The sequence below is a fragment of the Zingiber officinale genome, chromosome 7B (genome assembly GCF_018446385.1).
Source record: "Zingiber officinale cultivar Zhangliang chromosome 7B, Zo_v1.1, whole genome shotgun sequence".
Classification (NCBI taxonomy): Eukaryota; Viridiplantae; Streptophyta; class Magnoliopsida; order Zingiberales; family Zingiberaceae; genus Zingiber; species Zingiber officinale.
The window spans coordinates 82,705,898-82,758,202 of NC_055999.1; the positions used below are offsets into that span (position 1 = coordinate 82,705,898).

At 37.9% G+C, this 52,305-nt stretch overlaps 5 protein-coding genes across 10 annotated transcripts; 3 read left to right on the top strand and 2 right to left on the bottom strand.

Moving 5' to 3' along the window:
- The first annotated feature begins 8,827 nt into the window (after nucleotides 1–8,827).
- On the top strand, nucleotides 8,828–13,398 carry LOC122006145 (UPF0496 protein 1-like). 3 transcript variants are annotated; one of them, XM_042561521.1, is made up of 3 exons: nucleotides 8,828–9,116; nucleotides 9,341–10,590; nucleotides 13,122–13,398. In XM_042561521.1, exon 2 carries the CDS (start codon nucleotides 9,357–9,359, stop codon nucleotides 10,575–10,577), a length of 1,221 nt encoding a protein of 406 aa, XP_042417455.1. In that variant the 5' UTR covers nucleotides 8,828–9,116; nucleotides 9,341–9,356; the 3' UTR covers nucleotides 10,578–10,590; nucleotides 13,122–13,398. The 3 variants fall into 3 exon arrangements, with proteins under 3 accessions (XP_042417455.1, XP_042417454.1, XP_042417456.1); XM_042561520.1 differs by having other exon boundaries at nucleotides 8,828–9,017; XM_042561522.1 differs by having other exon boundaries at nucleotides 9,091–9,232.
- Nucleotides 13,399–13,590: 192 nt separating this feature from the next.
- Nucleotides 13,591–14,172, top strand: LOC122006146. The gene has a single exon (XM_042561523.1). The coding sequence runs from the start codon at nucleotides 13,639–13,641 to the stop codon at nucleotides 14,017–14,019; it is 381 nt and encodes a 126-aa protein (XP_042417457.1). The 5' UTR covers nucleotides 13,591–13,638; the 3' UTR covers nucleotides 14,020–14,172.
- Nucleotides 14,173–14,737: 565 nt separating this feature from the next.
- Nucleotides 14,738–16,530, bottom strand: LOC122003876. 4 transcript variants are annotated; one of them, XM_042558858.1, is made up of 5 exons: nucleotides 15,949–16,530; nucleotides 15,805–15,870; nucleotides 15,703–15,726; nucleotides 15,572–15,607; nucleotides 14,738–15,443 (listed from the first exon to the last, which is right to left on the bottom strand). In XM_042558858.1, the coding sequence occupies exons 1-5, from the start codon at nucleotides 16,285–16,287 to the stop codon at nucleotides 15,189–15,191; spliced, it is 720 nt and encodes a 239-aa protein (XP_042414792.1). In that variant the 5' UTR covers nucleotides 16,288–16,530; the 3' UTR covers nucleotides 14,738–15,188. The 4 variants fall into 4 exon arrangements, 3 of the variants coding, with proteins under 3 accessions (XP_042414792.1, XP_042414791.1, XP_042414793.1); XM_042558857.1 differs by having other exon boundaries at nucleotides 14,738–15,446; XM_042558859.1 differs by having other exon boundaries at nucleotides 14,738–15,453.
- Nucleotides 16,531–43,222: 26,692 nt separating this feature from the next.
- LOC122006147 (cysteine-rich and transmembrane domain-containing protein WIH2-like) lies at nucleotides 43,223–44,194 on the top strand. The gene is made up of 3 exons (XM_042561524.1): nucleotides 43,223–43,380; nucleotides 43,467–43,653; nucleotides 43,933–44,194. Exons 1-3 carry the CDS (start codon nucleotides 43,332–43,334, stop codon nucleotides 43,976–43,978), a joined length of 282 nt encoding a protein of 93 aa, XP_042417458.1. The 5' UTR covers nucleotides 43,223–43,331; the 3' UTR covers nucleotides 43,979–44,194.
- Nucleotides 44,195–44,365: 171 nt separating this feature from the next.
- LOC122006149 (40S ribosomal protein S29-like) lies at nucleotides 44,366–46,321 on the bottom strand. Its single transcript, XM_042561525.1, has 3 exons — nucleotides 46,126–46,321; nucleotides 45,762–45,861; nucleotides 44,366–44,539 (listed from the first exon to the last, which is right to left on the bottom strand). Exons 1-3 carry the CDS (start codon nucleotides 46,185–46,187, stop codon nucleotides 44,531–44,533), a joined length of 171 nt encoding a protein of 56 aa, XP_042417459.1. The 5' UTR covers nucleotides 46,188–46,321; the 3' UTR covers nucleotides 44,366–44,530.
- Nucleotides 46,322–52,305: the final 5,984 nt, after the last annotated feature.

The following is a 52,305-nucleotide window of genomic DNA, read 5'->3' on the forward strand; positions in this document are numbered from 1 at the left end:
TCGATTACCACGTCAGATCCGCGCCATCCCAGCCGTCCATCGCTCGCTACCTACACAACGGTTGTTTCCCAATCGATTGACCAATCGATTGGGAAAGGTTGAATCGATCGGCTGATCGATTCAGCCTTCTTCTGTGATCTCATGTCCGTGCGAGGGAACTGGCTCCAATCGATTGGGGAAAGGCCCAATCGATCGACTGATCAATTGGGGAGCATTCTGTGCTTGCGATTTTACTTCCCAATCGATCGCCCGATTGATTAGGCCAGCCTTCACTCGCGTCACACTCCCAATCTATCGGTTGATCGATTGGGCTTTGGTTCAATCGATCAGTCGATCGATTGACCATCCTTGGACTTGGCTAAACTCAAGTCCAAGGTCCCCAAACCCAACATCCGATCAACCGTGACCAGTTAGGATCTCATGCCTAGTATCCAGTCAACCTTGATTTTCTATAACTTCTTCTCCAAGTGTCTGGTCAATCCTTTGATCCACTTGGACTTTTCTCCTCGTGCCAAATATCCAATCAACCTTGTCCACTTGGACTTAATGTCTCCTGCTAAGTGTTTGGTCCTCCATGACCCACTTGGACTTCCACCAGATGTCCGATCAATCTTGACCCATCTGGATTTTCTCGTACCAATTATCCGGTCAATCCTTTGACCTACTTGGGCTTCCCAAACACCATATGTTCGGTCAACCTTGACCCACCTGGATTTTCATGTGTCTGCCTTCACTCACCAGGTCTTTCCATCTACCTAGCTTTACTCACTAGGACTTTCCTTCTGCCTAGCTTCACTCACTGGGACTTTTCATCTGCCTGACTTCACTCACTAGGACTTTCACCTAGCTTCACTCACTAGGATTTTCATCTGGCTTCACTCACCAAGATTTTTCCACTGCCCGACTTCACTCACCGGGACTTTCACCTGTCTAGCTTCACTATTAGGTCTTTCACCTGCTTAGCTTGACTCACTAAGTCTTTTACCTGACTTCACTCACCAGGACTTTCCAACTGCCTAGCTTCACTCACTAGGTCTTTCATCTAGCTTCACTCATCAGGATTTTCTCTTTCCTAACATCCAGTTAGGACTTTCTCAGTCAAATATTCAGTCAACCTTGACCTATTTGACTCTTCTTCACTTCAAACTGATCGGTCCTTAACCAAAGGGGAATTATATCAACAATCTCTCCAATCGAACAATTACATATGCAATGCCTATATATTGTCAAACATCGAAACTCAAATATCAAGACTAAAACTTGAGCCAACTCAAGCTTAGTCAACCTGGTCAAACTAACCTAGGGGATATTGCACCAACAATCTCCTCCTTTTTGATGTTTGACAATACCTTTAAGTTAGGCTAATCTCATAGCCTCAACTTAGTCTTCATGTCAATGCCCTTTGGATAATGAAAACATAATTTAGACCCTACATTCTCCCCCAAACTTTCTTTGAGGGACAGAGGTCTAACTTAAATCCTACATTCTCCCCCTATTGGTACATATCAAAAACTCTCCCCCTAAAGAGTTACTCAACGTTGTTCATAACCTTACATGTTGTTCACAACACCACAATGAAGTCTCATACCCTTCATTGTCTTCAATGCTCACCCTTGAACATTAACCAACTTCACACTCATAATGAAGGTCTCATACCCTTCATTATATTCAATGCTCATCCTTGAGCATACTCCTTTTTCTACAATAAAGATATCTAATCTTCCATTATTCTCCAATGCTCAACCTTAAGCATTTTTCAAATGAAGGATTTACCACCTTCAATGGTTTCGAAAAAATGTTTCCATGTTTTTAAAGAGTAGCTCCCCTTGAAAGCATGCTTCAAACTTCTGTCATTGTACCAACAATGACTTGGAATCCCTAAATCTTTAGGAAACCCAAAATTTGAAGTTTTGAGATTCAAAAATTCAATATTGAAACTAAACCTCATCCTAAACTTCAACTTAGTCTTCCTTAACCAATCCACTCTTGTTTTCATCATAAAAACGCCCCATAAGTGTGTAAAAATATATTTCAAGATATTAGAAATGATTTCCTAGACTAAGAATGACTTAAAGTGCTGAAATTAGGCTTTCCCAACCAAAATCAGCATTTTCACTCGATTGGGGTTGAGTCTCAATCGATTGAAACCATTCAATCGATCACTTGATCGATTCCGCGAGTTTTTGTTCATGGAGAAAATGCTTGAGTCAATCCATTGATCAATCCAGGCTTGAGTGAATCGATCGACTGATCGATTCACTGAGCTTCTGCTTATGAGAAAATGCTTCTCAATCGATCGGTTGATCGATTGAGACACTTCAATCGATCGACTAGTCGATTGAAGTTCTGATTTTCTGAAAGTGAATTTCAGCCAAAATTCAAAAACTCCTTAAAAATTCTACCAAATTCTAAAAATCATGAAACTCGTTGTAGACATTATTTAAGTCATATACTATAAAAAAAATAGTTTTCTAAGAAAATACATCTCATTTTCAAAGATTGACACAAAGTTGGAAACTTGTAAAAACTTCAATGTTTCTTTCAAGTTTGTGTCTAACTATACAATATAATGGTGATTACTATCAAAAGATAGATTTCACCAAGATTTTTCAAAGTATATTTAAATTGATTTTCAAAATCAATTTCCAACCATGTTCTTTGGGCTCAATATATATGACCTATACATTAGCTTTCCCAATGATTGGAGTGCACATAACTATGTGTTTTGATGAAATCAAAACTCAAGTAGATGCATTAAATCAACATCTTGAGTCTTGGTCATCATCCTAACATCTCACTTATATCTAATGTGTACTAAAACACATACAAGTCACCTTATGATCTTTGTGAGATGTAGATTTTAGTTTTACCTTAAACTAGGGATCATGCATATATCTATCTAGGCATTTTAATTCATGAACATCCACCTAGGATACTACTTGTTAGTAAATATCATTATCCTTAATTGCAAAGAATTTAAAAAAATGCATGATGATTTATGGCATACATAAAAAATAAATGATTTTCAAAAAGAAAATACACTATTGCTATATGATATATGTATGACATGACATGATATTTTTGTTGTGTTTTTCATAATAAGCATGAATGTAAAATATGATGTAATGACATATGATGGGCAAACAATCATGGCAAATTAGCATAACTAAAATATACCTAGATAACCTATCTAAGTATCCTTAATCCTTAGCTAATTTAAAACCTAATCTTAGATTGCCCATAGTTTCTAAAAAAAAAAAGTCAAACCCAACTTGACATTTCTTTTGCCTTTCTTTAGTTGTGCCTATTTAAATTGTGTATAATTTCTCAAGGTTTGACACATTTTACTCTTTCAAAGAGTAATCACTTAAATTAAGACTTAAATTTATCCTTATCTCCTTAAGAGAATATCAAAATCTCAACTTGACATTTCTTATGTTTTTCTCAAGTGTGTCAATTTAAATTAAATTTGATTCCTCAAATTTTGGTACATTTTACTCTACCAAAGAGTAAAAAATTAATCCTTTCATTTTCAAAGGTTAATAAAAACCTTAAAAATACCTCCAAGTGTCAACTTTATTAAAGTTGGATTAACCACCCTTCCCATTTGAAGTTGATACTCTCTAAATCCATCTAGGGTGTAGAGAATATGCTCATCGGAACCCAAAATCTATTGGTGTTCCTTGGATGATCTAGGTATCACTAGGGATAACTTCCCTAAATACCTCCTAATGACCTTTCTAGGCTTCTTAGAAACCTTGGTCACTTCCTTTAGATCAACTCTAGGGATAGCTTCCCTTGTGACCTTCTTAGTGACTTTCTTAGAAGTCTTAGTCACATTTGTTGTTGCAAAGATACTCCTAGGGATAACTTCCCTTGTATTCTTGACTTGATTCCTCGACCTAGGATTGGTTCTATAGGTATATGAAACCCTATGATAAGAAGGAATATCCTTCTTGGCTTTGGGTTTGTATCCCAAACCTCTATGACCATAGGATGACTCTTGTATTCCTAAACCTAGGTTTTGTTCATTTTTCCCTTTTAAAATATTTTCCATTCCCTTTAGGATCTTTTCTAATTTATCAAGCCTTGACCTTAAGGCTTGGTTCTCCAACCTTAAATCCTTAGTTTTGGATTTTTCTTGATTCCTATGAGCATTTCTATTTTTAGGTCTATAACTAAAATTCTTATAGTTATTGCTTAAATTGTCTGTCTTCCTAGCCTTAGGTGTGGTAGTCTTGGCATGAAGAGTCATATGATTTTCATTAATTCTATCATGCCTCATATTTTTATGATAAATAGCATTAAAATGATATAAATTAGCACTAGCATGCTTTTTATCATGAATAAAAGGAGTTGGTTCAATAAATGATACCTTACATTTTTCCTTTGAAGCTCCCCCTTGACTTGAGCTTCTTTCTTTGACTTTGGTCACTTTCTTCCCCTTAAGACATTGACTCCTGTAATGTCCCTTTTGATTGCAAGAGAAGCATACGATGTGCTCCTTGCTCTTCTTTGTTGTGAGAGTGGTCTTCTTGGGCTTTTCCTTACCCTTAGGTGTCACTTGGCCTTTCTTCTTGGCCAATTTAGGGCACTTACTCTTGTAGTACTCATGCTCCCTACACTTAAAGCACATAATATGATTTTTATTTTTAATTGAACTAATTGTACCTTCACGTGTAGGGATGATACTCGATCCTCCATTTGACGTCTCTTGATTTTTGGGGGATGCCCCCATCTTCTTCTTCTTCGCTTGACCCGGAAGTAGAAGCTTCTTCTTCTTCTTGGTCCGGAGTCACCGAATGTCGCTCCCTCTCAATCCTAGAGGTGGAGACTTCTTCATCTTCATCTTGTACATGGAACAAAGAGTATGCTCCCTCTTTGCCTTTTTCATTGCATTCCCTTGAAGATGAAGCTTCTTGGACTTCTTCTTTGGATGTTGAGCATCTCTCAATTTCCGAGTCCTCTTCTTCTTCCTCTTTTCCCAATGAATCACCCTCTTTGGATTCCTCTTGTACTAGTGCAGTGGAGGGTTCTTCATGGATTTTAGCCAATTTGCTCCATAGCTCCTTGCCATCTTCAAACTCTCCTATTTTGCATAGAATTGTGCTTGGTAATAAACTAACCAATAATTTAGTTACCTTATCATTCGCCTCGCACCTTTGGATTTGATCTTGACTCCATTTGCTTTTCTTGAGGATCTTGCCTTTTGAATTCTTTGGAGTTTCGAAGCCTTCCATTAGAGCAAACTATTGCTCTATCTCCACCATAAGGAAATTTTTAATTCTTGATTTCCAAAAATTGAAGCATGTGGATACGAATGGTGGAGACACCTTTGTGTCGAATCCGAGTCCATCTCGGAATTCCATCTTGAAGTTGAGCCTTTGATAAATTCTTTGAATTGTTGAAATTTGCTTCAACTTCTTCTCCCTCTAGCTTGTTGCTCTTTCTGGCGATAATTTCGGTGAAGAGCGACCTCGCTCTGATACCACTTGTCAAGGTCGATTTATAGCTAGAGGGGAGTGAATATCTCATCATGTTTCGATGATGTGCTTCTTCGATGATGTGCAGCGGAATAAGGAACAAGAAAACACACTCACACGGTAACAAGTAGATTTACTTGGTATCCACCTCAAGAAGAGACGACTAATCTAAGGATCCACACGCGACACACACTCCACTAATAAAAATGCTCCTTCTCGGTAACTACCAGAGGTGGAGAAACCTCGTACAAGACTCACACAATAAAATATACAAGAAGAAAGAAATACAAGCTGATACAATAGCAAATCTTACAAGATTTATAATGAAGAAACCTTAGCTTGCTCTTCTTCTAGCTTGAATACACCTCTTGACTTGTTTGGAAGTACAACAACACTCCTCTCAATTTGATAGTGAATTGCCCAAAGAAAACACTCAACGAGTGTAACTCTTAGAGTAGGAATGGTCACAGGCTCCGAACTAAGTAAAATTTGATTATTTTTTATCTTTAGTTCTTTACTTCTTTTCCATTGCATAAAATCTTACACGAACATTTTTTGAAAAGTGTGAAAAAGCCACGAGCACTATTCACCTCTCCTCTAGTGACTTTTATCTTACAATTAGTATTAAAGCGGGGTCACTTTAAATCGGTGAAACCATCGTTCAAATATTTTTTTATGGTATTTTTTGAAATTTTATCAAGTTTTTTGTTTCTCAAAGTCGGTGTAATACCACTTGAGTTCTTAGTTTTTTCTTTATCACGCACTACTAATCCAAGAACCAGTCTTGGAATATTCATTATTTTTTTTGTGTGAGAGGTTTTTCTATCAATGGCCTACCAAGAAAGCTACAATACCGCTCGTCCACCTCTTTTCTCTGGTGAGGACTTCAGTTGGAAAGGCCTGATGGAGTACCACTTGAAGGCGCAAGTTGAAATGTGAGTCATCATCTAAACCGACTTCTCACTACCATTCAACAACACTGGAAAATCAGTATCATGCGAAAACTGAGACCAAAGCATAATGAAGAAAATTGAGGCCGACACAAAAACTACTCAAACTCTATAATACGGACTCACCAAGGAAAAGTTGAACTGAGTCGGCTCATTCTCAAACGCAAAGAATTTATGGGAGAAATTGATTGAACTACACGAAGGAATGCCCGATACTAAGGTAAGTAAAAGAGATTTAATTTTTAATAAATTATAAAATATAAAAATACAGGAAGGTGAGACGGCAAGCCAGTTACACGCACGCATCCAACACCTTCTCAATGACCTCCACGCAATTAGACAGAAAGTGAAAAACCGCAACATTATCAGATACACACTAAATGTCTTTCCGAGAAATATTTTGTGGGCATCCATGGTAGATGCCTATAAAATCTCTAAGGATCTTTTGGTAATTAAATTAGACAAGTTATTTTCAGAATTCAAACTTCACGAACAGACTAATGCATTGCCAGACGAGAAAAAAATATTGCTTTGATTGCATGTACAAGCAAAACTCGAGAACAAAAAACTAGGCGTCGGACCGAACCCGAGTCCAAAGAAGAATCAAACTCAGAAGACGACGATGAAATCACCACCGAGATCGTGAACCTTGTACGAAAACTGTACAAGAAGAAGAAGGGTTTTATAAAATGCGAGATCAAGAAGGTGATTCAATTAAAGACGAAACCATCAAGTTTGAACCTCAACACAAAGGTCAAATCCTAAGTCACATGTTATGACTACAACAAGAAAGGGCATATCAAGGCAAACTGTCCAAACCAGAAGGAAATGAAGAAGCAACAGAAGAAGACACTACAAACAACATGGGATAAATCTTCATTAGAAGACTCTGAAGAAGATCTCGAACAGACAAGTTTCTTCGCACTTTCGACCTAAGAACAAGTCATCGAATCTGAAATAGAGGGCGAATCAGAAAAAGAGTTTGAGAGAAGCCACAGATTCATATCATTTTCGAATGGCCTAACAACATTATAAGTTCCTCTCAAGTAAATAAATTACATAATTTGATAAACTATCTTATACATAAGCTAGCCAAATCCGATATTTGGGTTAAGTCACTCCAAAAAGAAGTAACAACCCTTAAATAAGTGATTAACCTAAGTCACTATAAGGTTAAGGAGGCGGGAGACTCGAGAGACTAGGAGGTTAAGGAGTCAGGAGGCCCGAGAAGCCAAAAGGCCCAAGAGTCTGGACGCTAAGGAGCTGGGAGGGTCGAGAGTTGGGAGTCAAGAGGCGAGAGACCCAAGAGACTAGGAGGCTAAGGAGTCAAAATGCCTGATACTCCAAGAGTCTCGAGAGTCGGGAGGCCCGAGAGTCGAGAGTTAAGAGGCCAAGGAGGCAGGATGCCCTAAACTTTCCTCTGTTGGAACCACCTTAGCAGTTTTCATTAATCTTCTTTTATTCACGTGGCGCCTACTGATCATTCCTCTGCTCAATTATATTAGTAAATTCCCTTGTAAGAAATTAACTCAAATACTCTTGTTGATGTCACTATTGTCTTGTCACTTACATTATGATCAAGGCTAGATAGTAATTATGTTCATCGTTGTTATAATAATTAGATCCAATTATAATTATAGTGAATTTAATCAAGTTGAAATTAATTAAATTAAATTAATAAAAAATATTTTAATATAATTATATTTTTTATATAATAATTTCCATTAAATTGAGTCAGTTTATTTTAATATATATTATAAAAGAAAAATATTTTTAAGATAAAGAAATATATTGAGATATTAATTTAAACATATTTTGAAAATGGGCGGTCTTTCCAAAAAAATATATATATATATATATTATTATTGTGATTTTTACCATGCACATTGGGAAGGGTTAGTTACAATTAATGAGATCTCCCATAATTAGGATTTTAAAAAAAATTTATGATCTCAATATGTCACATCATAACACATCAAATTCTAAAAACTTATTAAAATATCTCTAATAATTAAAATTTTAAATAATTTTTATATGATCCACTTTATAATATATAATACATGATTACATACATATTATATAATTTCAATAATTTTTATTTTTAATTTTATTAGTGTTCTTTGAGAACAAACTTCAAATCTTATATCCGTAATCATTAGAATTTTTTTATGAGAAATGATATTCATCTAGAATTTTCATCTAGAAAATTCATCTAGATAGATGATGGGCCCACAAAAGTGAAATGGTGAGTCTCATTATTTATGTATCTATCTAGATGAATTTTCTAGATGAAAATTTTAGATGAGTATCACAATTCTTTTTTTATTTAATTTTTTCATTTCACAAATATCTTTAAAAACTGCATTGGGATGCTGTAAATCATTAAGCTTTTGGTTTAGCTGAGGTCAGAGCGCCATTCATGAACTACGACATTCTTGCTCCTTTCTCCTCCTCGTCGTCATCTCCCTTTTGACTTTCTTTGTTCCTTCCTGGAAGCTGCAGCGATGGAGCTTGGACAAGAGGGCATAGGAATTGTCGAAGTTTTCTTCGCCGATTGGTTTCTAATCCGTTCCTAATTTTATCGGTGCGAAAATCTTTTCCCTCTTCTATTTCTGCCCTGGATTCCTCTTTGTTCATCTTAAATCTGCATCTAGTCTCTGACGTTTAGAAATTTCAAGCTTTGGTATTGCATTTTGTTAAAAAGCACTCGTTTTACTTGAGAATCGTGTATGTTCTACACATTTTTTTGATCTCCTTCTGTCTGTTGTCTAAAATCTGTGCAAAAGAGGGGTTTGCTAGGTTGGTGTGATAGGTGGAATTTCGTTATCGAATCCATCTTTTTTTCGAGTTTAATTCCCTCTTCTTTTTTTTGCCTAAAGTTTGGATTTTTCTTTGCAATATTTGTAGCGAAAGTTCAGTCCGGATGGGTGGTCAGCTTGGCAAGAGGCCCAGCATGAGAACAGATCGACGTGATAGTCACCGCGGAAGCAGTAGTATCAGTGGCGGTGACCAAGTCAACGTTGACGCCGTCGGCCGTGTTGATCCCGGTCCGATTGGCATCAATTACTCCGACGAACTGAGCTACTACGAGGCCGCATGCCACGATGACCCTGAGCTCCGATCGTTCGACTCCATGCTCCAGCAGCGCACTAGGCACGCCATATCCACCCTGGCTTATGGTGTTGAGCTTCGGTCCCTTTCCTTCAACACTCTCAAGGAGGTCACTGGCTGCATCTTTGAGACAAACAACGAAGTGGTTCTTGCTATTCTGAAATGCAAGGATGACATCTGCAAAAACACCGAGCTCTTTGACCTTGTCAATGACTACTTCGAGTGCAGCATCAAGACCCTTGACTACTGTACTGAGCTAGAGAAGTGCCTCAAGAAAGCTCGCGATAGACATCTGATTATCCAATTTGCTCTGCAGCACTTTGAGGAGGAGGACAAGGAGAAGAATGGAGTTGAAGCTGAAGGAAATGTCAAGAAATACACAATGACCATAGAGAAATTGAGCAAATTTAAGGCTGCTGGTAATCCGTTCACTGATGAATTCTCTCAACTCTTCAGATCTGTTTATAGCCAGCAGCAGCAAATGCTCAAGAAACTGCTAATCAGAAAGAAGAAGCTTGATAAGAAGATGAAATCCATACGGTCATGGAGGAAAATGTCAAACATACTTTTCGTGGCTGCTCTTGCAACTGTCATTATATGCACTGTTGTTGCAGCTGCTATTGCTGCACCTCCTGTTGCAGCTGCATTGGCTGCTGCATCTTCAATTCCGATTGGTTCTTTGGGAAGTTGGATTAACTCATTGTTAAAGAACTATCAGAACACTGTGGGAGCAGAGAAAGAGCTTCTTACTTCAATGCAAGTTGGAACATGGATTTCTTTAAAAGACCTAGATACTATAAGAGTGCTGGTTGATAAGTTGGGGGTTCATTTCAATTCACTGCTGGAAAATGCAGATTTTGCCCTTAAGAATGAGGAAGTAGTAAAGTTCGCAATTGAAGAAATCAAGCAGAACTTGGAAGTTTTCATGAAGAACATTGAGGAATTGGGAAAGCAAGTGGATGAGTGCAGCAGGAATACAAGGAAAGCAAGAACATTGGTGTTAAAGAAGATCGTCAACCACCCAAACAAGTAGAATAATTTGTTGGGTATGACATGACAATCGATTACTTATTCTTTCCAACTAGATTTAATATTTAAGTGCTCTATTTCGTTCCCCAACCATGTCAAACCGCAACCATAAGCATGCCAAAACAGTCTGTCTCTTTCAATAAAGCATCCATATGCATGTACTTAAAATTGGTAAAAGAATTAGAAGGGAGGATTCAGTTTGTTTTGTGTTAATTGAAGTATAGTTTCATTCAATGCCTGATTGAAAACATCAGTGATTATGCCTTTTCATTTCATTTATGTCAGCATGTGATTGAATTCAATATGTAACTGCACGGCACTCTACTTTTCAAATATATAAGCATGACTTTTTGGCAAAGCTTGTGTGAAATGTGCTATTATGAATTTGCAATTTCGTAAGCATTTTTTTTTATAACATCTTGCGCCAGTTCAAGAGTTATGACTTATTTGCATTAATTTTCTGAGATTTGGTGAAGAAGTTTCAGTCCAATTTCGTAGAATTATCATGGCTAAATTATGTTCTCTACTTAACAGTTGATTCAAGAGTTCTGACTTATTATGTTAACTAGGTTTGTCCAAATGCCTTGAATGATATCTGGTTAACTTGAAATCATGGTGATTGCAGAAATCAATGCATCTACTTTAATATGCTCTATTGAGTGCCCTTCATTCTTACGTCATTATCTTATAGAATACAAACTGCTCAATCTATTTGAATGATTATAGCAAACTTAGAAGTGCTGCTCTGTTAAACTTTGCTCAATAAACAATTAAATTCTGTAATTCACTATATAATACTCTTTTAATGTGTCTTCAATTGGATCATGCTATAGACTGCATCCAATTCATGGTCTGGCTTGTAGCTTGTTCTTTGTCCTTGAGGTTAAACTCTCTCTCGATAATATATTTCTTTTTGTCTTTGACCTTGAGGCTTCCGCACACCACATTGAATGTGAGGGAATCTCCGGTCGGGGAAGAAGCCCTCTAGATCTAGCTCGCTTACCACCTGACCAAGTAACTATTATCTCTCTATAATCTATATTCACATAAATATTTACATCTGCCTATAAATCAGCATAGGACCCAATGCCATCACCATGATTGTACTTGCTAATTTCTACTTTGATGGTCAAACAACCTGCTATTATGTTCATTCCATAGTTGATATAAAAGGCCATACAACATTTTTTTTCAAAATAACAATCCATTGCATCACCACTGACTCATATTTATCAGCAATTGTTATCCTTCTAATCCAAAGTCCTAAACAACATTCAACAGGTCTATAATATAATAGCCCATCATGTAGCTGAAAGGGCACAGAAAAAACAGATGCTTCACCAACTCTTGATCCAACAATCACAAACTACATGCATTTGAAGGGTGGATTTCCCCTCCTTCCCTTGAACCATAAGAATGGATATCATTTGTTCTGTCATTTTTCTTCATGACAACCTCGTATGTTAAACCCAAAAACTACTACCAGAATTAGCCATCTAGATGACATCTTTAACTTTTCTGCACCCGATGGGAGTAATTTTCAAGGGTTTTCCTTTGTATCCTCAGTTGGTGATGTTCTTGTTGCCAACCTTTGATGAAAGTCACAAAAATTGTGAAAAAAGAAAAAGAAAGAGCACAATGGGGATGAACATGATGTAGAAGTAGATATAGAGGAGAGGATTGTGGCAGTAGGTGTCCATGGAGGATGCGAGGGATCTGGGAGGGACACTGTTGACTGAGGATTTGGATTAAGAAAGTAACCTACGGGTGGAACAACAAAGATGGATGAAGTAGAAGGAACCAAAGTAGAACTGGAGTCTATTCAAGTCGCATAATTGAGGTGAGGGATGATGGTGGGTGAAGAGAAAATAGGATTTGCGGGTAGTTCAATGGGGGAGGGAGGCCCCTTGTCATCCTCATCCTCTTCTAATGGGGAAATAACTAACCTATGAAAGAGTCCCCCTACTACCAAGTTGGCAGGGATTATTTCTTATCCATCAAAATAGAAAGTTTATACTTACAGCCCTTGAAATATTCTAATGTAACATCTAGGGTCGATAACTCGGGTGAGACAAAACCATATATTATAATTAACTTCAACAAAACATAATCTAGTCAAACCAAATGAATAGCTGACAATACTCTGATATGTTGCGTCGAACAGTTAGATCCTCTTGGTCCCATGTGCTCACCTGATAGTGAAATGTGTTTAAACATAAATTTATATGCATGTAGCATACACAGTTCAGTTTGAGTAATATGTCTCCCAAGAGTCAGTTGGCATGACCTTGTGATCATTCAACTATAGCAATTTGACAATTTCACATTTCAGATCTGATTGCATGCTGATAAAACTATAGAAAAGATAAACTGAAGAGTGATAATAAACTTACTAGAAGAATTCAACAGAAGCTTCATAATCCAAGTACAATTCAACATACTTTCCATGATCATGCATTATCGATTGAAGTCTTCATTCTTGTTTATGAATTATAGTAGCCTCTTAGGCCACCTTTTCATTTGCTAAGTTTTTCTATTTCATCTGCAGTTTTTCATAGACCTTACGAGATGCCGCTGCCACTTATTGTGAAAAAGAGAGATTCATGCTGATTTTGGATATCAATAACATATGTATGACTTAGTGACAAAGCTCACAAAGTGCATCCCCAGTTGAAGAAGCTTGACATAGTAGATGTTGGAAGATAATTCAATCATTGTATCCAATGGCTCATGGTACTTAACATGTTCCTGTAGTCTTTCTTGCCAATTAAAACTGCCTAAGACTGGTGAAATGTTGAATCTCATGCATGACTTCATTGGTAATCCTTCTTTGGCATGCTCTGTTAAGTGGATGATTCAGTTCATATGCTTCCTTTGTAAGCTTTCATGATTAGCTGTTTTTTATAATCAATTCACCATCAGTTTGAAGGAGACAAATGTACGATGTTTTAGACTTCCCCGCTTCGCACGTAATGACATGTACTTTTGATTCTTGATTCAACAAAGGAAAAGACACTATCTGCTCTGTCACAGGCATTCTGTGTAAGCAACTGATAGGCTTGCTAATGAATCTTTGTGAAATATCTCTTATAAACAATCAATATTGCTGTGCTATAAAAGGGCTTCCTCGAGGAAGCTTGGAGTGTTCAGGGAGGGGCAAACAGACGGGAACAATTAGTATCGGCTCAATGGACAGAGGTTTGTCCACTGCTGCAAATGGGAAAGAAAGGGTGCCACAAGCCAAGGATATCAGATCGAGCAACCGCTGCAGCTTCCACATGCCGCTGCACTACCCACGGTACACCGGGGCTGACTATGAGTCGATGCCGGAGTGGATGCTTGACCGCCTCCTCAGCGACTATGGCATCCTTATCGATGCTGCGGTAGACGTCGACAGCAAGAGGAGGTTTGCCATGGGCACCTTCCTCTGGCCAGCTGCCCACTGAATGAAGCAAGCATACTGCATACATGCCCACATATATATAGCAGCAGTTAAGGTAACTACGACATCGAAAATAAACAGGTTTTTGTAAGTTGAAGGGATCCTGATCTTGTTTGCAGTTTGTAAAGCTCCAAATAAAAATTATAGTTTTAACTCAGTTAATATTTAATCTTTAATTTTTGTTAATAAAAGTACGTAGACACTTGGAGAGAGGGATACAATATAATCTCACCCTAATATGTGCTGTTAAGGTTTTTGGTCATTCCAAATGAAATCAATGTCACAATCAAGTGTATAGGTATGGACCAGAGTTCAACGGTGGTTCAACATCCGGCCAGACATCACCACCGCACCTAGGCTGTTGCGTGTCATGAATAGGCAGTTTAGAGGCAAGAGCTGACTCACAAAGGTGAGATTCCTTGCAATCACTTGCATGGTGTACCTCCTATGGCAAGCAGCTCAAAATAGATGTGGTTGTGAGCGCGTTGTGGCCGAGTAGACCAAATGTTTGTTAAAATTCAGATTCATGTCTACCGTTTTATAGAGGCGATGAATAGCTAAAAATTTAAAAGATAAGAATTTTAACTACTTTGTAAAAATAAGGATGAGATAAAAGTTAGCACACGAGAAGTAAAAAAAAAAAATCAATGCTAATAATGATTTAACATGATTCAAATCAATAACTGAACAAGTGATTAAACTTAAAGTTTTTTATCTCTTTTATATATATTTTTTTTTTCAAACGAGAGAAGATTTCTTAGGGATCCTAGATGAAGGAACCCTAGGGGAGTTGAGTTGTCTACTCCAAATACCATTCATATATAGTCTACACTAGATATATATAACAAACTACTCATCCTTGCTCTCTCCCCTAGCTAATTATATTCATTTTAGATGGAAGATGAAAGTTGTACGCCATTCACATTTCATCCCTCCCAAAGCTGCAGTAGAAAATAAAAGGTCTGATCACATTACTGTCAGCGTCATGTGCTCTGCAGCCAAAACCAATGCGAGCAATATTATGGCCCTAATTGCCCTCGCACATTGTTTGAAGGAAGGAGACGATGCCATCATTCTGATTTTGTGATGCTTTAAGTTTGCTCCTTTTGTTTCAGTGTCGCTGGCATAGCCCGAAGCAGAAATTCCTCCAGCCTGGCCTTCAAAGCTTCACAACTATAGGTTCACAGATACACTGATCACAATTGAAGTGTGTGTTTTCCCTATATATCTGCAATGCAGAAGAAGACAAAGGAACTTTAATGGTGTATGTTCTTGTAATCCTTCTCCTGACACGTCTGGTGGATTCTCTCTCCAATTGACTCCTTGTCTCCATAACAGTAGACTAAATGTCTGTGGGTCGGGGGTAGGGAGGGAGGAATCAGAGCAGGGTGCGGACAAAACACTGAACAGATCCCTTCGAGCTTCACTCTGCTACCTCCTTTCATGACAAGAGAATAATTAATTAAAGATATAAAAGATTTATTATTATGATTTTCCTCCTCTTCCAAAAGACAAAGGAACTGAAAGTGAAGAGAAAAAATTTATAATATTATTACATATTCCTTCCTCCTTTGTTTCCTCGATCCCTGTCTCTGTGGAACACAACACAAACAAATTAATGTGATCACATTAAGCATAATGTCGAGACAGTGGTGGAGGTGGAGATATGTATTAATGGCCACTTAACTGGTGTTGTTGAGGTTGGCTTTGCCTGCAAAACTCGTCCTATGTTATGAATTGAAACAGAGAAGAGAAAGGGCTCGTAGTAGAAGGAGAGATTGAGGTGTACTTTTGATTGGGTGGTGGATAAGTCACAAGAAGAAGAGTCCAGCAATTCCTCCATGGGTCTCTTGCTCTGGTAGCAGCTAGCAAATAAGATGATTAAAAAGAGGTTAAGAGAGCGAGCAAATGTCGAAAGAGAGAGAATGCCTGCCTTGTTAGTGTTGCTGCAGAGTTGGGAACTGGCAGTGTCCTCCAGAACAGCGTGCTGAATCTGTGGTTGTTGCTCTCCTGCTGCTCCGCCCTTCTCCCCGCCGTCGTCGGTTGGAACTGGCGCAGAAAAAACGCAGCAATAGCCAGCTCCGTCAAAATGCGGCGGCCAAGAAGATGCATCGGAGACCATGGACAGGTCTTCCTCTTCCTCTTCCTCTTCCACTTCCGGTCGAAAGCAACCACCACCATGCTTGTGGGAAAGAGCACTCTGGTCATCGGAGGAGTGGACCAAGTAGATGGTCCAACCAGACTGGCAGCCGCTGCTGCATTCTGAGCTCATTTCCCTCCTCCTCCTCCTCCTCCTCCTTCTTCTCCTCTTTTTATCTATCTATCTCTCTTCCTAGCAGAAGTGTAAAAAAGAAATAAAGAGAGGTCAGTCCTCATGCACCTGCAGCCATGCTTCACGTAGACGCAGAAGCAGGGTTGTGTTCTGAGCATTGGGCGTGTTGCTGATGATCTTGAGGAGACAAAGAGAGAGGGAGAGAGAGAGTGTGTGGGTGTTCCGCCATGGTTTGTTGGCTAATTTGACGTAGCGGAACTATTGAATCCGTTTATTTGAACAGGAAGGAATTTTAAAAACAATCTTCAACGGAATATCAGAAAACAGAGAATTGAGAGGGACACAGACAAAAGTTTCTTAACGCACATGATCCGGACACATGTTGGTGTCCGTTTGCTACTAATCCTGTTGAGAAAATGTTCAAAATAATGGGCCAGGCCAATTACAAAAAATGAGGGACTGGCTACCTACCTGCCTGCGACCATCATGTGCCTGGTCCCTTTGTTCAGGGATGACGGTGGGGAGAGCGCCCATTCAAAGCACGACGCGTCCGTTGAAAAAGTACGCAGTGCATGAGACCCCGACTGTGCAAACGGCTCCCGCATTTAGTCGCATTGTTTGTTCACGGGCCGGGTTGCCAACGCAGTTTTGTATAAGGTTATTAGTGGGGTGAGCAAACCAATCAGATAAATCGAAATCGATTAAATTTTATTATCAAGAACGAATAAATCAATTGATGTAAAAACAATTAATTCAATCATATTGTCAAATTAATCAAGAGAAACTATGAATCAGTCATATCATTATTGATATTGCACGGTCAGATCAGACTAACTGATTAATTCGGTTTAATATATTAATTGATGGGTGATGTTTCAGTTTAATAGATTTACGAAATTTAAATTTGTCATATTAATCGACCCATCCAAATTTTGAAATTTGATTGGTTCAATCTATTAATTCGGTTTAACTAATTTTTTTCTCATTCCTATTTACTGGATGATGAAACTCCATACCCATCTATGTCACATATGTCACACTATAGAAATAAGGTTATAAATGAGTCAAGTAAAATTTTATATTATTTAAATTTATTTGATAAAATAATTAAGTCAAGATAAGTCAAATTTAAATAATTCATTTTTTTATAAGTTTAGGTTTAATTTAAATTTAATTTAAGCTTTAGATGTTACGGGCCTCTCAATTCAATCTTATTTAATTTTTTATATTTTCAATTTATTTGATTATTTAATTATTTAATTATTTAATTATTTTGATATTAAAAAGTTATTTATTCATTTTAAGAGATTATTTATATATTTAGGTTCGGGAAGATTATATATATATTCATTTAATTAATTAATATAAATAAATTCTTAATAAGTTAAGCATCAAATTTACTCATAAACCTTTCAAAATTTGATCCATATACAACCCTAACAAAGGGATGCCAAACTTTTTTCTTATTTTTATAACACTAATCAAGCTAGAGATCAATGGATTCGTGATCTTCCATGGAAACAGATATGAGGTTAAGTATTATTTTTAAAATATAGACAATTTATTGAAGGGTGTATTGAACTTTATCAAATACCAAAAGGTTTTATTTTAATATTTTTCAAAGGAGGTGATATGGTGATAAAGATGGACCCCTAAAAGGTAGGTCAAGGTCGGTGATCTTATTTGGAAACTGCAGAGATGGCGTGCTGGACATGATGGCTTGATGGTTGACCAGTAGAAGACTTTTTATTCCATAGAAAAGCTCCCTCTCAATCCTGTCCACACATAGCTGAGCTACCAAAATGTCAACGCCTCAAAACTAGGGGAGAGTCTCTGGCGAAGGCTCTCCGATATTCAAGTCAATCCAAGTCCGAATGGATGAATGAAGAACAATAGATAATGTGCGTGCAAGAGTAAAAGTGACAGATGATCAGAGAGCGTACCTTTGCCACGGAGAGGTCTCCCCTTTTATATAATATACCACCTCACATGACCTCCACAATCATAAGGTGGCAAAATGTGTCAGAGTTTGTTAGGTAAAGAGAAGTGTACAACCTAGACAATATGCAATAATTATCTAAGGAATTCTTCCTTTACCTACAAGTATACCTCTTTTGTCGCTTATAGCTTCTGTTATTGCTGGGGGCGCTAAAAGGATATGCTATTATAAATGGTCTATTAATAGGAGACACGATAGTCGCTATAGAAGTTTTTAGAAATTCTCTGATACATAGTTGTTATTCTGACAGATTGTAAGGATTCTCTAATTATGCTGTCAGCTAAATATGTCCAGCCAGCCTATAAAGTCGGTCTTCTTTATGCATGTCCTCGCATTGAGATGGTTTTGTCATGTATTGAAGGTCATGTAGAAATCTATTCGGGAAATAATATGGAGCCCCAGACACACTAGAAATTCGTCAGGGAAATAATATGAGAACCCATGTGCCATGGAAATCCGTTTGAGAACCTGTATGGGCTATAGATTTGCCCGAGCTACAATATGAAGATAAGCGTCTTAGGCTCGGTTGGTATTTTGTCCATCCAGGTGTATATTGGGACTCTGGAGAAATGAAACTATGTTTTGAGATGTTTAGTCGGTATTTTGTCCTTTTGGACATATATTGGGACTCTAGAGAAATGAACCTATATTCTGAGAGGTTCGATCGGTATTTTGTCCGTCCGGGCATATATTGGGACTCTAGAGAAATGAACCTATATTCTGAGAGGTTCGGTCGACATTTTGAGCCAAGGTGCCTTAGGCCCGGGCGGCGCTTTATCTGATCGGTATATAATAATTTATAGGTGAGATGCACTTGGCCTTCTGGCCGTATTTATAAATTTATCTTACTTTTATGCATGTTATAGATGGCCATGTAGTCATATAAGCCCATTTGGTTCTATTATTGGACGAATATGCAAGATCGTAAATACGCTGGAAGGGGGGGGGTGAATTGTGTTTTTTGAAAATCGAGAGTTAAAAACAAAAGTTATGCAGTGGAATAAAAAAATAAAAAATAACGCTAACACAGATGATTTTACTTAGTTCAAAGCTTGTGATGGCTCCTACTCCAAGGTCGGCGATCGTCAATCGCTTTTATTGAACAATCACTATCAGTTCAAACAATTAGTTACAAATGTTGAGTATAAGAACTGAAATTAGTTATTATCGACAAACAGAAAGGAAATTGGAATATCTCATTCTTCGAACTTCGGAGTAGTCTTTCGGTGTCGTCGGAGCCTTTTCGGAGTAGCATGCAAGAATGAAACTTATAGTAGTTTATGCTCATTCCGGGAGCCTGAAACCCCCTCCGGGCTCTTGAAACCCTCTAGGCACTTGGACCATGTTAACGTGGCTCGACCAATCGACGCACTCCAACTCAGCTCCTGGATAAATTTTCTGGTTCAGGCGCCTGGACCAAATCCGAGCACTCGGACCGCCCAAGTGCCTGCGACACCCGCTCGAGAGAGTTGGTGTAAGTGCCCGGGCTAGCTCCGGGCACCCAGACTCTCTTTTTTCAGCAGCTTCTTCCTTGTAAAAAGGGTTAATCCGGGCAACAAAAAAAATGTGTATCCTGTAAAATAGAGTTAGCATAATATTAATAAAATAGGAGTAGTAATTAGTTCTTGTCTCCCTAAGACCAAAATCTAGTCAAGGTCTCAATTTAAGTTTCCGAATGGACCTACGTTGGACCGACGCCTACAATTTCCTCAACCGAGAACACATTCTCACTAGATCTTTCCTCTAGTTGCTTACCTCCACTTACCAACTGTAGTTGCTTGAGTTGTCTTTGACCCACTATGTCTTCCTGCTAGCTATCAGGTCCCACGAACCCAACTGAAATTTAGCCGGTTGTCAGGTCCCGCAGACCCAACTAGACTCCCACCAGATATTGGGTCCCGCAAACCTATCTAAACTTCATACCAGCTATTGGGTCACGTGAACCTGTTGGTGCAGGTTGCACTAATAATCTAGTTTTGATATATGACAAATAGGTTAAAATTAGATGTGTTGTTTGTCTAACATTTCTACCAAATGTGCAAGAGTTAACTGATTTAAAGGGAAGGACCTGATACTAGGCTAAAATTTAGCTAGGTTCATGGGACCTAATAGCTCGTACGAAGTCCAGATAGGTCTGCGGGACTCGATATCTAGTGGGAAGTCCAGTTGAGTTCGCGGGACCTGACAACTGACCGAAGTCCAATTAGGTCTACGGGACCTGACAACTGGCGGGAAGACCTAGTAGGTCAAAAGCAAGTTAAGCAACTGCAGTTGGTAAGTGGAGGTAAGCAACTGCAGTTGGTAAGTGGAGGTAAGCAACTGAAAGAGAGGTCCAGTGAGGACGTGCTCCCAGTTGAGGGAACTATAGACATTGGTTCAACTTAGGTCCATTTGAAAAACTTAAGTTGAGACCTTAACTAGATCCTAATCTCGGGAAGATGGGATCTAATTACTACTTTTATTTTATTAATGTTGTGTAACTTTGTTTTGCAGGATAAATATATTTTTATTTGTCTAGACTAACTCCTTTTTGTAGGAATTCAAAGGCTGAAAAAGGGAGTCCAGGCGCTATGAAGGGATCTGGGCGCCTAAAGTCTGAGCGACCGGAGCTGGTCTGAGCGCCTGGACCAGTGTCGCTCTGGTGGGTGTCGCAAGTGTTAGAGAATCGGTGGCCGGGGGGTTGGATAGACGGCACCCCCAAAACTCGCTTCCTACGTATTCGTTAGTGCGCAAGCGGAAATACAAATACTAAAACAATGAATACGAAAGCTAAAGACAAAGAAAAGAACTAGCAAACCAATACACGTCAATGTAACGTGGTTCGGAGATGATGCTCCTACTCCACGGCTGTCCGTAAGGTGGACGATCCCGATCCTTCGGTGGATTAGCCCCCGGAAACTCCGGCTATCTCAAGTCGCTCCTTGTGGGTGGAGAAACCTCACCACAATACACCAAGACCTCTTGGATTCCACAAACACTTGAGAACTCTTGTGACTACTAATTAGGCTTTAACCAACTCTAATTTCGTCGCCTTGGCCGGCCATACCAAGCTCCTTCTTATAGAGCTTGGAACAAATCAGAACCTGATTTGCCCGTTACCAGTCGACTGGTCCTTGCACCAGTCAACTGATGCTAGCCCAACGGCTATCTGCTACAGTGCATCAGTCGACTGGTCCATACACCAGTCGACTGCTACAGTACGCTACAGTAACTGCTATAGTACGCTACAGTAAAACCCTAAAACTAGGATTTTACTCCGAGTACAATCTCTCATGCACTCGTACCCTCACGACTCACTTGACTCTTCTTTGCAGCCTTGACCTCTTGCCTTCAAGCCTACTTCCTTTGGCTCTCGTCCCTCGGATGCATCCAAGCCCGCGGCTCGTCCCAATGTCATCCTTCGCGTATGCCTCGAAGTCGCTTCCCTCGGCCCTTGTCCTTGCTGCCTTGTCCACGGTCCCTCGGATGCTCCATCCTTCACCGGACCCGAAGCCGTCAACCTGAGTCACATGTGTCACCTGCAGTCCTGCACAACTCAAGTACACATATTAAATAACAAGGGTAAACCTAACTTAAACCCTTTGCCCAAACACTAAAACACATGGTCCCACGAACCATTGGGATTGCTCCAACAGCAAGCACCCGAGCGGTCTGGGCACCCGGAGTTGGTTCAAGCGCCTGGACCAGAAAAGTTATCCCAAAGTTGAGTTGGAGCGCGATGACTAGACGAACCCAAGTCAATGGTCTAGGTGCCCGGAAGGGGTCCAGGCACTCGGAAGTGGATAAACTTCGCGGATGAAGTTTCGACGAGAGATCGTCATGTCAACAATTGTCCAAGCGCCTGGAGGGGTTCTAGGTGCCTGGAATGGGCTTATATAAGAGTCTTCGATCAGCAGCTTAAAAACATCATCTGCTATAACTTTCATATTCAAGTGGTACTCCGAAAAGGCTCCGACAACACCGAAAGACTACTTTAAAGTTCAAGGAACGAGAGACTTCATTTTCCTTTCTGTTTGTCGGTAACAAGTTTTATTTTCAGTTCTTGTACTCAATCTTTGTAATCCATTTATGAACTGATAGTGATTGCCCAATGAAAGGAATCGACGATTATGAACCTTGGAGTAAGAGTCGTCACAAGCTTCGTACCAAGTAAAACTTGGCATTGCTAACGTTGTCTATTTGTTTCCCTTTTCCACTACATAACTCATTTTAACTCGCGATTTTCGACGAATGTTATTCACCTCTCTCTAGCTTATTTATAGTCCTACACTTGCCACCCATGCCGCATTCACCAATCCCTTATCACAGGGTGCTATTCTGAATGCCCTTGGAAGAACATGGCTGAGCGGAGAAGACACAGGGGTCGTCTTCCGAAAATGTGCCCGTTCAGGATGCTCGTAAAGGCAAAGCGCCCCAGGCTGACGATTCTCCTGAGTGAGTAATATACAGTTTTCCTAAAAAATTCTTGATGACCAGCTGCTAGCTTATTTGGACCTCTATCAATTAGAGAATATGAAGGATCAATTGATTCTGAGGATCATTTACACATGTTTGACAATATAGCCACACTCCACTAGTACACCAATGGAGTCAAATGTTGAGTGTTTCTCACTACTATGTCTGGTTGAACGTAGAGATGGTTCAAGCGACTGCCGGCCGGATCCATCTATAGCTTCAAGGATTTTCGAGAGGCTTTTCTCCAACACTTTTCTAGCAACCATCGCTATCAGAAAATGACTATGAATTTGTTCTCACTCAAGCAAGGGCCCAAAGAGACACTACGGACCTACATCAAGAGATTCAACCAAGTAACCATGAATATCCTGTCGCCACTTAGGAAATTTTGGTAAGTGCATTTTCACTAGGACTCACAGATAATGATTTCTTCCGATCTCTCATCAAGAAGCCTCCAAGAGATTTTGATCATCTACTCGAACGGGCTACAAAATACATCAACGTTGAAGAAGCCCAGTCAACTCTGAAGAAAGAAGTGACCCTTGAGCGTACTATTGTTCCTGAGCGCCGATCGACAAACAGTAATTTGCCCCCAAAAGGACCCTGAGCGGGCCCTCAACAACAACATCATAAGTCTCGACCGCATGCGGTCCAACATGTGGAAGCTGAGCAGATGAGATTCCTCGAGCCCCGACATGCACTCCAACATGTGGAGAGAGTGGAAATCCTCCATGATGATGCCATAATTATTAAGGTAGTTATTGTTGGAGCAATCCCAATGGTCCGCGGGACCATGTGTTTTGGTGTTTGGGCAAAGGGTTTAAGTTAGGTTCACCCTTGTTATTTGATATGTGTATGTGAGTGTGCAGGTATGCAGGATACACATGTGACTCAGGTTGATGGCTTTGGGTCTGGTGAAGGATGGAGCATCCGAGGGACCGTGGACAAGGCAGCGAGGACAAGGGTCGAGGGAAGCGACTTCGAGGTATACGCGAAGGATGGCATTGGGGACGAGCTGAGGGCTTGAATGCATCCGAGGGACGAGAGCCAAAGGAAGTAAGCTTGAAGGCAAGATGTCAAGGCTACAAAGAAGCATCAAGTGAGTCATAAGGGTGAGGGTACGAGTGCATGAGAGATTGTACTCGGAGTAAAATCCTAGTTTTAGGGTTTTACTGTAGCAGTACTGTAGCGCTACTGTAGCAGTTGACTGCATGTTTTAGCAGTCGACTGGTGCAGTCGACTGGTGCAGTCGACTGGGACAGTCGACTGACAGTGTGGAATCAAGCCGTTGGGATGTAACGGTCGAATTTCCATAGAGGACAGTCGACTGGTAGGCGGGGTTTTCCAACCCGCGGCCTATATAACCATGGCTTGGAAGCTTGGTTATCCCTGACGAAATTAGTGGTGGGTAACCTCTAATTAGTAGTCAACTAGTGCCCTAGCAATCCAAGTGCTCTTGATCGAGTTGTGGCGAGGTTTCTCCACCGACAAGGAGGATTGTGCTAGCCGGAGTTTCCGGGGATTAATCCACCGACGGATTGAGGGATCATCCACCTTACGGATAGCCGTGGAGTAGGAGCAAGTTATCTCCGAACCACGTAAACGAACTTGTTAGCGGTTTGCATCCTTTCTTATTCTTGTCTTTAGTTTAGCTTGTTTGTTTTGTATTTCCGCTGCGCAAGCTAACAAGTGTAGGAAGCAAGGATTTGGGGGCGCCGTCTATCCAACCCCCCTTCAAGCCAGCCGACCGATCCCCAACAGTTATTGCTAATTACAATGTCCATGTACCTTTGTTGACATAGGTAACTCGGTCAACACAATATTCAAAAAAGCATTTGACTAGTTTTATATGGACAAAGATGAGCTCCAACCAATGACAACACCCTTATATAGTTCATAGGCAATGAAGTATAGCCAATCGGCCAAGTCTATCTTATTATTCCTCTCTGGGAGGAGCCACTCATGAGGACGCGCTGGATGAATTTCATCATGGTGGATGCCCCCTCAGCATATATGTGATACTTGGCCAACTGGCATTGAATAAATTTTGATTCGTCGTATCTACATTCTACCAAAAGATCAAATTTTCAGTAGATGACTTGGTTGGTGAGGTGAGGGGCGACCAGCTGGTAGCTCGTAGATGCTATGTGGAGATTATGAAAGCTAAGTCATGGGCTGCCCAAAAAACTCAATAGTTAGAGGTCAATGCAATCCAAGAGGCTCTACCTACTTTGGTCTATGAAAAAAAAGAAGAAGTAGAAATTCATTCCAACCGATAGAAAGCCACTACCTTCATTGCGGCCGATTTGAGCCCTGAGAAGAAGGCCGAGCTGATCCCCTACTTGAAACACAATCATGATGTGTTTGTTTGGGCAACACACAAGCTTCCAGATATTTCTCTAACTATGATGCAGCATGAGTTGCATGTCCGACCGGATGCTCGGCTAGTCAAATAGAAAAAAAGAGATTTTAAGACAGAGAAAAACTAAATTATTCGAGCAAAAGTCAAAAAGTTACTCAAAGCTGGACACATCTAGGAAGTGCAATTCCCAAGCTGGCTTGCGAACTGGAGCTAATATCCAAGCCAAGGAACAAGTGGCGAGTCTGCATGGATTTCAAAGACCCGAACTGTTGGTGCGGTTAGCACTAACGGTCTAACTCAGGTTTTGATGAATGACAAATTAGGTTAAGTTTGTCGTTGTCTAACACTCTGATCGAGTGTGCAGGCGAAGTCCAGACAGGTCGACGAGTTGACCGGATGTCTGGCACGAAGCCCAGCTAGGTCAACGGGCCGACCGAATAGCTGGCGAGAAGTCCAAGCGGGCCGATGAGCTAACCAGACGCTTTGCACGAAGTCCAGCTAGGACGACGGACTGACCAGATAGCTGGCGAGAAGTCCAGACGGGTCGAAGGGCTGACCGGACGTCTGACAGGTGAGTAAAGGTAAGTCACTGGAAGGGAGTTACTATGAGGACGCATTCCCGGGAAGGGAACTTAGGCGCCGATCCGACTTAGAACCATTTCAGAACTCTAAGTCGAGATCTTGACTAGATTTTGGTCTCAGAAAGATGGAATCTAAGTCATACTCTTTATGTTGAATTTATAAACTATGCTAATACGTTGTGTTGCAGGATATTCATTATATATTTGCCTCGGACTAACCTTGTCTTGCAGGAGAAGGACTTTTCTGGAGAAAGGTGGTCCAGGCGCTCGGAAGGGATCCAGGCGCCCAGAGGCAAACTTTATCCTGATCGCGGCGTCGACACGTGGAGCTCGCTGGTTGAGACTGCTACGTCACACCAGGGCACCCGGAAGGGATCCAGGCGCCCCGAGCATCCTATATAAGGAGGGTCAAAGATGGAGCTCCAACAATAACTCAGAATTGACGATCTGCTCTCCTGTGCTCCTACGACGTTGCGAAAATACTCCGACCACGCGCTACTTTTGTTGTTCTTCTTTTGCTGTCGGTATTATTTTTAATTTACTTAGCATTCTTGTACTCATTTTGTATTCAGACTTTCGAATTGCTAGTAATTGCCCATCGAAAGCACCCTCATGTACGGGCCTTGGAGTAAGAGTCGCCAAAGGCTTTGAACCAAGTAAATCCTTGTGTTCCCTTTGGCATGTCTTTTATCTTTCCGCTGCGCTTACTCTTTACGAATGTTTTTCGATATTCACCCCCCTATCGATTCTTCACGATCCAACAAGTTGTATCAGAGCAGGTACCACTCTGATTTGGTGCAACCACCAATCAGACAAAGGGGGGATCTATTTTAAAGTTTTTTTCTTCATTTCTTTTCGTCTTTGGTTTTAAGTTTTTCGTATAATTCCAAACTGGTATTATTACCTTTTTGAAAAAAAATTCCGTTGCAATTAAATCTAAATTGGTGCAACACTAATTTATTTCCTTTTTCATTATATCTTAATTATTCCCGCACTACTAATCCAAGACCAAGTCTTGGGATATTTTGTCTAGTTGTTTACTTGTGTGCAGGATGTCTCAGATCGAAGGTTTTAGTACGGTGCACCCTCCCCTATTCAACGGGGATGATTTTTCATACTGGAAGAAAAGGATGGAAGTCTATCTAAAGACAGACTTCGATCAATGGTTGAGCGTTACAAATGCATACCGACCACCAGGGGCGGATCCAGAAGGGGGGCGGCATCGGGGTCGCCCCCCTTGCCGGTAATGGTTCCCTAGTATTATGGGGTTCCACCGGTGGAGATAGAGGATACCGCCCCTTATTCCACGTAAAAATCGCCCCTCCATACTTAAGTTCCTAGATCCGCCACTGCCGACCACCAGTTGATAGCTCCGGAAATCTGCTTGATCCAGAATAATGGACAACAGACATCAAGAAGAAGGCGTCAACGGAGAACAAGGCAATCAATACATTACAATGCGGATTAACAAGAGAAGAGTTGAACCGGGTCAGACCGCATCAGAATGCTAAAGAGCTGCACGAAGGAACTAGCGATGCTAAGCTAACAAAAAGGGATTTATTATTAAATAAAATATTTAATATAAAAATACAGGAAGGAGAAACATCGAGTTAGCTGCACATGAGGATCAAGGATATCCTCAACGGGCTCCATGCGATAGGCCACCAGATGGACAACAGAGACCTAACAGGTACGCGTTAAACGCATTTCCACGCAATAGTTTGTGGGCATCCATCGTGGATGCCTACAAAATTTCTAAGAATTTAACTAAACTTAAATTAGATGAATTGTTTTGTGAATTGGAGTTACATGAGCAGACTAACGCCGAAGCCGAGAAAGGTGTTGCTTTATATGCAGGTTCCTCTAAGAAGAAGCCTGAACCCGAAGAAGACTCTGACTAGAGCTCTGAAGATGAAGAACACCTGGCGAAAGATTAGTTCTCCAGCCGATTCGAGGAACGTAACATGCTTCGGATGCAACAAAAAGGGGCACTACAAGAACGAGTGTCCAAGACTGAAGATCGACAAAACGAAGCCGACCAAAAAGAAGACCCTCAAAGCGACGTGGGACAACTCCTCCTCGGACGAATCGGAGGCCGAAGATCAAAAACATCAGAGCCACCTCACGCTGATGGCCCGCGAAGCAGAGTCGGAAGACGAATCGGAAGACGGGTCCGAACCCGAATTGAGCCACGAGTCCATACTCGTTTCCGAAGGTTCCGAAGACGTATACCTAAACTTAAACCGAAAGTTCTTTAAAATTATTTTTTGCTTAAATAATAAGTTAGTTAAATTAGAAAATGAAAACAAATTGCTCCTTGAGGAAAATCAAATCCTCAAGGAACAAATTGTAAATAATAAACCAACTCAAGATCTAACACTTGAGGAGGAGAATTCATCATTAAAATTAGAAATTAATAATTTTAAAAATATGTTAGAAAAATTTACTACCAGATCAAAAAACTTAGACTTAATCCTAAATAATCAAAAAGCATGTTATAATAAAACCGGACTCGGATATAAGTCAAACTCAAATAAAACTTTTAAATCATTAATAACCCAATACAAACCTACGAGTAAAGCCTGGGTTCCGAAAGTGTGTTTGATCACGCAAGTAGGACTTAACCAATACTATAAACCTAAAGAAAAAATATATTATATAAATCCGAATAAACCAAATCAAAACCCAAAATACAAACCTAAACTAAAAAAGTCAAAATCTAAATATTTTAAAACTCACCAAAACCTGGACTATCACCAAGTAAATTATAACTATAAAAGAAATAGACATAAACCTAGAACTATAAATTAAATTAACGGCCAATAATTCAGGGGGAGGCTCCAGAATAACTGACACCTCCAAAACTAACCTACCCGACAGGGTAACTAGGACTAGGTAAAAAGGGGTTAAATTTAACTTGAAAAATGGTACTGGTGAAGTTTTGGATGATAGTACGTTAGGGAAGCTTAGTCTATGCATGTCTAGGAAGATATGGCTTCGACCTGGTGCATTTGGCTAAGTGAAACTGACCGAAGCTACCCTTTATGAATCATAACCAGTTAGACCAAGGTTTTGTACTAAGTCCAGTGGATAGGACTATTTGGAAAACCTCGAAGGCATGGTTACTTTAATGATGTCCAAGTGACTCACCATAGCCCAGAAGTTTATCCAGAGAACGTCTATTTGTTGAACCCAAAGCTAAACCTGAATCTAACACAAGTTAAAAACAAATCCTAAAATTGAATCTAATTCATCTCACAAAATTATAGGAATCCCTGATTGAAAACATAGATCGGGTGAGACGACTAAGGACTTAAATTAAATTAAATTAAATTAAATTAATTAAAATTAAATTAAATAAAATTAAATTAAATTAAATTAAATTAAAAATAAATTTAATTAATTAAAATTAAATTAAATTAAATTAAATTAATTTAATTTAATTTTTTTTTAACTTAAAATTTTATTTCAAAAATAAACTTAAATTTTGTTTACTTAAAAATTATTTTAAAAATTAAACTTAATTTTTTTTAAATTTATTTTAAAAATTAAACTTAAATTTTTTTTTCTTAAAAATTATTTTGAAAATTAAACTTAAATTTTTTAAAATTTTATTTTAAAAATTAAACTTAAATTTTGTTTACTTAAAAATTATTTTAAAAATTAAACTTAAATTTTTTAAAATTTTATTTTAAAAATTAAACTTAAATTTTTTAAAATTTTATTTTAAAAATTAAACTTAAATTTTTTAAATTTTTATTTTAAAAATTAAACTTAAATTTTGTTTACTTAAAAATATTTTAAAAATTAAACTTAATTTTTTTTTAAATTAAACTTAATTTTTTTTTACTTAAAAATTATTTTAAAAATTAAACTTAAATATTTTATAAAAAAATATATTTAAAAAATTAAGCTTAAATTTTTTTTTCATAAAAATTATTTTAAAAATTAAACTAAAATATTTCTTAAAAATTATTTTTAAAAAAAAACTATTTTTTTAAACTTAAATTTTTTTACTTAAAAAAAGTTAAACTTTAATTTTTTTTTAACTTAAAAATTATTTTTTTTAACTTAAATTTTTTTAACTTAAAAATTATTTTAAATATTAAACTTAAGTTTTTTTTCTTAAGAATTTATTTTAAAAATAAACTAAATTTTTTAAAAAATTTTATTTTAAACTTAAATTGTTTTAACTTAAAAATTTATTTTAAACTAATTTTTTTAAAAAAAAAATTATTTTAAAAATAAACTAAAATTTTTTTACTTAAATTTTTTTTAAAAAAATAAACTTAAAATTTTTTTAACTTAAAAATTATTTTAAAAAAATTAAACTCTTTTACTTAAAAATTTATTTTGAAATTAAACTTAAAATTTTTTTTAACTTAAAAGTTTATTTTAAAATTAAACTTAAAATTTTTTTTAACTTAAAAATTATTTTAAAAATTAAACTTAAATTTTTTTTAACTTAAAAAATATTTTAAAAATTAAATTTAAATTTTTTTTAACTTAAAAAATTATTTTAAAAATTAAATTACTTAAAAATTTATTTTAAAAATAAACTTAAAATTTTTGTTAACTTAAAAAATTTATTTTAAAAAATTAAACTTAATTTTTTTTTAATTAAAGATTTATTTTAAAAATAAATTTAAATTTTTCTTAACTTAAAAATTTATTTAACATAATTTTTTTTTAACTGAAAATTTTATTTTAAAAATTAACTTGAATTTTTAAAACTTAAAACTTCACTTTAAAACTAAAATTAAAAGTTTACCAAAAAAAAAAAAAAGGGAAACCAGAGTCAAAACCCAGTGGTGGGCGCCCCTGGTATACAGACCCGGGGAGTCCGGAAGGGACTCCGGGTGCTCCTCATGACCCCGGGCGCCCGGAATAGGTCCGGGCGCTCGGAGCCCCCTATATATAGGGCGGCATGGGTGCCCCCCTACACTTGCACCTTAAACCTTTCGTTAAGGCTCCCTCCGAGCTTTACTGCGAGAGTGATTAAAATTAAATTTTACCTTACTCCGTGGTTAATACGTTGTTGTGAATCAACCGAGGTCGTCATTTCTAACTGATATTTTGCGATGGCTCCTCGGTAAAATTCTTTTCCCTTGTCTAAACATTTAATTTATTGCATACTAGTTTGTTTGTTACTTAAGAACATCTTTTTAATTTAGGAAACGTTCTAAATCTGGTGCTGGGCCCTCCACTTCTAGTGTTGACTGTGACGACCTGGCCCTTTTGGCCTCTTGGGCGGCCCTTGTGGCGGCCCAACTGGTGGCCCTTATGTCGTCGGCCCATTTGGCGACCTCTCATGTCATCGACCGACGACCCTTTGGCCGTGTCGTTACTCACTAGGACTTTCCACCCCTGGCAGTGGATTTTTGCCTTCTGTAACGACCCGGCCCTTTGGCCTCTTGGGCGGCCCAACTAGCGGCCCTTATGTCGTCGGCCCATTTGGCGACCTCTCATGTCGTCGACCGACGACCCTTGGCTGTGCCGTTACTCACTAGGACTTTCCACCCCTGGTAGTGGATTTTTGCCTCCCCCAGGATTTGAACTCTAGACCTCCAGGTTTAAGTACTAGAATTTATGAATCCTGGTAACCAAGTGAGATCAATAAAAAGGCATCTTTTTTATTGTAACGACCCGGCCCTTTGGCCTCTTGGGCGGCCCTTGAGGCTGCCCACTGGCGGCCCTTATGTCGTCGGCCCATTTGGCGACCTCTAATGTCTTTGACCGACGACCCTTTGGCCGTGCCGTTACTCACTAGGACTTTCCACCCCTGGCAGTGGATTTTTACCTCTCCTAGGATTCGAACTATAAACCTCCAGGCTTAAGTATTAGAATTTATGAATCCTGGTAGCCAAGTGAGCGCCATCTCACTTGGTTACCAGGATTCATAAATTCTAATACTTAAGCCTGGAGGTTTATAGTTCGAATCCTGGGGGAGGCAAAAATCCACTGCCAGGGGTAGAAATTCCTAGTGAGTAACGACACGGCCAAAGGGTCGTCGGTCGTCGACATGAGAGGTCGTCAAATGGGCCGACGACATAAGGGCCGCCCAAGAGGCCAAAGGGCCGGGTCGTTACATTGACCCTAGGTTTCCTACTGACGAACTCAGGGTTAAGTTTGAGTCGACCATTTATATGGCCATTAAGACTAAATATCTAGATCGAGCGTTCTTTCTACGTTCTTGCGTTCCAGTCATAGAGGTTATAAACCACTATAACTTGCGGAACCTTGTTGATTGTACTAGTTCAGTAAACATAGGCTTGTGTGCTGAATTTTATAACAACCTAGTGAAAGTAGATGACCTTACCTATGTTACTAGGGCAGCTGGCATTGATATCACACTATCCCCTACTATCATCCGGGACTTTTTGGAGTTACGTCCATCTACCTGTCTCTTTCAGTGCTATCCTCCCAGGGATCTACCATTTGGAGATCCCTACTCGCATATTACTCTTGATATGATTTATTCATATTTTTTTTGGGGGCGAGCAAGTACCTGCCGTGACCCAGTTTAGGTCAGTTGCCCTTCGAGTCCAGGACTACGCCCTTTATAGAGTCTTAGTCTTTTGCATTCTACCACTGAGCACTCGCGACATCATGGTGATGCGTCCATTCCACTCTTTTCTTCTCTATGCCCTGTGTCATAGGTTAGATATTGGCATCAGCCTACATATCTTTTCCACCATTATCTACTCGGCCGGATACGTGACTAGTGGACGAGTTTATATGCCCTACTATCACATTCTGACAGCATATATGTCCTCTTTGGACATTGATGTCACCAGAGGTGACATCCGCCCTATGACCGAGTTTGACGTGATAGGAGCTAGGAACTTTTCCCTAGCTGGTGTCCATATAGATGATGAGGGTATCATGTCTTGGTAGAGGGGGGCACAGCACCAGCCCGACCCAGATGCCCAGTAGGAGGAGGCAGAGCAGGATGAGTTTTTTCTCACACTGTTTCCTGACGAGGTCGCTCCTGCCCCACCACCAGCTCGAGCACCACGTCCCGCTCCTCGCACTCTAGCCGATCGAGTATCCGGACTAGAGAGAGCTATGTCGAGCCTCCAGCAGGAGTCCTCTGAGTTTCACCGAGACATACGGCGAGAGGTCTCCGACCTACGACGAGAGGTGCGACAGGAGGTCTCCGATCTACGACGAGATGTACGGCAGGAGATCTCCGACATGTGACGAGACCTACGAGAGGATGACCGGACCCGACATACTGAGCTGTTGGCACTACTTCGTTCTTTGGGTTCCGGACCACCTCCTTCATCATCTCAGTAGTTGTGATTGTTATATAGTTCTGTTATGACTCTATTACAGCTCTTGTAGTACATCTTGATCTATTGATTATCATTTCAGATTTGATTGATTCTGCTCTAATTTAGTAGATTAGGATCATTAAAATTTAAACTGCTTTCAAAATGTGTTTTAAACTCTAGGTTAAAATTATTTATTTTTTAAACTTTCCTATTTTTAGAATTTCAAAAAGATTTTTAGCCTTAAACTAGGTCAATCCCTTAGAAATCATGTTCCCCTAGGACTATACTTGAGCATCTCACCAACACCCTAGGTTTACCTTGCTTGTGATTGACAAACATAGAAAGGGGTGAGATGCATAGGCCAGTTGTCTGGATTTAAGATGCTTATGTCAGTGCATCGATATAAGTCTAGGCTTTAAATACCAAACATATATTGATCAAGTTAAGTTACTTAGGTTAGTCAAAAACTAACTGATTACAATGCACTTAACTTGACTAACTAAGTGAAAGTTGTTATCTTCTGATAGTTAGTAAGTACCTAATTGGTTAGACAACTATTTTGAATGTCAGGTTTAGGGGGAGGATTAAATCAACTTATTTTCACACTTAGTACCAAAATTATTTTCTCTTTAAGTAATATATCCACTTTTAAAAACTAGCTTTTATAAAACTAAGCTTTTAAATTGGTTTTGAAAACTCATGTGTGAAAAGTGTTTCAAAGTTGAAACTTATTTTAAAAATTTAAACCTTGATTTTGAAATTTTAAAAACTCAGGTTTGAAAAGCGTTTCAAAGTTGAAACTTGTTTTGAAAAATCTACACCTTGATCTTGAAACTTTGATTTTGAAAACTCATGTTTGTAAAACGTTCCAAGTTGAAACTTATTTTGAAAATTTAATTTCTTAAAATTTGGAACTTAAAAACTTATGTTTGAAAATTAGACTATCTAAACTTAACTTCCCTAAACTTATACTTGAAAATTAGCTTTTAAAAACTTTCTCTTTGAGTTTGCAAATTCATTTAATTTTGCAAAAATTATCATTAAAAAATTACTCAAAATATACTAAGTTATGTTGCTAAATTAGTTATTTTTAAAAACTTAGTTATGTTACAAAAGTTAAATTACTATGTGTTGAAATTTAAAACTCCCCCAAGTTACCTTAACATCATTTCTTACAACTTTTACTCTGTTTGAATTCTGTATTGGTTACTTGACTTATGTCCTTATTTGATGAATGCCAAAGGGGGAGGGACAGGTGGTTAAGTTAGAGCAAACAAAATGTCAAATTTAAAAACTAACTTAAACCTTAAAAATCATGCTAGTTTTGTTACTTGCATATTTTTTCACTAACTTAACCAGGTTGTCATTCCATCAAAAAGGGGGAGATTATTGGTGCGATTAACACTAACGGTCTAACTCAGGTTTTGATGAATGACAAATTAGGTTAAGTTATGTTTGTCGTTGTCTAACACTCTGATCGAGTGTGCAGGCGAAGTCCAGACAGGTCGACGGGTTGACCGGATGTCTGGCACGAAGCCCAGCTAGGTCAACGGGCCGACCGGATAGCTGGCGAGAAGTCCAGACGGGTCGAAGGGCTGACCGGACGTTTGGCAGGTGAGTAAAGGTAAGTCACTGGAAGGGAGTGACTGTGAGGACGCATTCCCGGGAAGGAAACTTAGGCGCCAATCTGACTTAGAACCATTTCGGAACTCTAAGTCGAGATCTTGACTAGATTCTGGTCTCGAAAAGACGGAATCTAAGTCATACTCTTTATGTTGAATTTATAAACTGTGCTAATACATTGCGTTGCAGGATATTCATTATATATTTGCCTCAGAGTAACCTTGTCTTGCAGGAGAAGGACTCTTCTGGAGGAAGGTGGTCCGGGCGCCCGGAGGTAAACTTTATCCTGATCGCGGCGTCGACACGTGGAGCTCACTGGTTGGGACTGCTACGTCACACCAGGGTGCCCGGAAGGGATCCAGGCGCCCCGAGCATCCTATATAAGGAGGGTCAAAGACGGAGCTCCAACAACAACCCAGAATTGACGATCTGCTCTCCTGTGCTCCTGCGACATTACGAAGATACTCTGACCACGCGCTACTCTTGTTGTTCTTCTTTTGTTGTCGGTATTATTTTTAATTTACTTAGCATTCTTGTACTCAATTTATATTCAGACTTTCGAATTGCTAGTAATTACCCATCGAAAGCACCCTCGTGTGCGGGCCTTGGAGTAGGAGTCGCCAAAGACTCCGAACCAAGTAAATCCTTGTGTTCCCTTTGGCTTATCTTTTATCTTTACGCTACGCTTACTCTTTATGAACGTTTTTAGATATTTACCCCCCCCCCCCTCTATCGATTCTTCACGATCCAACATGAACAAGCTATGCCTAAAGGACTACTATCCTCTTCCATGCATTGATCAAGTGGTGGACTCTGTAAGAAACTATAGCGCTAAACACGTCAAAAAGCACAACAGAAAAATAAGTTCTTTTCCAGAAGATCCATGCGAAGGAAACTATATACTAAGTTTTCTTAAAAGGGAGTTACCTTTGTTGCGTAACACATGAACTCCCGACGGTTAGGATCTTAGCACGATTAAATGTTCGCTCCTCTTTCGATATCCACATAAACAAGTCTTCTCGTTTGTCTCACGAACTCAAGAAGTGGAGAAAAAAAACAACTAAAGGTTGTTCTAGCAACCCTTTGGAGGTTTCGGCCAATTAAAGAGAGGAGGAGGAAGAAGAGTAAGAACACATCCACTTTATAAAAATGAACCAAAAACTCCTTTTGTACTCATTCATGAAAAATAGCCTTAATATCAATTTTCTTAATGACATTAATATTTGTCTTCATCCAATGCATCCAATACATGATCAATTATAAATTGACCACTCTTCATCCAATGCATGATCAATTCCAAATTGACCACTCCTCTTCCTTCATGAATCCAAATTCATTAATTCACTCAATGAATCTAACTCATTGATCATCAATCTAAATTAACTCAATGAGTCTAATTCAAATTGGTCTCAATTCAATAGTTGGATCCAGTTGAGTCTAACTCAATGAGTTCAATTTGAATTAGACTTAATCCAATAATTCATCATATGAATCCATCTCCATTGCCTTATTCTTTGTGTGTGACCCAATAGGTTCTCGTAACATTGGTAATGTCTCTAAAATTATTTTAGATACATAAATAATGAGTGACATCTAGCAAGGCATCATTATTACCCAAGTCACGAGAATGTCAAGATCAGACTTAACCTTCCATGTCTATTGTCTTGTATAACTCAATCCTTCTATTCTTGATATCTAGATTTATCAATGAGGCATAGACCATGTCATCCTCTTATCAATCTTTGTGTTTCTTGATCTCTAAGTAGACATACTCAATCAAATAAACTCAATATCGCATATTGACTTATTTAAGTATGACCATGCATTCTTGTGTCCTACTAATCAAGGGGTCCACATATATCGCTTTTGTCATATGGAAGGGATATATCCTATCTACATTACTCACATCCCTCCGCATAACTTATTGCATACCTAGTGGTTGACTTTATGATCCAACCTGTTACAGGTGGCGTTTGTTGATACTAAAGTATACAACTCCTTATGTAGGGAATCGTAGTGACTTCAGGTCTAAGGACTATTCATATTAATAGTCACATGAAAATGTTTATGACACTCATATAACGATTCATGAAACATTCTCATAGCAAGTCATTCAGTACACATTCTCTAATATATACTCATGTATCAACCTGATATCTCATATCCATGACTTATGAGATTAAGTCATCCATTGACATACATGCTAATCTCAATGCATTAATATTATCCTTGTATATTATCCAATTTATTAGTGAATTGCCTAAATAAACACTCAACGAGTATAGATCTTGGAGTAAGAATCGTTACAGGCTCTGAACCAAGTAAAACCAAAGGTGTTAGCTTGGCTTTCTGTTTTCCTTTCTTTATTTCGTTATTTCCGCTGCACTTACTCTTTACGCGATTGTGTTTTCCAAAAAATGTAAAAAAAAAAAAACACAAGAGTTATTCACCCTTACCTCTAGCGCTTCAGATCCCACAAGTCCAATCGGCATGAGCCCATGGTTATCCAGCTCGGCCACCCCGCAAGCCTCAAGCTTCTTATAGGCTAACTTTGTGAACTCACTTAGCAAAACCTTCAACATTACTCTAGATGCAAAAAAGAAAAGAAAATCAGTTAGATCCAAAAACAACAGAGGGAAGAATTTCTCACCGAAGGAGTCAGGCAACCAAGCGCAAATAGGAATCAATCCGAACATATACAACACACCCTCAAGCAGCAACTTATGGATATAGTACTTTAGCTCGATCAACTGCGAGGCGACTTGAAGGTAGATCGACTCCCATCTATATTTACCTAGCTCGTGAGGATTTAGTAACTTCATTTGCCAACCGATCGGGAAGGTGGCTCGATTGGGGAGTCAGAGGTAAAAATAATACGACTTTCAGCCCTTATTAGATGAAGGCATTTTGTCAAAGTACACGACGCCCACTCAGGCTTAAAAGAGAAAGATTCTGACTCGGATTGTTTTGGATAATAAAAGTAATGAAAAATATGCGAATGTAGGGGGGTTCTGTACAAACGGAACAGTACTACCACCTCACACAAAACTCTAAAAGAGTTAGGTACCAGTTGCTGAAGGGGAATATGAAAACATATACAAACTTCGGAGAAAAAAGGATGTTTCGAAAAGCGGAGGCCAACGTAAAGTTGGTCCTTGAAAAAGGCTATAAAGTCATCCAGCGATGTGTGGGGACGATTATAGAAAGAGGGGATGAAAATTTGATAATCAGAGGGGATGTGATATGTGAGTTTTATTTTATCCACTTCATCGCCATTGAAGTCTGATGAAGTGAAGGTGTACCACAGACCAACGATAGCCATCGGTGGGGAAGGTGAGGAGGCCATGAGGAAAAGGGAGATCGAAAGTTGAGGAAAGTAGGTTGGAACTTACGAGGCATGGATCATCCGCAGTGATGAGCAAAGGATGAGAAACAGGAAGGAGAAAGCAAAATCAAAGACGATATAGTGTAGAGAAAAAAGAAAGACATAAAAACCGTAGCATTGGTCATTTGTGGTCGTCCGATTGAGTGCCTTAGGAAAACAGGATTGGATCTAGGCTGTCAAATTTGAAAAGGTGGTTATCACATCGAAGCCCAATAGTTACATATCATATCGAATACTTAGTGATGGGAAAGTTTGACACATGGTGGTAAATCATAGGGTGAATTTATGAAGAATGGAGGTAATCTATAAACTCATGATAAAAAAAAACATGCTTAGGATACTTTGCATTAATGATAAAGAATTTGGTCGATTTTCAAGACAATTGAAATGACATCAGCGGTAATTAAGCGGCACTATTGTGAATTAAAACCCGATCGAGAGAAAGTGGAAGCATAAGGCAGCAACAGTTGATTAAAGCCGGCAGGGAAAAGAGCATTCTTGAAGCCACAATAAATAAGAACAACATTCCTATCAGTCGGATAGCAGTCGAAAAAGTGAACGCCCGACCGGGGATAAGGAAGGTAAATAATTCTGTAGGTACAGTCAGTCGGACTTACAACCTCTTTCGACTAGACTTAAGGGGAAAGCTTGTGAGACAGTGATAAATTTGGACCCCCTAAAAGGTAGGTCAAGGCTGAGAAGAACGAATGATGAGACAGTCAAAGTCAAGAAGCATTCAACCTTTAAAGTCACTGATTGAGCTAGGAACACACCTAAATGGGCCATAAGGATGAACGACCCTCAAATAGCTTGTTGGACCTTGGGGTGGCATGTTCAGGCCTTGCATGGCCAATCGGATGATCAATCGGGCTTCAAGACGGTAGGGGCAATAAGCAAGGAAAACCCAGTCAACCAGGCCTTCCGATCGACTGATCAGACTTACAGCCCCATCAGGCATATGACATCCTTAATATAAGCAAAAAGGTCGGGTGAAAATCAAGTCGCTCAACACGTTCCACAAGCCCGAGCGAGCAACGTTCTTGAGTATTGGTCAGTCGGCCGAGTGTGAGTCCCAAGGCCCAGCGACTTTGTACTCTCTTTTGGAAGTTTGTGTCATTAGAGACAAAATATCCTGCAGACAAACCGTGCCTTCGAAGCTTCCATCATATCAAATCATAGGGATTTGTGTCTATTTAAGAAAATGTGTCAAAGTCATTTTATGGCCTGCCCTTTCTTAGAAGTATTTTGAAAAACATGTAAATACTTTGAGATACATGTATAGATACAATAGTGACACTATAAGAAGGGGTCTTCATCTATATGTAAGAGTATGTGATGCTCTATATTCTCACACGCTTGTTGCTACAATTTTCTTCTACTATTTTTTTTTTCTGAATTATTCACTGACTTGAGCATTGAAAAATTAACGTTAAAGACCCTTTCCTAATCAATACTAATACTCTTTATGTTATACAAGACGGTACGAAGTCTACGTTAGTCAACAATAAAACCATATTCGTAATCAACCATCTTTACCACTTTTGAACAACATCAAGTTTTTTTTTTTTTTTTTTTTTTTTTTTTTTTTGTAAAGTTACTCTTTTCCCTCTCCACATGTACCCAATTGCCCCGGCAAGAAGCCAAAGTAAGCTATTGTCGAATGAACACACAAGGCATTCAAAATTGTGGCACGGCAAATTTGATTTGAATATTTGCAAAATTCATTCTTTTCAATAAAAGTAACGACCAGAACTTTTGAAGCGCTCAAACACTCGTATTTAGATAAAGATATTAATATTTTGATTTATAAAATTTAAAATAAATTATAAAATAGGCAAAAGTAAAAAAAAAACATTTATATTTTTCTAAGTCATCGTACCACTTTGATTTTGGACTTGCCATTTTAAAAAAAAAAATTTATCAAAGAGGATCACATCATCTTATAAAATGACATAATTATTCTTTGTATAATACTATTTAATATTATTATATTATTTTCTTTATTATTCTACCTATATTTTTAATGTAAATCCTAAATTAATCGATCGTATTATAATAGTTCCAAAATCGTAACTGTTATAAATATTGTAACTATTACAAATTCGTAGCTATTACAACTATAATAAAAGGTGGATCTGTCACCTCAACAACCCTCTAGAGTCGGCTCTATGAATATAGAAGGAGGTAAATTCAGGTACATAGGTGAGAGACACATGGTGGGGTAAATTCAAAGTCGTGAGTTCCTGCAAGATTCAACTCTTGGTTATTACATCAAAAATATCATGTGCCCACCATCAACACTACACCCCTAGGAGCAGCTACTACAACTATAACAATTATAGTTTATAATTATAACAATTACAATTTTATAGCTACTACAACAATTGCAACAACTATGATTTCATAGCCGCTAAAACAGTTATAGCAACTATAATTTCATAACTGTTACAATTATAATAGTTGTAGCTTATAGTTATAGCAGTTATGGTTTTATAACTATTAAACTACAATAGTGATAGTAGTTATGATTTCATATCTACTACAGCATGAAAATTAACCTTAATAAAGAGGATTAAAATCTCCAAAAAAATCTTTACATGATATTTTTTAGCCTAAGACTGGACCTTTACGGGTTACACCTAATAATAAATGTAGATATCTGAACGAACTTTGATTTGATATATTATACGTATTATAATTCAACCTGAGTCAAAAATTATGACATCTCAAAACTTATATAGCATTCACATTATAACAGCTACGACTTCGTAACTACTATAACTGTGCAACAACTATGAAATCATAGTTGCAACAATTGTGTGGTAGCTTAGTTGTAGTAATTACGAAATTATAACTGCTACAACTGTATAGCAACTATGAAAATAGTAATTATTACAATTGTGTGGTAGCTCAGTCATAATAGTTACGAAACTGTAGATACTATAATTATATAGTAATTACGAATTAATAGCTCCTACAATGTCTTCAGTTCAGGATTTAAGTAAAAAATATATGAGAGTGATAATAATGGAAATAGTATAATAGAGAATAGTTAGAATTATAGATGGATTGGAGCATCTTTAAATTAAAAAAAAAAAAAAAAAGTAAAATAGGGTGTCATTTTTTTATAATGTATTTTTATAGCTCATTTTCTCGGATATCTAAGAATCAATTCCTAATTTCGATAAATTAAAGGATAAATTTCTTTTAATGGTTAGTTGAATCAAAAATATTAGACTGATAGACCATCCATTACAAAAAATTTTCAATTTACCTGGTCAATAAAATTTTTTTATAGGACTAAACTCAATTATCTTATTATTAATTGATATAAATTAGATACTTGATATCAGATGTCATTTTAATGATTACCAAAGTGAGATTTTTTTACCCTTTAAAATTATTATGGAACTGGTTGAAACTAAAGAGAGGAAACAGAAAAACAAGGAGATAAAATAATTAGGGTAAAATAAGATGCGCCATTTAAGAAAGAAAACACTGTGCTTTTTGAAATATTTACAATTTTAAAAGCATCTTTTTAAATATTACAGTAGAAAAAATCTACTAGTCAAGGGAAAAATAAAGAAAGATCCGTCGGAATTCATACCTATCCGAAGCATCTTAATAATTTTATTTTAAAGAAATATAAACAATTTATTGGAGGTCGCCTTCAACTTTATCAAATATTTAAGAGGACGTTGGGTTAAATGATGGGAATGATTATGAGTATGGATTTGATAATAGGATGGAATGAGAATAGGAATGAAAATGAAATTCATCAAATTATATGAATTTAATTGATTCCTATAAATCTAGTAATTATTCTCAAAATATCATTCTTAAACCCACAATCCAAATATTATTTTTTATTATTATTTCATTTCCTCATTCCTAAACTCATCAATCAAATACCCAAAGTTTTATTTATCAACATCTATTTTAAAATTGCGACGGACAAATTTGAATATTTGCAAAATTCATTCTATTTTAGAAAAAGTAACAGCCAGAACTTATAAAGTGTTCAAACACTGATATTTAGATAAAGATATTCATATTTTGATAAAAATGTTTTAAATCTAAAAAAACAATAAAACAAATTTTGAAATAATTATCAGCTCAACTAGTTGACCGTGACTTATGTTTGGGAGGAGGGGAGGAAATAGGAGGGACGGTAAATGAGTGGAAAGAAAACTTTTAATCTTATTTGGTAATAAGTGAGTTAAGAAGGTGAAGGAAAAGGAAGGATAGGTTTTAATTTTGTGAGGGAAAAGAAGTTGAATTTCTTATATTCTAAATTAGAATATAAGGTAAAGGGAAATGTAAATAAAATTTCTTTCAATTTTATCCTTATGAGTAGAAGGAGGAGATGGTCAGGGTTCTCTGGGCGAACAGAAACAGTGGAGAGCGGGCTGCCAAAGTTTGAGAAGGAGGAAATGGTCGGAGCTCTCTGGACAGCAACAATATAGGTGACACATGATGGCACAAGCATGCTTGAGAAAGCAGCAACGATGACGTGGAGACACTGCCAATGATTGTTCTCCGACTGCTCGAAGGGAAGAGGTGAGTAAGAGCAATGATAATAGTGTCTCACGTGGTAAAAGATGATTCGTTCGTTCCAGCGTCTCTGTCAATTCATTTCTAGGCCAACACGAAGGAGATAAATCACGGATAACTACTAATCATTAGTGCAAATGACCAAGACAATAATACCTCACGCACATGATGGAAGAAGAGAGCAGACACTGCGATTGAAATTAGATTTTTAATTAAAATTTTAATTAATTATTTCAATCAATTTATTCTATTAAAATATATATAAATTTATTTAAAAATTATAAATTTATTTAAAAATTATTTATTTATTATATATATTTTTAACCTATTATTATTATCATCATTAATATTATTAATTTAATTTAATTTATTTAAAATAAATTTATGATGATTCTCTTTCCTTTCCTCTCAAATAACATTAATTAATCTTTCTGCCCTTTCGAACAAGCCGTCTCTTTCCCTGACTTTTCCTCCTTCTATCCCAACAGAAGCCAGAGATCTCCGGCGAAGGCGATTAATCTTTTAAAAAAAGTTGAATGTGAACAAAATTACAGCCAACCTAAAATAATTGAATGCAGGCACCTGCCCCCCCAACTCATCGTCCCCACCAAGACCCGCTCCGGATCCACCTGTCGATTTTGAAATGGACGGCCCCATCTTCACGCTCCGAGCAACTCATACCATCGCAGCCGTCCATTTCTAATCATTATCCAGACCAGTACGTCCTTCCTCTGCCTCCAGAAATTATATTCGTCTGGTCTTCTTCTGGTAGTCGCCTCGGATTTGGGGAGGAAGATCGAGCAGAACGATGAGCTACTACAACCAACAGCCTCCCGTCGGCGTCCCTCCCGCTCAAGGTAATCATCTCCCATCCCAGTCGATTTCGCTGGTTTCGAATCGGATCGGAATCTGACTGAGTTTTCATTCTTCTGTGACGGATTAGGTTATCCGCCGGAGGCGTACCCCAAGGGCGCATACCCGCCGCAGGGATACCCACCACAAGGGTATCCACCTCAGGGTTATCAGGGATATCCACCGGCGGGGTATCCCCAGCAGGGATATCCACCGCCCTACGCGCAGCCGCCGCCACGCCAGCAGCAGAGCAGCGGGCCGACCTTCCTCGAGGGATGGTAACGAACCTCTCTCTCTCTCTCTCTCTCTCTCTAGTTCTAGACTCTCGCCAGATCTGAACAGAGAGAACTTTGGATCGAGCAAGTAGAATAATAATAGATCAAACTCGATCAAAAGTTCTCCCCTTTAGATTTTGTCTTTGGGAAATTTCTCCATGGACGAAATCTTCCTCAAAGCACGCTCGTACATTGATTCTTCACAGAGAATCTTCAAAATGAATCCACTCTTTCTGAAGTGTCAGACATATACTTACCAATTTTTCATTTTTGTTTCTGAAGCTTGGCTGCTCTTTGTTGCTGCTGCCTTCTGGATGCTTGCATCTGAGAGTGGTGAGAACTATATCGTCTGAATTTAAGGGGACACCATTTGCCTATTTGAATTAAAATTCCTCTGGGAAAATATATTGTAATTATTGATCTGTTTTTTTTTTAAATCTGAATTGTTAGGAAACCTCGGTTTGGTGTGTTTTTGTGGTTTTACATTTAGATATTATTGCCTTCACGGTCTTTGCTGTCTAATAAGAATGAATTGTTTAATTAATGGCCGTGTTTGGCGTGTTAGATTGTTAATCTTTCTGGTCTTGAGAAAGAAATAATGCATATTGTTGTTTCAAATACCAATATACCATTTTATCTTTTCATGAATATATACACTAAGCAATTTTCTAAATACATCTAGAAATTATTGGATTTTCATACTCTTTTAGCCTGATTAAAGGGGTATGAAATGTATGCAATTAAAACAAACTATTTATCAGTACATTTTTCAACCACAACCCAAGTTTGAATTTCATGATGAAAGAGTAAAAAGACAGAACCAAAATAAAATCCTCCGGTGAATAATATTTTCATGCTGCAACACGTTAAGATCCTCCCCTCAACGATACTACACGAATAATTGAAAAGGCAAATTAGAATCAAATGATCATGGCTAAGTAGCGATAAACTATGAATGGGGAAAAAAAGTATAAGCGTTGTCCAAACAAATGAGTATTAGGAAAGAAAAGTTATAAGCCAATGGTTTATTTTGTAGTATCTGTGGATATGGGATTGTTAGAAGAACAAAACAGAAAAAACGATGCTTGATAAATAAGGATTCTAGTTTTCAACCTATCGTGTTAGGCAAACCACTGGGAGCAGATTAAGATAAATGTTAAAGATTAATTAAAAGACTGCTCTACTAAGCTTAAAATACGTTTATTTCTTTGGCAGCAGGAGACATAAAAACAGAAACGAAAATATGCAGTTGCAGATACTATGAAGTTAGAACCACTTAAATAGGACTATCAAATCTAAAAGGAATCCAATATGTACATGCGCTCACTATAAAGTTAGAACCACTTTGAAGTTTCGAAATAGGACTATGATATCAAAAGGGAATCGAATATGTACATATGCATACCTGTTGGAGCTATTCCTCAAAAAAATGTATTAACATTAATAGAAACATAGAAGAGGAAAAAAAAATAGAAATTATAAAACCCTGAACGACCAATCAAATCCCTATAGAATGTTCAAACCACTACCAAGTACAGATTTATTTATTTTTTTATATGAGATCTTATTCAGGTGTTAGAAGGTGATTGTAGAAAGAAAACCTCACAAGATTAAAGATTTATACAGGATAAGGGGGTAGTTAGAGCCTTCATAGAGTTGTTCTTTTTCTATTGCAGAGGTAGATACTGCAAGGGGCTCCTAAAAATCATAGCAGTACAGAACTCTTGTAACATATACAAGAAGCTTCCCTCTAGAATTTGATAGATCAGTTTGTGTTGCCATGAATCTCTTATATATTAATCAAACATATGTAAACGCCAACAGAATCAGTTAAATGAACCAGTTGTTTTGGTGAGGAGAAACATTACAAATTTAAAGTTAAAGAAAATGTTAAGTGCAACAATTTCAGAACTTGCTAATCCAAAATGAAAATTAACAAACCTAGAAAGTCCGGTCAATATCTAACAATGCTTGAAAATGTGCATAACAGAAAAAATTTGCACCAGATCAAGCTTGCATATGTTGGCAGAAGATAAACAGAACATGTAAACAAGCTTACTGATCCTGACTGTTACCGAGCAAAAAAATGTCAAGAAAGATGTTTTAAGTACCTTAATAAAGCCAATTCCCTTGGCATTGCTGCGGAAGCACTGTCTGCAACACATGAGGCCATACTTCCTGATTATTGCATGAGGGTTCCCACAAACACGACTACAAGAAATAGTAAACAAACATTAACACACATAAAAGGGTCAAAAGACTGAAGGAAACCAGCTATGAGGGCTAGCATCTATCTCAATTTAAACAACAGGGACTTGTGATATTCAAAAACAAGATTGAAATCATCCATTTGGTCTCAGAAGAAAATTCAGAACCTCTAACCTACAAAAACAAAAATATTACTAGGAAAACAACGAACTGGTCACGGAATATGCATCGGCCATACTTACGAGATTGAATGACGGATCCACTTACCATTTCCGAGATCCAGGGCCATAGTTCTTGGGATGCGAGTTCCAGACGTTTGAGTGCCCCATCTCACTTCTCTCCGGCAGCTCTTGCTAGAATCGGAAAGCAAAACAACCGAAGCAGCGGCGGCGAACTTGAGAGGTGGAGAATCGGGAGGGGGAGGACACTTTTATAGCCAGGAAAGCGAAACCCTAATTTCGGTCTTGGAAAAACTATTTTATGGCGCGGTCTTTTTTAATTTTTTTTTAAATGAAAAATATAGGGAAAAGGAGCCCGGATCCTCAGGGAAAAGGGGCCTATTTTGGAACGAAAAAAAAAAACACTAAATCAAGGCTTTCCTATTTTTCCAAAAGTCGCATTAATATATCAAATTATATTTTAATTCAATTAAAATAATTTTAACTTTAATAGTATTATAATAATTTTGAGATCAAAATTATTACACCAAACTATATAATAAAGCTATTACAATTATACTAAAATAAATATTTTTAAAATTAAAAAGGATGAATTATTATTTTTTAATATATATATATATATATAATTTTGTTATTATGCGCGACCCCACCGTGCACGACTGTGCGCGCCGCGCAGGATAACAACTGTTTTTATTTTTTTTTATTTATTAATTAAAAAGTAATTGAAAAAAAAATAAAAAATAAAATATTTTTTTAAGAGTTTATTTCTAGGGTTCAGACTTTGATTATAGTGTTAAAGTTATTTTTTTTTAGATTTTACCTCTGGGGTTTAGACTTCCTAATTAGGTTATAGTGTTTGATTTTAAAATAAAATAAAATAAAATAAATTTAAGCATTTATTGAGTATTGTAATATGTTAAGGGGATATATTAAGGTATTAAAAATTTATATAAGGAAATGTTAAATTTTTTAATTGATTTTTTTAATTTAAAATATTAAAAAAATAAAAAAAAAATTCGAGCGATCTTCTGCACGTGCACAGTCACACACTGTACAAGTACGGCAGGAGATCACTCCTATATATATATATATATATATATATATATATATATATATATATATATATATATATATATATATAGAGTTTCAGTTATAATATTAAGTAAAATAAATTAAATCAAAATATTCACACGAAATTGATACCTAACTGAGGAGGCACGCTCATTTGGCAGTCAACACTGTCAATGAGCTTGCCTCCTTAGGCATGCATGCAAGTACACATCGAAGGACATGTAGCGTATTTGTTCTCACATATATAATATATTGTGACAAAAAAAAGTTAAATATATTCATCCTCAGTGTCTTCGTTAATTTATCTCAAAGTTAATAGAGAAGAAGTAAATCATAAATGATTACTAATCTTTAGAATAGTGATTAACATATAAGGGAATATATGTACTTTACTTCTATGCTTTGATTCTGTGACTAAGATAATTTGAGACGTCTGAAATCACTCGGAACACCTCGAGTGATTTCAAAATATCTAATGATTTCAGACAATCTAAATTATTTAGTCATAAAACAAGTATAAAAATTAAGGTCCAGATCAAAGTACAATTTGGAGGATGAATTACATCATTAATAGATAAAATTTTATGGACCACACCTATTATACAGGTAGAATTCATGGAATCCCACCTATGAACAACTAGTGACCGATCAAAAATTATGGTCCAAAAAGATCCAAAAATTTGTCTCACACCATATCACTTATATATATATATATATATATATATATATATATATATATATATATATATATATATATATATATATATATATATATATATATATATATATATACAGAAATGATATGCTGCGGACAAAGCCGTGCAAACCGCTACGGACTTGCCTTCCTGATCGGTCACCAGTCCGATCAGGGAACCTCCTGATCGGTCACCAGTCCGATCAGGGAACCTCCTGATCGGTCTCTGGACCGATCAGGAAATCTCCTGATCGGTCCAGAGACCGATCAGGAGGTTCCCTGATCGGTCACCAGTCCGATCAGGAAGGCATGTCCGTAGCGATCCGCTCGACTTTGTCCGCAGCATATCATTTCTGTATATATATATATATATATATATTCATTTTTATTTTCAAACTTAGTTTTCTCATATTTAAATAAAACGCTCAATCAGTATACATAAAAATTGGAAATAATAAATTTTTATCTAATATTGTATATAAAAAAACTGCATAATTAAATTTCTAATAAAATTTAATATCAAAATGTACTTAAATATATATAGTCATCAACTTTCAAAACTACAAATTTATCATCTTCAACTTTCTAAACTAAAAATAAATCTATCACTTTATTTAATTTCTTAAATGATGGCATGCATATATTTAATCAGCAATTTAAATCCTGACTATTTCTTTTTTTAAATCCCCCCCTCCCTTGGCTACTATCGTTGATCCAAAGTCAGATAAGGTTGGATTTTTAACGCCAACAAATATTGTTTCAATAAATTTATCTCATGTCCCTTATCTAGTAAGGTGTTCGGTTAAGATGGAAATAATTTATCTCTTTTTAAATTATGTGAAATCGTTTTAGAGAGATCGTGTGATTTAGCTTTTGTCACCTATTGGCCATTTAGATTGAAATTTAAAATGATAAAATTAACCGGGGGGACATTTTCAGGTTACGAGATTAATATCTTTAAAATTCTTACTTAATAATAAAAAAAATAAGTTCAAAGACACATTTAATTAAATTTTAAATTATTTTTGTTAAAAAAAAACTTTACTTTTAAGCTACTTTCTAAACTAAAAGTTGTCATGGTGTCCGCGGAGAACAATAAAATTATTTAAATTTGAATTTTAAATATTTTAAAAGTTAACTTTTGAATATTTAAAAATTAGGAATAATTAAAAGGATGATAATTCAAATCGCTATGAATATTACGAAAGATCAATTTTTAAACATGTATAAATTTTATTTTAAATTTATCCGATAAATAAATTATGAAAGAAAATTATACCAAATATAAAAACAAAATAGTGGTGCTCCGGTAATACTTAGTTTATAAAAAAAATTCAAGTAAAAATAAAAACGGACATCCCAAATTCGAAGAAATATTAAATAAACATCGCTTTTTAAAAAATAAAAATTTAAAAAAAAATCAAAAGAGTATCTTTTAATGATTTTATCCGGAAAATACTCCTTATTTTATTATTGTTACGGTAGCTACCGATAGCTATCCTAATTTTATTCTTTTCTTAGAAGTATTGTAATAGCTATAAATAATTGTTATAACTTACAGAAATTATTATGGAGTGGATATAATTTGTAATATTTAATATAATATTATTTAGTACTTATTATAGTGGTTAATATGGTAATAAGGGTGGACCCCAAAAAGTAAGTTAAGATTGATCAGCTTAAGAGGCAGTTAAAGTCAAGGAGCGGTCAATCTTTAGAGTCATCAAGTGAGGCGGAGACACACCTGAACAAGCTATATGGACAATCAGCCCTTGAGTAGCCGATCGGACCTTGGATGGTCGATCGAGCCTCAGGGTGCAATAAGTAGTGATAACCCAGCCGACTGGACCTTCCGATCGGTCGATCGGACCTACAGACCGATCGGACATGTCGCGCCCTTGATGCAAAAGAAAAGGTTGAGTGAAGACAGAGTCACTCATCACATTCTGCAAAGCCTAGGGGGCGATCCTCATGAGTGATGGTTGGTCGGCCCATTATGAGCTCCATGCCCCAGCGATTTTGTATTCTTTTTTGAAAGTTTGTGCCACGAAGGACGGAGGATATCATGCAAACAAATCGCTCTTTCGAAGCTTCAAGGTTGTCAAATCATAGAGATTTTAGAAAAGGTGTCAGAGTCACTTTATGGTCTGTCCTTTCTTAGGAGTGCTTTGAATGTATGCATAAACACAACAATGACGCTATAAAAAGGGGTTCCCATGTACATGCGAAGGTATACGATGTTACATAATTTTACACACTCATAGCTACTGTTCATTCGATTATTCATCTACTCGACTTGATCACCGACTTAAGCGTCAGAGGGTTAACGTCAAGGACCCCTTCCCTGACCAGGCACTAACGCTCTTTATGTTACGCAAGACAGCGCGAAGTCTTCTTTTGGTCAACAACAGAGTCGCATTCCCAGTCAACCACTTTCATCGCTTTCGAACAAGATCATATTTGGCGTTGTCTATGGAAACTTCACTTGATCTAGAATGTGAAGATGGACAACGTAAGAAAAATTCTTTGTCATCGCCATGATTTCAGAGGATTTCAGTGAACACATTACCGTCATAGTACAGAATAAAAAGTGAAATTTCTTAGACATCATTCTTGGTTGATCAGGGGTGCTCGAAGTTTACGGGTCTTCATCTTGACGAGACCTTTATTCTCCATATCCTTAGCCATCACAAGTGTTTGATTCTTATTATATTATATTCTCCCTCACTCCATGGGTATTCAGGAGTCGAGGGATCGAGTTGGATCCTCAGCAGCAGAGCCACATTCCCAGTTAACCACTTTCATCGCTTTCGGACAAGATCATATTTGGCATTGTCTATGAAAACTTCACCTGATCTAGAATGTGAAGATGGACAACGTCGAAAAATTCTTTGCCATCGCCATGATTTCAGAGGATTTCAGTGAACACATTGCCGCCATAGTACAGAATAAAAAATGAAATTTCTTAGATATCATTCTTGGTTGATCAAGGCGCTCGAAGCTTACAGGTCTTCAACGAGACCTTTATTCTCCATATCCTTAGGCATCACAAGTGTTTGATTCTTATTATTATATTCTCCCTCACTCCACGGGTATTCAGGAGTCGAGGGATCGAGTTAGATCCTCAGCCGATTAGCACGTTAATTTTTCTATTATATATCCTCAACTGATCAACATGATATGCTACAACTCACTGATCGATACTAGGGCAATAGCTCCCTGATTAGGATCTAGGGGACTAGTTCTCTGATCACAGACTAAGAGCCTTGCTCTCCGATTAGGGATTAGGGGCTCAGCTCTCTGATCAGGAGTGCTATGGGCTTCGCTTCTACTGATATCAGGGCTCCACCTCTCCTGTTTGGATTTAAGCTATCGCCACCGGTCTTGGATCAGAGTATCATCACAGATCTTAGATCAGAGTATCCCATAGGCTCCGCACCCTTCGATCTCACTAGTTCTACTCTCGCTTAGTTCACGAATCCTCACCCGCTCAGCTTACAAACTTCGCTCTCGTTTGTCTTTGATTATAAAGGCTCCATGCTCTTTGATCTTTTGGGATCCTCTCCCACTCAGTTCACTAGATCCACTCCTGCTCAGTTCCCGGGGTTCACTTTCGTTCATCTTCGATTACTCAGGCTCCGTGTCCTTTGATCTCACGGGCTCCTCTCCTGTTCAGCACTACTCGATCGCTTGCTCGACATCACTCGATCGCTCACTCAGCATTCGCCCGACCGTCTGCTTGGCATGGTTTTTCGTCACTCGATCGACACCGCTTCTGTCGTTCGCTCGACATCGCCACAACTACTGGCAAGACGTTATATGACGAGCCCTACGATCTGACTCTGTATTCGGGAGTGATTCACCTTTGCGATCAACTGTCTAATCAATTGGACTCATGCCTCCTTCGACTAGATTTAAATGGAAGGTTTGTGATGCGGATGTATTTGAGGGGCCTGAGAGGGATTAGGGAGTGGTGATTCCACTATACATCCTCCTTTTAGGTCTTTGGGCTTGGATGAAAAGGAAGGTCTTCATCTCTTCTTCCTTCGCACATGGTCGCCCTTCGTGGAGGTGACCAACGCACGCGAGGATGCCACCATCAACGGAGGCACTGCCTGGGTCTCTCCTCTTGTCCATCTCTTTTGGCTAAACACGTTGCTACCCTTCATGCAACCGACGTAGGCTAGGCATGTCGTCAACCCCTCTTCCTCTCCTCTCCAGCACCATCACAGCAAAGGAGCGCTTCCTCACCTCTCGCCGCAACCTCCATCTCTGCTCTCGCTATATCCGAGAAGAGAAGGGGCAAATCCCTTTTCGGATCGTCTCCCTTAAAGACCTCACCACCCTCATAGGCCGTCGCTGCCGGCACCAACATTACCGTTATCAGCGTCGCCACTATCGTTGCTGACGCCTTCTTCTTCACTGTCGCCCATGCCGGTAGCAAATCGAGGCCATTGTCGCCTCCCTTAACACCTTCTCCCTCGTTGACGACCATGTTAGTGC

Excerpts from the sequence above, each read along its gene's own strand:
- LOC122006145 (XM_042561521.1), top strand. The coding sequence starts at position 9,357 with ATGGGTGGTCAGCTTGGCAAGAGGCCCAGCATGAGAACAGATCGACGT.
- LOC122006149 (XM_042561525.1), bottom strand. The coding sequence starts at position 46,187 with ATGGGGCACTCAAACGTCTGGAACTCGCATCCCAAGAACTATGGCCCT. Across the intron at positions 45,862-46,125 it reads GGCCCTGGATCTCGGAAATG|TCGTGTTTGTGGGAACCCTC; the intron begins GTAAGTGGATCC and ends TATTTCTTGTAG.
- LOC122003876 (XM_042558857.1), bottom strand. The coding sequence starts at position 16,287 with ATGAGCTCAGAATGCAGCAGCGGCTGCCAGTCTGGTTGGACCATCTAC. Across the intron at positions 15,871-15,948 it reads TCTGCAGCAACACTAACAAG|AGCAAGAGACCCATGGAGGA; the intron begins GCAGGCATTCTC and ends AGCTGCTACCAG. Across the intron at positions 15,608-15,702 it reads AGCCAACCTCAACAACACCA|AGACAGGGATCGAGGAAACA; the intron begins GTTAAGTGGCCA and ends TGTGTTCCACAG.
- LOC122006147 (XM_042561524.1), top strand. The coding sequence starts at position 43,332 with ATGAGCTACTACAACCAACAGCCTCCCGTCGGCGTCCCTCCCGCTCAA. Across the intron at positions 43,381-43,466 it reads CGGCGTCCCTCCCGCTCAAG|GTTATCCGCCGGAGGCGTAC; the intron begins GTAATCATCTCC and ends GTGACGGATTAG. Across the intron at positions 43,654-43,932 it reads CCGACCTTCCTCGAGGGATG|CTTGGCTGCTCTTTGTTGCT; the intron begins GTAACGAACCTC and ends TTGTTTCTGAAG.
- LOC122006146 (XM_042561523.1), top strand. The coding sequence starts at position 13,639 with ATGAATCTTTGTGAAATATCTCTTATAAACAATCAATATTGCTGTGCT.